Here is a 58,529-nt window from a genome sequence, read left to right on the forward strand (position 1 = left end):
CCTCACCCCTAATTGTCCTCAACTAGGTCAGGATTCCAGAAAACATCTACTTCTGCTGCACTGATTAGGCTAAAGCTTTTGGCCGTGTGGATCACAACAAACTGTGGAAAACTGTTGAAGAGATAAGAATACCAGGCCACCTTACGTGCCTCCTGAGAAATCTGTATGCATGTCAAGAAGCAACAGTTAGCACTGGACATGGAACAAAAGACTGGTTCCAAACTGGGAAAAGAGTACATCAAGACTATATACTGTCACCCTGCTTATTTAACTTATATCCAGAGTGCATCATATGAAATGCCAGGCTGGATGAAGCATAAGCTGGAATCAAGATTGGGGGGAGAAATATCAATAACCTCAGATATGCAGATGACATCACCCTTAAGGCAGAAAGGGAAGAGGAACTAAAGAGCCTCTTGATGAAAGTGAAAGAGGAGAGTGAAAAAGCTGGCTTAAAACTTAAAACATTCAAAAAACTAAGAACACGGCTTCCAGTACCATTACTTCATGACTAATAGATGGGGAAACAATGGAAAGAATGACACACTATTTTCTTGGGCTCCAAAATCACTGCAGTTGGTAACTGCAGCCATGAAATTAAAATACACTTGCTCCTTGGAAGAAAAGCTATGACCAACCTAGACAGCATATTAAAAAGCAGAGACATTACTTTGGCCACAAAGGTCCGTATGGTCAAAGCTATGGTTTTTCCAGTAGTCATGTATGGATGTGAAAGCTGGAGAATAAAACTGAATGCCAAAGAATTGATGCTTTTGAACTGTGGTGTTGGAGAAGACTCTTGAGAATCCCTTGGGTTGCAAGGAGAAGAAACCAGTCCATCCTAAAGGAAATTAGTCCTGAATATGCACTGGAAGGACTGATGCTGAAATTCCAATTCTTTGGCCACCTGATGAGAAGAACTGACTCATTGGAAAAGACCCTGATGCTGGGAATGATTGAAGGCAGGAGGAGAAGGGGACGACAGAGGATGAGATGGTTGGATGGGATCACTTACTCAATGGACATAAGTTTAAGCAAGCTCTGGGAGTTGGTGATGGACAAGGAAGCCTGGCGTGCTGCAGTTCATGATGTCACAAGGCGTCAGACATGACTGAACGACTGAACTGAACTGAAGTCATGACAGATAAGAACATGCCTGGTGGTATACACAGAGCCATGTATCTGAACTCAAACTCTCCCTGATGGTCACAGCTCACAGCAACCAGGCAGTTTACCAAAATACTCTTTGGTGGATCTTTACCGACATGGCAATTACTACTACATTGATCCTGAGATACTTCAGAGACTCCTCACAAGGAATATGAATAATCATTTCCATGCTCTGTTTTATTCCATTGCATGACTGGTGAGCTTCATTTCAGTTTGGCTTCCAGTTTTTGACATGTAGACTTCCCTGGTGGCTCAGATGGTAAAGCATCTGCCTACAATGCGGGAGACCTGGGTTCAATCCCTTCATTGGGAAGATCTCCTGGAGAAGGAAAGAGCAACCCACTCCAGTATTCTTGCCTGGAAAATCCCATGGACAGAAGATCCTGGCAGGATACAGTCCATGGGGTCACCAAGAGTCAGACACGACTGAGTGACCTCACCTTCACTTTTGACATGTAATAATTAAAGCCTTACAACAGGTTGAAAATCTAGAGTTTGGATCTGAACCCGTTGTCTCCTTATTTTGCCTGCTAACCTGCCCATTCTTTTTTGCTCAGTGTGACTATATTCTTACTCCTACATGCCAAGCATGTAGATGTTAAAGACCTTTATGTTCTGCATGGTTAGGACCCCACCAAAGTCATATCATGAGGTCGTAACCCCCAAAGTAATGATATCAGGTGACAGACCTTTGGGGACGTGATTAGGGTGTGAAGATGGAGGCCTCACAAAAGGAAATAAGGCCCTTATAAAAGAGGTGGATATAAACCACTCCCTCTGCTGCCCTGTGATGATACAAGGAGAACTCTGCAGTATGAGACCTGAAGCAGGCTCTCACCACAACTGGACCAAGCTGACACGCATTTCTGGGATATCCAGACTTGAGAACTAAGTTTGAGCAATGTATTTCTGCTCTTTGCAAACTACCCAGTCTATGCTATTTTGTTGAAGAAGCTTGAATAGTAAGATATTACACGCCCTGTTTTATCCTCAGAATACCTCCAGAGTCTGTGAAATTTCTGAAGGGAGAGGAATTATCTTACTGAACCCCGTTTCCTAGATGTCTAGTGTGGGCCGTAACATTTCTTGAGCCCAATCAATAGTCATGTAATATCAATTCACAAGGATGGTAATGATAGAAGAAACAATAATAGCAATATCTATTAGATATATATGATGTGAGAACACAATTTAAAGATTCTTCAAGTTTCTACAAGGGAAGATATGATGAAATATTGTGTGATATACTTTTTAAAGATCATTTGAAGAAATATTTTATTCAAGCTTGCATTTTCAATATTTGGAAGGTATGGTGAGTGGAGGACTCTCTGTCCACTTTTAGTTCAGTGATTCTCAAGTACTTGCAAGGAGCTGCCTGATCACTCTTTCCTTGTCTCCCTCAGGTAGTAAGGAAACAGATTGTCTACAGTTGTAATTCTTTTCCTCATTAGCCTCTGCCTTTGCGAGTCAATCTGAATGCTTCTTTCAAATAGTCTATGATCCTGTGAACTCTAAGTGACATCTCTGTCATCTTCCCCAAGCTGAAAATATGAAATAAGAGTTTAAATCAGAGGGTGTGCAAGCAAGAACATTGGTTTTCCCCTTACACACCCACCCAGAGCTCCATTAGGACAAATAATGAAAAAATGTTCTTGTGCACTGAACTTGTCTCCTTCTGTCTTAATCATCCAATCATTTCCAAACTTCCTTGCAAACTCCTGTGAGGATAAGTCTGGGCCGGGTTATGTGAGCAGAAGTGCTGTTACCCCCGTGTAGTCCTGGCCCTTGGAAACATCCCATGTGATCCACTACTCTTTTCCCTTTGCCTTCAAGGAGAATAGACTCAAGTAATACAGACAAAATTGAAGTCACACATTAATAATGGAAAAATTGCAAAACAAGGGGATCCATTTCCCTGACTCACTTTTTGGAGAAGAGCAAACTAGAAGATTCAGTTGATCAAGAAGGCCTGCATTGTGCTCTTCAAAGAAGGAAAGAAAAGTTTCCATTAGAATCAAATTCCTGGCACTTTTCTGTTTACCTGTTACAGAGGTTAAACATGAGATTCACTAACAAATGCCTTTAACAACATACTCCCCTAAAAACTTCCATAAAAAAGTAAACTTCAGATGTTGAAAACAGTAAATACCCTCAAATACATAAAGCTTTTTTACATTGTTATAAAATTGTTTATTTAAGGAAAGAGACTTTGTTTTTCTTCTAAATATTTTTGTAAAACTACAATTTTTATTTCAGACATTTTTCAGCTTGTAAGCAAACAGACGTCCAGATCACTTTGGAAAGTTAAGAAAACAACAATCTGACTGAGTAGAGGGTTGTCACAAGTATAATTTTCATTTTATCTGTTGACTTTTCTTGAGGACTCTTACATGAGGGAAAGGCACTTCTCAATTTCCACCCTGACAACCTCCCAGGCACAGGGGCTGTATTCCTTTCCCTTCAGGTAGACATAGATTCCTTGGAAATACTTCCCGACAGCAATTTGCAAATCGGGACAATCCAGAGTCACTTCTTCCAGCTGTTCCAGGCTCTGAGCCAGGCTGGATAGCAGTTTGTCGAGGAGGGTGCTGTTCCAAGCAGCACAGCTGCTCTCCATGGTGAAGAGGTTGAAGATCTGCTGGAGCATCAGTTGGTGATAACAGGTGCCTTGAGTCATCTGGATTGGGGTGATATTCTCTCTTCTCCAAGGAAGCTTGAAGTCGTGTCTGTGCTCTAGGCATGACTGAGAGGGAATCGTTTTCATCTGTCTCAAATGTATGAAGATTTCCTTGTTGTCAAGAGGACAAGCAGGGATGGAGCAGAGCATCACTCCTGCCACCAGCAAATAGATCTTGGCCATAGAGAGTTTCCGTGATTCACTAGAAGGCCAATAGGGGGCGCGCGGACACCACTAATCAATGAGCGAAAGGTTTCTTCGCCCGGTCCCGGCACAGCGCGCTTCTCTAGCAGGCCGCAAGAGGGCGGAGGATGTCTTTTTATCGCTTTTATTAGGGAGTTTGCCAGTTCAGAGACTTCGTTTCAGCGGGTTTGGCAGCCAGAGGAAAGGAGTCGCTGCCCAGAGACCGAGTTGGTGCGACTTTAATAGTGCACTAAGAAAGTTTCACTTCCGAGCCCTCGCCAGAGACATTTTTGTGTGGTGGCAAGCCCGGAACCTTGCGTTTTCTGCTTTCCCCTGAGTTTTGTGCTTCCTTTTCGCCCAGAAACTTGAGCGAAGCCATATTTACAAAGGTCTTTCATGGTGACTCAGACGGTAAAGAACTCGCCTGCAATGCGGGAGACCTGGGTTCGATCCCTGGGTTGGGAAGGTTCCCCTCGAGCAGGAACTAGCACCCACTCCAGTATTCTTGCCTGGAGAATCCCCAGGACAGAGGAGCCTGGTGGGCTACAGCCCATGGAGGTCTCAAACAGTCGGGCAGAACTGAGCGACTTGGCACGTCTTTACAAGGAAAATACGTTTACTAAGATGTTTGAGGCGGAGCCTTAGAGCGAGTTGGGGCCGATTTTACAGATTCGGGCTCGTTTCTGACGCTTGAAAGGACAGCTCAGGGAATGGGGAACTTGGCTGCCGCGATGGGACGACTAGACGGTGTTGGGGACTCCCTGGGGGTGAATCGGAGCGCGGTCCCCACCCGGGCCGAGGACGGGGGATCTGTGCGCCTCTGGAGATGCTCTGGGACTTTCAGGGTGTCTTTTAAGGTATCGGCCTTGAAGTGGGGGAGTATTAATTAACTGAAAATTCGGAATATTAGATCACTCATAACACTGTATTTTTATATGTATGAGTTTATTAATATTTAAATACAATTAATGTTAATTGTATTTAGCTTGTTTAAAATGTTTATATTTTGAAATATTTTAAGGAAAATACTTAAATATATGCTATATGGTATTAAAATGGATGAGTATTAAACCACATTTTATTAAATTCTATTTCAACTACAGTTCTTTATATTACAACAAGAATTTAATTTTGCTCTCTTTGCTTTAATGGAAGCAAACTCATTAGTATATTCAGGATCATTTCTGTTCTTGCTTGACAATTTTTTGTGACTGTGTGACAGTCTTCATTTTCATTTAACCTGGGTTTCTGAAACACTGCTGCCAGGACCCCACCTAGAGTGTCGTGTGGAAAGAAGAGTTAGGGGAAATGTCCCTGCTGGTCCAAGGATTAAGACTGAGCTTTCAATGCAGAAGGTGCCAGTTTGATGCCTGGTTAGGGAGCTGAGATCCCACATGCAGTGCTGTGCAGCCAAAAAGAAAGGAAAGAAGAATGGAAGGGAGAGAGGGAGGAAGCAGGGAAGGAAGAAGAGGCAATGTCTTGTACAAAGCATTGAGGAAGTTTAAAAAAATTTACCAGGTCTGATCTTTTCATTTTCTTTGGTAAGAATTTTATAGACTAAAGGTAAATTTCCCAGAGTTCATTGACGTGAAACCTTTCTTTGTAAGACATGGCACTGCAAATGCGGAGTCATTTCTTGTCTTTATTTAAAATTTTGATGTTTTGTTCAGTGTGTGTTTTGGCATTTTCATTTTTTAACATTCATTGAATTACAATATGATCTATCTTGACATCTTAGATTTGGTGCCTTTTGCATTTCATACTTAGGATAAGTCCTTTCTTAGTTTACTCCAATACTAACCCAAGAAATAGCTTTAGAAGTACTGTTGCCACCTTCCCTGGATGAAAGTATAGGAATGTCCCATTTCTTGTCATCCTCTCCCCTGTCTCATTTTATAACCGATTTCCTGGTCTCTTTAACCCTTAAAAAAATCTTTATCTCAAAGGAGGCCAGAATATACAATAGAGAAAAGACAATCTCTTTAACAAGTGGTGCTGGGATAACTGGTCAACCACTTGTAAAAGAATGAAACTAGAACACTTGCTAACACCATACACAAAAATAAACTCAAAATGGATTAAAGATCTAAACGTAAGACCAGAAACTATAAAACTCCTAGAGGAAAACATAGGCAAAACACTCTCCGACATAAACCACAGCAGGATCCTCCATGACCTCACCTCCCAGAATATTAGAAATAAAAGCAAAAATAAACAAATGGGACCTAATTAAAATTAAAAGCTTTTGCACAACAAAGGAAACCATAAGCAAGGTGAGAAGACAGCCTTCAGAATGGGAGAAAATAATAGCAAATGAAGCAACAGACAAACAATTAATCTCAAAAATATACAAGCAACTCCTGCAGCTGAATTCCAGAAAAATAAACGACCCAATCAAAAAGTGGGCCAAAGAACCAAACAGACATTTTTCCAAAGAAGACATACAGATGGCTAGCAAACACATGAAAAGATGCTCACCATCACTCATTATTAGAGAAAAGCAAATCAAAACCACAATGAGGTACCATTTCACGCCAGTCAGAATAGCTGTTATCCAAAAGTCTACAAGCAATAAATGCTGGAGAGGGTGTGGAGAAAAAGGAACCCTCTTACACTGTTGGTGGGCATGCAAACTAGTACAGCCACTATGGAGAACAGTGTGGAGATTCCTTAAAAAACTGGGAATAGAACTGCCACATGACCCAGAAATCCCACTGCTGGGCATACACTTTGAGGAAACCAGAATTGAAAGAGACACGTGTACCCCAATGTTCATTGCAGCACCGTTTATAATAGCCAGGACATGGAAGCAACCTAGATGCCCATCAGCAGACGAATGGATAAGGAAGCTGTGGTACATATACACAATGCAATATTACTCAGCCATTAAAAAGAATACATTTGAATCAGTTCTATTGAGATGGATGAAACTGGAGCCCATTACACAGAGTGAAGTAAGCCAGAAAAAAAAACACCAATATAGTATACTAATGCATATATATGGAATTTGAAAGATGGTGACGATAACCCTATATGCGAGACAGAATAAGAGACACAGATGCATAGAACAGTCTTATGGACTCTGAGGGAGAAGGTGAGGGTGGGACGTTCTGAGAGAGTAGCATTGAAACATGTATATTATCATATGTGAAACAGAACACCATTCCAGGTTCAATGCATAAGACAAATGCTCAGGTCTGGGGCAATGGGATGACCCAGAGGGATGGGATGGGGAGGGTGGTGGGAGGGGCGTTCAGGATGGGGAACACATGTAAACCCATGGCTGATTCATGTCAATGTATGGCAAAAACCACTACAATATTGTAAAGTAATTAGCCCCCAGCTAAAATAAATAAATTTATTTAAAAAAAATCTTTCTCTTAAAATAATATTATCAGAGGTGGTCTGAGACTAACTGAGGATGAGGTAAGGGACAGTTTATCTCATTTGTATTCTTCACAGAGCAGCCATGTTTTTGTTTTGTTTTGTTTTGTGTGGGTGTGTGGTTTTTTTTTTTTTGGACAATTTTCTGAGGTGCTGGTTCTCTGCAAAAGGATTCGAGTGCTGTAAGATTTTTTTCCAGAATGTTCCAGGCACTTCTCTAAGACTGGAATCTTGGGCTCTGCTTCTTCACAATCCTATGGGCAGCCCCCTCTCCTAGAGTTTGCATTGGGGGCCTCAACATGCAGACCCCTGACAGTGTTAAGGGCCTTACAGTCAAAGCTTCTCCTGGCTGAACTGAGAATGGACTAAAGACATTACTATTAGATATATTGATATGAAAGGCTACTATCATTCATTAAGTTCAGATTCTCGGCCTATAATTTGCAAACTTTATATCTGATGAACATGATATCCTCTGTGACCACTACTGAAGTTGTCTTGGTTTTTCAGAAGAGGAAATGAAAGTCTGATGTCAGTTACACTCAGGAGCCCCAGATTGTCTGAAGGTAGAGCTTTCTGCTGCTCCCAGTCCCTCCTCTTCATCCGCTGGGAGTGCTGGCCCTCAGCTGCTCTGACCTCCTGCTGCCTCATTCCTCTCATCCTGCCTCTGATGTCCTTGCCCCTGCTCCCAGGAGGGCAGCCACCATCCCTGCCTGACTGTCCTGGAACCCACATCAGTAAGCACATTGTCACACATTTATGCAGTCAGCACACTTTGGTGACAGAATGAAGAGAACCGTATGAATTAACCCATGTTCAGTATTATGTTGCTATTATCTGTAGACCATCAGAAAATGCGAGCAATGGTCCTGTAAATAATTGTGGAAGAATTCAAACCTTATGTATTAGACCGTAAAAAGGAAATACAGAGACTTGTGCCTAGATATATTTTGGTGCAGTTTAAAAACTGTCAAAATAGAGTACAGGGTCACACCTCCTAAGTTTTCTTATTAGACTTAAAGAAAAGAGTTAGATTGAGCTTTGGATTTTATTTCAACCTGAGTTGACTCATTCAGATGAATCCATCCTATTGGACTGAGACTTTTCCATGAGTGTATTTCATTTCCAGTGTAATAACACAAAAGAAGCATCGAAGCTGTGAAATTCTCTGACGCCGGAAATAGACAGGGAAAGTTTTTAGGTGGAAACAAAAATGAGAAAAGTGCCGAAAAGGACAATTCTGGCCTAATTAATCATCTCATTTGCAGGTCCTCAGAGCAGCCGGATAAATATGCAGCAAAATCAACCCCCCCGGTGGGGTGGGGGGCGGAGGCCTGCCAACGCCTTCACTGATGACAACAAGAATGATGTTCTCCAGCCCTGGAGCATGGTGATCATCACCATTGCCATCCTCTGAGAGACCAGGAATCCCCAAACTCAGCGCTTTAGTGAAACTGAATGCTGCTGCTGCTAAGTCGCTTCAGTCGTGTCAGAACTGAATGGCAGGCATACAACTCAAGAAGGCTCTCAAAGCCGCCCTCGCTGCGCCCCAGCGGCCGGGAGGGGGCGCCCGAACTCGCCATAACGCACTGACGACAACGCGCACCCAGCGCGACCCGCCTCCAGCGCCGCGAACTCTGGCGCCGGATCCACCGGGAGATCCCGGGAGCCCGGGCGAGGCCCGCCGGGGCTCAGGGAGCTCGTGGGGCCGCGGGAGCCGTGAGTAAACTTCCTTTTCCGACCCGACTGCCCAGGGGAACTTTGCCACGGCTTCGCTCAGAGCCTTGCATTTTCTGCACCTGCCTCTGCGTCCACCCTCCCCTTCCTGGGAGGAGATTTTGGCCAGAGCGGTTTACACCGGTGCCCGTTTATGCTGCGATTGACGGCTGGAAATCAGAGCATGTTGTGATGTGTTTTCAGATTCAGGATTATTTTGGAGGGCTAGGGGAAAGGCATCTCCAATCTGGAGACGAATATTCTTACAATGATTTGATTAAATTTTAGTGATGAATTTGGCTTCTCTGGTGGCTCAGCGGTAGTCGGCCTGCAATGCAGGAGACCCGGGTTCTATCTCTAGGTTGGGAAGTTCCTCTGGAGAAGGGAATGGCTACCCCCTCCAGTATTCTTGACTGGACAATCCCATGGACAGAGGAGCCTGGTGGGCTGCAGTCCATGGGGTCTCAAACAGCTGGACAGGACTGAGAGACTAACACTTTCACTTTCGGGCTTCCCTGGTAACTCATAAAGAATCCTTCTACGGCGTTATAGTAGTTAAAAAGTATTGAAACGTGGATGTATTAAAATTCAGATTATTTTAACTTTAAACATTTTATTTATACCAAAACCAGAATTGGTTATAATTCACTGACCTTTTGAAGACAAGTTGAACAATAATTTTGTCAGAATTACATCTTTGCTTATCTCACTTTCAGTTGAGAGAATTAATTTAATTTTAGCTTGCTGAACGTTTTGGAGAGACAGCATATAAATTTCTGATTCGTATGAATTCTTTTCTCCATCTCATCCATAATGCATTTCCAAATTATAGGACATCTTTTTCTTGTCCCCTAGGTGAAATTACAATTCTATGGCGGTCCAGTGTTTTGATATCTTCCTTTGACAACAGTGATAACCATCTTGTCACATTTTTATGGGGCTATCTCTTTCTCTTTCCACAGGATCAGAATTTTCACCAAGTTCTTCTGTATGTATTGAGACTGAAAAGTGACCAGAACTTTTCATTATAAAAGCTTCAGTATCTCAGGTAAACACATCACACCACTTTTTACCAATGTTATGTGAGAAGTGTCCGGATATTTAACAAGTAAGTACATTTAGGTTTCTTTGCTAACACATAGAATGCATGAAATTTGTCAGTTTAACTTTGTGCCACAAGCCCCTCCCAGCGCTCCCCCCACCCCCACAACTTGTACACCTCAGACTTTTTAAGTTGCGGGGCCAGATCTTGTCTTTATTTATAATTTTTATATATTGTTCATCAAGAATTTTATCATTAATTTTAATTTTTTAAAATATTGCACTAATGTATATTTTTTCCACGTTACTAAGTCACTTGTCACCCCCTCTGACTGTATTTGAGGCAAGTTTCTAACTTGCCTAAACCTAATCCCAACACTGGGAAGAATTTTTGACATGAAGTGTTGAGAAAATTATGTCTGAAAATCTGGAAACATCCCCTTCTCCCATCCCTTACTGTATTTTTTCCTTACAAGTTATCTTTCTCTTTATAACATTGTTTTACCTATGCTATCACCAGAGGTAGTCTGAAATTAAGTGAAATGAACATTGAGACTATTTGTATCATTTCTTTATACATTTCACAGAGTAGTTTTGATCTGCCAAACAACTTGCTAAAATTTAGGGGCTCCAGAAAGAGCTTCAAGCATGCTGTGTGATTTCTCCTCTGTGCTAGACACAGCCTTAGCATCAGAGCCTGGGCGCTGCTCCTTCACATGTGTGCAGGCATCCCTTTATCCAGGAGCTCCCATTTGGGAGATGCTAACTTCTCTGATCTTTAAGTTTAAAAACATCTGAAAAAAACATAAAGTAGCCAGTTAAACTATATCACACCCAAAATACAAAATTTAGACAATCTATGTGAACTTCCCTGGAAAGATTTCCATGATAAGTATATAGAAATAACCTGTACAGTGATACCTTTTGTATACTTATATAAAAGCATATCCAAAAAGAATATTGATCCTATAGAGACAGTTTGAGATGTTCACTCAACTTTAGTGAACAGGGGCCTTATTGAGTCTCCCTAGGCCAGTCTTGATATTTCCATGGCACTGGGACTTGGGGGCATGGGGTGAATGGGCTCTGGACAGTGTTATTTGCCAAGTCTATGTGGCAACTCTAACCAGGCCAGGACTTAAATTTGTGCAAAGTGCTTGCCTATTTATTCTGTTCTTCACGACTACATTATTAGGATATATGAATATTCTCCAGTTAGTAGATGAGCTTTGGGGATTATATGCAGTTTTCTGTGTTAAATATCATTACCATGGTTATCTCCATGGACCTGCAGCAGAGAAGGGAGGTGCCTGCTCCAGCAGGCCCAGACCGCAAGCAGCCCTTTGAAGACGTTCTGAGGCCGCGGCTGAGCACAGGGGTGCTGAGGTGCCAAGGCTTCCCCTGGATGGAGTGGCTTCAGGGGCCGCGGAGCTGAGCCTGGCTGCAGAACTGTGATAGAGGAACTGAGAGCAGCATCCGCCTGACAGGGGGAACCGCAGGCTTCCCCACGTGTCCAGAGAGCTGTGCCCGAATCTCATCTGCAAGGCTGAGTCTCCAGCGCTTGTCTTCCAGAAGCCGCAGAGGCAGAGCATGGTTCCTGAGGAGAAAGCTGTGCTGGCCTCTGGTAGACAGCCTGGGGGAGCATCCCTCAGATTCTGGTCCTTTCTGGGGGCTCTGTCCCAGGACATGCTGTGGGGGCCCTCTCTCCAGCCAGCTCCCTCGTTCCTCATTCACTTCCCAAATGGCTGTTGAGTACTAAGTAAATCCTAAGCACCTGAGACTGGTCATCGAGCAGTGAGGCATGTTCTGGAAGAAAATAGATAATTCAGGTAGAAGTCACAACATAGACCGAAAAGTACATGCCTGGGGCAATAAAAGCACCTTTCCCAGCTGGAAAACTCAAAGAAGGACTACTGTCTGGGAACCTTTTATCACTCTAACAGGAAGGAGGAAGGCGAAGAAAGGTGGTAAATGTTTTTGACTTTGGTGACAAAAAAGTTCTCTTCTAGTGGCTTTTACTTCCTTTATGAAGTGGCATCCAGGACATCGGAGATTGGGGGGATGGAAGTTTGTCAAAGAGGAGAATGTTTGAAATCATTTGTGAAGAATAAGAGAGTTGATGGTGGAACCAATGATATAAGCTCCAAAACACCAGGGAGCTTTATCAGTTTTGTTCAGTTATGCATCCGAGGTGCACCTGTGTGTGTGTGCTCAGTCGCTGCGTCATGCCTCACTCTCTGTGACCCCAGGGACTGTAGCCCAGCATGCTCCTCTGTCCATGGGATTTTGCAGGCAAGAGTACTGGAGTGGGTTGCTTCTCCAGGGGGTCTTCCCGACCCAGGGATGGAACCCTCATCTTCTGCATTGGCAGGCGGATTCTTCACCACTGCACCACCTGGGAATCCTTCCGTGCACACAGAAGGAACTTACCAAAGATATAGGGTGAATGAAATTATGAATTCCATGTAGTGCTGGAGAGGCCCATTATTCGTAGACCATACATAGAACTATGGTAGCACGATATACTCGTTTGTGTGATTTTATCTAATAGGTCTCCACCATGTACCTGAGGTCGGGTGTGGAAGAGGCAGATGGTTTGGACTTCTGCCAGACAGGAGTGATGACACAAGAGTGACGTGAGGGCATGAAAAATGTTGCTCAACGGATGGACCAGGAAGTCCTCTCTGTTAGTTTCCAGGAACTGCCCTAACAAAATGCCGCAGACTGGGTGGCTTAGACAACAGAGAATTATTTTCTCACAGTTCTGGAGGCTAGAAATCCAAGATTGAGGTGTAGGCAGATTTGGTTTCTCCGGAGGCCTCTCTTCTTGGTTTGTAGATGGCTGCCTTCTTGCTATGTCCTCACATGGCCTTTTCTCTGTGTGTGCCCATCCCTGGTAACTCTTCCTTTTATGAAGACACCAGTGAGACATCAGGTGGTCCAGTGGTTAGGACTCTGCACTTCCACTTCAAGGGGCATGGGTTTAATCCCTGGTAGGGGAGCTAAGATCCAGCAGGGGTGGGAGGGAGGTGGGGAGATACTAGTCATATTGGAACAGGACGCCCCCCCTCCCCCCCTTAGGGTCTCATTTTAACTTGATCACCTCTTTAAAGGCCTTACCTCCAAATCCCATTACATTCTTAGCTACTGAATGTTGAAACTTTAATAAACAAATATGTATGGAGTACACATTTCAGCCCATAACATCTACATGGAGAGAGAGAACAGATGAGAGGCTGGTGATGGAGAAGAAGAAACTAAGGACCCACAGACTGTAATTCCTTGACTAATTGGCTGCTGGAGGGCAATTTAGACAATTTGGAGAAACTGAAGGTGGAGGTCAGAGGGTGGGATGCTAGGCTGTATTAGTGTATGACTTCAGATTTCAGACCAGCTCCTAAGGAAAAGCAAAGATCTGTGAGTCAGGTATAACTTGTCATGTGACCCATGGCCAGTCATGGGCACTCCAAGCCACTGCCTGTCTTGGGGAGTAGTCTGCGTAAATGCGAGCAAAACGAAGGTCACTGTCCTGAGACACTCCTCCTCCAAGTTCCCTAGTCCTGGGTCTTCTGCGTGTGTGGTTACTCATCCTGTCTGAACTTCAAGTTAGAAGAATCAGATTGTTTTTGAATGAGTGAGAAGTGTTCTTCATTGTATAATAAAACAGCGGGTAGTAATTTTCCCCGGGCTTTACTTGCTCTGTGTGAACTTATCTGTAGGCAATAAAGGCTGATTCTCACGGCCTGGATGTGGGAGCCAAGGCAGCTGAAGAGACTGGTGTGGCTACACTGACCCCAACCTCCTCTCTCCTCCGGGTGGAAATGGCACCACAGGTCTCTCAGTGGCTCTGTTTGCTATTTCACAGGGACTCCTCCTTTCAGGTGCCTCCACTTCTTTGTGGCTCTTCTTTTTCAGCCACCACGCCACTCTGCCCTTCAATGGTGTTAACCCAGGTCATATGGATGGAGACGGATGTGAAAAGTCTTTAGAATCTTTGGACACCTTGGCTTCAATGGGTTGAGTAGTGGTCCAAGGTGAACCCAGAAAAACTGTACTCTTGTCATAAATTGTAGGACCACCTGCAGTGCATGTGCTTTCTGTGTCCTGAAGAAGATATCCCATGACTGTATCAAGCAGATAACTAATGATCGCAGCTGGTGCATGCTAAGTCGCTTCAGTCACATCTGACTCTGCAACCCTGTGGACTGTAGCCTGTCAGGCTCCTATGTCCATGGGATTCTCAAGGCAAGAATAGTGGAGTGGGTTGCCATGTCTTCCTCCAGGGAATCTTCTCGACTCAGGGATTGAACCCAGGTCTCTTATGTCTCCTGCATTGGCAGGCAGGTTCTTTACCACTAACACCACCTGGAAAGCCCACGGTCTCTTATATCTCCTGCATTGGCAGGTGGGTTCTTTACCGCTAATGCCACCTGGGAAGCCCACAGAGGACACCTCAACCCTGATTGGCCAGGTGTTGGCATTGAGTAAAAGATCCTGCATGATATCAGAAAGAATGGCTGTAAGGAAGGCCAAATAGGTGTTTGGAAGGCCTCAGAACATCCCTGATTGTGCTCAAAGGCTAGCGTTCCCTCTTCCACTATCTGTCCCCAGGCTACACTCACACACTTGTCAGGATGGCGCCAAGTCCATCGCACTTTGTCAGTGTTCTCAATTCAGTTCAGTCAGTCGTGTCCGACTCTTTGCGACCCCATGAATCACAGCACGCCAGGCCTCCCTGTCCATCGCCAACTCCCATAGTTTACCCAAACCCATGCCCATCGAGTCTGTGATGCCATCCAACCATCTCTTCCTCTTTGTCCCCTTCTGTTCCTGCCCCCAATCCTTCCCAGCATTAGGGTCTTTTCCAATGAGTCAACTCTTCGCATGAGGTGGCCAAAGTATTGGAGTTTCAGCTTCAACATCAGTCCTTCCAATGAACACCCTGGACTGATCTCCTTTAGGATGGACGGGTTGGATCTCCTTGCAGTCCAAGGGGCTCTCAAGAGTCTTCTCCAACATCAGAGTTCAAAAGCATCAATTCTTCGGCGCTCAGCTCTCTTCACCGTCCAACTCTTACATCCATACATGACCACTGGAAAAACCAAAGCCTTGACTAGATGGACTTTTGTTGGCAAAGTAATGTCTCTGCTTTTAAATATGCTATCTAGGTTGGTCATAACCTTCCTTCCAAGGAGTAAGCGTCTTTTAATTTCATGGCTGCAATTACCATCAGCAGTGATTTTGGAGCCTGAAAAAATAAGGGCTGTCACTGTTTCCACTGTTTCCCCATCCATTTCCCATGAAGTGATGGGACCAGATGCCATGATCTTAGTTTTCTGAATGTTGAGCTTTAAGCCAACTTTTTCACTCTCCTCTCTCACCTTGATCAAGAGTCTTTTTATTTCCTCCTCACTTTCTGCCATATGGGTGGTGTCATCTGCATATCTGAGGTTATTGATATTTCTCCCAGCAATCTTGATTCCGGCTTGTGATTCATCCAGCCCAGCGTTTCTCATGATGTACTCTGCGTATAAGTTAAATAAGCAGGGGGACAATATACAGCCTTGATGTACTGCTTTTCCTATTTGGAACCAGTCTGTTGTTCCATGCCCAGTTCTAACTGTTGCTTCCTGACCTGCATACAGGTTTCTCAAGAGACAGGTCAGATGGTGTGGTATTCCCATCTCTTTCAGAATTCTCCACAGTTTATTGTGATCCACACAGTCAAAGTCTTTGTCATAGTCAATAAAACAGAAATAGATGTTTTTCTGGAACTCTCTTGCTTTTTCGATGATCCAGCAGATGTTGGCAATTTGATCTCTAGTTCCTCTGCCTTTTCTAAAACCAGCTTGAACATCTGGAAGTTCACGGTTCACGTATTGCTGAAGCCTGGCTTGGAGAACTTTGAGCATTACTTCACTAGCGTGTGAGATGAGTGCAATTGTGCGATAGTTTGGGCATTCTTTGACATTGCCTTTCTTTGGGATTGGGATGAAAACTGATCTTTTCCAGTCCTGTGGCCACTGCTGAGTTTTCCAAATTTGCTGGCATATCGAGTGCAGCACTTTCACAGCATCACCTTTGAGGATTTGAAATAGCTCAACTGGAATTCCATCACCTCCACTAGCTTTGTTCGTAGTGATGCTTTCTAAGGCCCACTTGACTTCACATTCCAGGATGTCTGGCTCTAGGTGAGTGATCACACCATCGTGATTATCTGTGTCGTGAAGATCTTTTTTGTACAGTTCTTCTGTGTATTCTTGCCACCTCTTCTTAATATCTTCTGCTTCTGTTAGGTCCATACCATTTCTGTCCTTTATCGAGCCTATCTTTGCATGAAATGTTCCTTTGGTATCTCTAATTTTCTTGAAGAGGTCTCTAGTCTTTCCCAATCTGTTGTTTTCCTCTATTTGTTTGCACTGATCGCTGAGGAAAGCTTTCTTATCTCTCCTTGCTATTCTTTGGAACTCTGCATTCAGATGAGAATATCTTTCCTTTTCTCCTTTGCTTTTCGCTTCTCTTCTCTTCCCAGCTATCTGTAAGGCCTCCTCAGACAGCCATTTTGCTTTTTTGCATTTCTTTTCCATGGGGATTTTCTTGATCCCTGTCTGCTGTACAATGTCACGAACCTCTGTCCATAGTTCATCAGGCATTCTGTCTATCAGGTCTGTCTTTCGTTTACTTGAGGGCAATTCTTCATTTTGTATGCAGGTCAGGAAGCCACAGTTAGAAGTGGACATGGAACAACAGACTGGTTGCAAATAGGGAAAGGAGTATGTCAAGGCTGTATATTGTCACCCTGCTTATTTAACTTATATGCAGAGTACATCATGAGAAACACTGGGCTGGATGAAGCACAAGCTGGAATGAAGATTGCCCGGAGACATAGCAATAACCTCAGATATGCAGGTGACACTACCCTTATGGCAGAAAGTGACGAAGAACTAAAGAGCTTCTTGATGAAAGTGAAAGTGGAGAGTGAAAAAGTTGGCTGAAAGCTCAACATTCAGAAAACTAAGATCATGGCATCCAGTCCCATCACTTCATAGCAAATAGATGGGGAAACAGTGGAAACAGTGGCTGACTTTATTTGGGGGGGCTCCAAAATCATTGCAGATGTTGATTGCAGCCAAGAAATTAAAAGACGCTTACTCCTTAGAAGGAAAGTTATGACCAACCTAGACAGCATATTAAAATGCAGAGACATTACTTTGTCAACAAAGGTCCATCTAGTCAAGGCTATGGTTTTCCCAGTAGTCATGTATGGATGTGAGAGGTGGACTATAAAGATAGCTGAGCACAGAAGAATTGATGCTTTTGAACTGTGGTGTTGGAGAAGACTCTTGAGAGTCCCTTGGACTGCAAGAAGATCCAGCCAGTGCATCCTAAAGGAAATCAGTCCTGGGTGTTCATTGGAAGGACTGATGTTGAAGCTGAAACTCCAATATTTTGTACACCTGATGCAAAGAGCTGACTCATTTGAAACGACCCTGATGTTGGGAAAGATTGAGGGAAGGAGAAGAAGGAGATGACCTAGAATGAGATGGTCAGATGGCATCACCAACTCAATGGACATGAGTTTGAGTAAACTCCGGGAGTTGGTGATGGACAGGGAGGCCTGGTGTGCTGCAGTTCATGGTGTCACAAAGAGTCAGACACGACTGAGCGACTCAACTGAACTGATATACACTTAGTGACTTATTGGACAATGTTGGTATTCCTGCCTCTGCTCTGATTCTATTTCAAGATGACACAAGAACAATAAAGGAAGTAACGAAAACCAGAGGGGCTGCATCTCTATCACTTTCAAGACGTTAGACTTTTTTTGTTTCTCTTTGCAACTTTCCTAGAAAGTAAAATTGCACAGTTGTTTTGTGGGTGACAAGAAAACAAGGGTAAGTCTCAATGTCATGAGCATGAAAGAAGGGAAGTGGTTTTCCCCTGACGTAATGATGTATTCTGAGTTAGCAAAGTGCAGTGCAGCACACCTGGGACTAGGCTGTGGCAGAGGGGAAGGATGAGGCCAATACGAAAACAGAAAGACTGGGACGGGCTGCTTCTTACAGAAGCTCAATGAAGGCCAAGTCCTGGGTCAGTTGACTGTCTTCAGCTTTGTAAGACCCGCTAGCTGATTTTCCTTTCCTTTAATCCACATGTGGTCAGTATAAGGGGAGAAGGAAGAGAGACGGGCAATCAGAGCCCCAGTTGCTAGAACACAAACCCTTTCTGGCAGGGTTTAGGTGATGCCAGCCTCGCCTAGCATCTGTGTAGTTGACAAATCCACTTGGGCAATGATAAGATGCTTTGAAAAAACTAGAATGAAAGGGAATTAAATGATTCCAAAAGATCCTGATCTTAATCTGGGTAACAGTACAATTATGAAATTAAAAGTAATAGCTGAATTTTATTGATTGCTAACCTTAATGATCTCCCTAATATTCCAGTTTGTGATACGATGACATTGATGGGTAGGGTTTCTGCAGGTTTTTTAAGAATTTTAAAAATATTTCTCTTATGTGTTAATTTGGCTGGGCCAGGTCTTAGTTGAAGCATGCTGGATCTTGGATCTTCCTTGCTTCAGAGAGGATCTTTACTTGGGCCATGGGAAGTCTTGCTTGCCACATGCAGGATCTAGTTGCCTGACCAGAGATCCAGCTGAGGCTCCCTGCTTTGGGAGCATGGTGTCCTGGCCACTGAAGCATCAGGGAAGTCTCGAGGGGTAGGGTTTCAATATTTGAATTTGGGGAACACACACACATTCAGTCTGTAACACGGTAATAAGAAGATCCCAAGGTATTGTGTATATGGCAAGGATTCATTAGGATATATTTCATTCTTGGGATTTATTTGAGGAGAAAGAACACATTCCTTGATGCTACCCTCACTTTTTATGACACATCCATCCTGCATTGATTACTAATTAAATGTGACAAGACTGCTGCTGCTGCTGCTAAGTCGCGTCAGTCGTGTCCGACTCTGTGCGACCCCATAGACGGCAGCCCACCAGGCTCCCCCGTACCCGGGATTCTCCAGGCAAGAGTACTGGAGTGGTTGCCATTTCCTTCTCCAGGGCATGAAAGTGAAAAGTGAAAGTGGAGTCGCTCAGTCGTGTCCGACTCAGTGACCCCATGGACTGCAGCCCGCCAGGCTCCTCCATCCATGGGATTTTCCAGGCAAGAGTACTGGAGTGGGGTGCCATTGCCTTCTCCGACTACTGTGAACCTAATTACCAAGGACCTACCAGGCTTCCCTAGTGGCTCAGATGATAAAGAATCCACCTGCAATGCAGGAGACCAAGGTTCAATCCCTGAGTCGGGAAGATCCCCTGGAGAAGGAAATGGTAACCCACTCCAGTATTCTTGCTTGGAGAATTCCATGGGCAGAGGAGCCTGCCGGGCTACAGTTCACGGGGTCACAAACAGTCGGACCCGACTGAGCGACTAACACCTTCACCAGACAAATTCCCCAGACTATCAGTGTTCATCAAAAATGGCAGTGACCACAACTACAAATTCCTTAACCTCTGTAAGGGACTCACTTAATCCTTCCAACATAGTTGAAACTGAGTTACTATTCTCCTTTCCAAGAGCCCCCTGCTAAGACTTTATTTGAATAAAATAATCTAATAATGAAATTGCAAATCCAGGTTTCAAAACCTAATATGTCAGATTCCAAACTCCCTACGCACAGCACAAACACCTGAGCACACTGCATGTACTGAGCTCTCTCTTGTTTTCCTATTTTACTTCTAACACAAGATGTTACTGTGGTGTTTCACACCTCGGTGTTACAAATCTCTTATTTCCATTAGTTAACGTCTCCCTCCAAATTCTAGATAAGCTGAGCGATTTACAAAGTATCCTGATTATTTTGTATAAGAAGCAAAATTAAATCATCAACTGGTAGTTTTTACTGTGCTTGACAAAATTAATAATTCTAATAATTATAAAATAATCATATGTAACTGTCCAAGATGACTCAGATTGTTAAGTGATCCTCACCATAAAATTGAGATACATGATGGACAAGATCCTTGAGAGTTACATCCCCCAAAGAGGTTGGATTACAACCATTTCAGTGAATCCTCTGTGGAAAACCCCAAGCTGAGGGTACTTGTGGATATAGGTAAAGCATACTTAATGCTACCATATTACATGAATATAGGAAATGACTGGAAGAAGAGAAGACGACATATGCTAACGGGTGAATTGTGAGGGATGGAGCAGAACATCCCCATGGCCATCAGCAGGGAAACCAGGAATTCAGAAATTCAGCACCTCACCTGGGCCTCTGAAACAGCTCAGGTCCTGCACTAAGCTAAGCCGCCCTCCAAGATCCTTTCGCTGCGCCCCAACGGCCGGGAGGGGGCGCCCGATCTCTCAGTAACTGACAGACCGGCGCCGCAAACCCACCTGGACCCGCCTCCCGGTACAGAGCGGCCAACTCGGGCGGCGGATCCACGGGGAGAACTCGGAGGTCGCCCTCGGCAGGAGCCGCGACCCCGGCGAGGCGCCGCCGGGGCCCAGGGAGCGCACGGGGCCGCGTGGGCAGAGAGGAAACTGGACCGACTGCCCAGGAAAGCTTTACCGACGCTTCTCTCAGAGCCTTTGATTACTGCACCTGCCCTTGTATCCACCCTCCCCTTCCTGGGAGACTTTACCCAGAGGATTTACACGGTTGCCCATTTGTGCTGCGATTGATGGCGGAAAATCAGAGCATGTTGTGGTATGTTTTCAGATTCAGGGCTGTTTCTAGGGGAAAGGACTGATTCAGGAACAATGGGACAGGCATCTACAATCTGGACAGAAATCTACTAGACATTGGGACCCTCCAGTGGGAAGGAAGACGTGGGGATTAGACTGAGGCTTAAAGGAGCCCCAGGGGAAAGAGAAAATTGTTTCATTCAATATTAATATAAAAGATAAATTTCTCCTATAATGTTAATTGTTTGAAAAATCTTTTAAAATGTATACGTCTTAAACTCACATCAAGTTGAAATATTTTCCTTATGCCACAACAGTACTTTTAAGTTCCTGGCTTTAATGGAAGCAAAATCATCAGTAATGTTTTCAAATTGCTACTTTAAATATATCTCTCTCCACTGAGGGAATGCCATATTTGACAAAATTATGACCCGGTAACTACCTTAAATAACCAATCTCAACTTACAAAATCCTTTTTCCTCTCATTTCTTTTAACCAAGGATCATCTATTAAACATTCATTTTTTTATGTAGTCAGTTTTTCATTGGAGAGTTTCATTAACTTTTTCAAAATCTCAAATCATATGGATAAGTTGCTTAAAAACCTGCCATCAAAATGCTTTTGATTTTAGCATAATGAGTGCTCAGTAGGTACCAACTGTGAAATAGGCAGCTGGGTATATGATTCCAGCATGCATCTTGGGAAGGCATCACCATCAAGACAGATTTTTAAAGCTCTGAAAACTAGAGCAGGTCATGACCTAGTTCATGAGTGTGAATGGAAAACAGTTCTGGGCCCTGAACACAGGAAAACCACAAGTGTCTTTGTCACAAGTGAAACTCAGACTGGATACCAGCCAGATGGCAGGAGTGCAGTGTGAGTGTGGAGCCTGGGATCCGGTTGAGGACCTTGCAATCTGTGTGTCTTCTAGCTGGAGATCACGGAGTTTGAACAAAAATGATTAATGAGCTTCCTTACATGGGTGAAGTGACAGTGCAAGAGCAATGGGTGCACTGTGTGTGGATCAGAAATTCACAGAAGAAACCTGCATTCCCAGTGGATATGACGGGGAAAGGCTGCCACCTATTCTAGCATCCTGGTCTTAAAACTAAAGTCTCAACTCCACAGCTCTTCTTCTCAGCTCTACTGTGATGCTGGGGCTCCAGTTCCTTCCAGTACATTTCTCCTTTGCCTGCAGATTGTTTTTCTTTCAGAGTTCTCCCTTACCAATTCCAAGAGGTGGACTGGAAGGCTGGAGTATGACTGATAACAACTGCCATCAATTAGGAAAAGGAAAACTAGTGGTTGCTGCTAGATGCTATGTGTCACCAGTCAGATTGGCAAAAACTAAAAAGGATGATAAGATCCTGTTTTGGTCAATGTGTGAGAACATATAAGGACTTATATGGTCTTTAATATGGATTAATGTAGCCACTGTTATTGTGGACAGTTGGCAGCATGCATGTGCAAGGTTTATGTATTAGACCAATAAAATTGACTTCATGGCCCCTTGTTCAGAGAAAGACTCTCACTTGGGTGTAAGACATCTGCATACACTTCTAGCAGTCTCGCCTCTAAAGCCACTAATTTCTGAGAAGGACCAACTCTAGGAGGTGACACTGCCAGCACTTAGGGACTGAAGTCTTTACGGAAAACAACTAGGACCAAAGCCAGGACAGCCCAGGGCTGGAGAGCAGAACCTCACACTCCATGGCCCTTGCTCTTTTCTTCCTGCCTCTGCTTCGCTGCTGAAAGACTGAAACCCACCAGAGAGTTGAGAAGGTAATTTTAGAAATATCTAAAGAAGTAGTAGAGCAGTACTCATACTAAAGAAGCAGAAACAGTATAATGAGTAACGTGTGCGATTCTCCGCATCCCTCTGAGGTCTCTAGGATTTCCCTATTACTCTTTTTTATAGTAGACCAAAGCATTTTCTACGAACAAAGCTAGTGAAGGTGATGGAATTCCAGTTGAGCTATTTCAAATACTGAAAGATGATGCTGTGAAAGTGCTGCACTCGATATGCCAGCAAATTTGGAAAACTCAGCAGTGGCCACAGGACTGGAAATGGTCAGTTTTCATCCCAATCCCAAAGAAAGGCAATGCCAAAGAATGCACAAACTACTGCACAATTGCACTCATCTCACACGCAAGTAAAGTCATGCTCAAAATTCTCCAAGCCAGTCTTAAGCAATACGTGAACCTTGAACTTCCAGACGTTTAAGATGGCTTTAGAAAAGGCAGAGGAACCAGAGATCAAATTGCCAACATCTGCTGGATCATCGAAAAAGCAAGAGAGTTCCAGAAAAACATCGATTTCTGCTTTATTGACTATGCCAAAGCCTTTGACTGTGTGGATCACAATAAACTGTGGAAAATTCTGAAAGAGATGGGAATACCAGACCATCTGACCTGTCTCTTGAGAAACCTGTATGCAGGTCAGGAAGCAACAGTTAGAACTGGGCATGGAACAACAGACTGGTTCCAAATAGGAAAAGGAGTACGTCAAGGCTGTATATTGTCACCCTGCTTGTTTAACTTCTATGCAGAGTACATCATGAGAAATGCTGGGCTGGAAGAAACACAAGCTGGAATCAAGATTGCCGGGAGAAATACCAATAACCTCAGATATGCGGATGACACCACCCTTATGGCAGAAAGTCAAGAAGAACTAAAGAGCCTCTTGATGAAAGTCAAAGAGGAGAGTGAAAAAGTTGGTTTAAAGCTCAACGTTCAGAAAACTAAGATCATGGCAACTGGTCCCATCACTTCATGGGAAATAGATGGGGAAATAGTGGAAACAGTGTCTGACTTTATTTTTTTGGGCTCCAAAATCACTGCTGATGGTAATTGCAGCCATGAAATTAAAAGACGCTTACTCCTTGGAAGGAAGGTTATGGCCACCCTAGATAGCATATTTAAAAGCAGAGACATTACTTTGCCAACAAAAGTCCATCTAGTCAAGCCTGTGGTTTTTCCAGTGGTCATGTATGGATGTGAGAGTTGGACGGTGAAAAAAGCTGAGCGCCGAAGAATTGATGCTTTTGAACTGTGGTGTTGGAGAAGACTCTTGAGAGTCCCTTGGACTGCAGGGAGATCCAATCAATCCATCCTAAGGGAGATCAGTCCTGGGTGTTCATTGGAAGGACTGATGTTGAAGCTGAAACTCCAATACTTTGGCCACCTCATGCGAAGAGTTGACTCATTGGAAAAGACCCTAATGCTGGGTAGGATTGGGGGCAGGAGGAGAAGGGGACGACAGAGGATGAGATGGTTGGATGGCATCACTGACTCGACGGACATGGGTTTGGGTAAACTCCGGGAGCTGGTGATGGACAGGGAGGCCTGGCGTGCTGCAATTCATGGGGTCACAAAGAGTCGGACATGACTGAGCGACTGAACTGAACTGAAGACATTTTCTACTAAACCTTCTTTTTCAAAGAATTTGTACTTCTAGAAGTATTTCACACAGAAATTGAAATTTTCTTCAGCATTGAGCACAGGAGAGTTTACACACTGAATATACTGTGAAACTAGCACCCATGTTAAATATTTTTACCAAAGACCTAGCAGCTTTCTACTGTTGCCTTTCAGTCACTGCCTCAGGCCAGCTGTCCTATCTCCTCCCTGTGGGCAGCTACTCTGGGACTCTCACTGTCCTGATTATTTCTGCCAGGCACACTTTTATGCTTCTTGTAATATGGACTCATTGATCGAAACTGTACTCCTGTGAAAAACTACTGTTATTTTCCCCATGTTTGAGAAGAAGATCAAGACAGCATGCATGCCTGCGTGCATGCTAAGTTGGTTCAGACGTGTCCAACTCTTGTGACCCATGGATGTAGCCCACGAGGCTCCTCTGTCCATGGGATTTTGGAGAAAGAATACTGGAGTGGGTTGCCATTTCCCTCTCCTTAGTGTTTGTGATATTTTTCAGGGTCACACTGCTGTAAAATAGCAGAGCTGCAATTCAAAGATTTTGAAACTTCTAGAACTCTCCTTTCATTTCTCCTCTCTTCCAGTAATTTCCACTCAGAGAAACTTTGAAGCTAGAAACCATCACAGAACAGAGCTGCTGTGTTGGAGGCAGTGAAGATACCGTGTAAGGGAGTGGATTGTTCAGTAAATCAGGACTGAGGAGAAGGTATGGGCAAGAGTTAACAGGTGTCAGGATCAGCCACTCAGCACCACATGTTGGCAACTTCGCTGGAGGAGGTGAGTCCTCCCCCCACGTACTGACACCAACCATTCTTTGCTGATTGGCTATAAACTAGTTATACTTGTGAATTCAGGACTAATCATTTACCACAGTTTCAGAGACTCCTTTCTACCTGTTTTTTTAGGATGGAGGGGGGCTGCACTCTGTAGCTTGCAGAATCTTAGTTCCCTGACCAGGTATCCATGGCACCTGAGCTTCTTACACTGGAAGCATGGAGTCCTACCCACTGGACTGCCAGGGAATTCCAGGAATTCCACCTTTTGACAATCATTTCCTGAAAAGTGATATGACTATTCTGTAGTATAAATGGACAAATGCTATTCCATGATAGGTTTATGTAGACAAAATAAGTATTTAGGTTTTCATAATGAAAAAAATATTTACTTTCATAAGAATTTAATAAATAAAACAAATTACAAGATTAAGGAAATGAACATATTTTCTGAATTTTCTTACACTGTAGACAACCATTTCTATATGAAAATATAAATATGAGATAAAAGAAAATAAATACATAAATAAACATAAATAACATCAGGGCAGTCATCCTCTATGGACTGATCTCCGTGCAGTTGAAAACTTTATATCTACTTGCTTATTGCTGCTGAGAAAGTACTATTAATTGAATTCAGCAAACACTGTGGCTAAAGCAGAAATTAGAGTCTTCTGAAATGACTGCAGGTGAGTGTACAAGGGTGATGTGGCGTCTTAGTCAGTGAGAGTCGTGTCAAGGTGAGTTCAGGTCTCCATCCATCATTCTTAACCTTTCTTGCAAGCTGGTTGATGAAGACAAGGATCTCATGATCTCCCCTCTGACGATTTCCCAGGCGCAGTCACTGTATTCCTTCTCTTGGAGGTAGACATGGATGCCCTGAAAGTACTTCTTCACGGCCTCTGTGGGGTCCGTCCTACCCAGGGCAGAGTCTTCCTCTCCCATCACCTGCCCCAGGCAGGCATCCAGGCCCTCCAGCTGCTGAAGGAGTCCAGTGCGGAGCTGCTTCAGAAGGGTGGTGTCCCAGGCAGCAGAGGAGCGCTCTGTGTCGAAGAGGTTGAAGCTCTGTTGGAGCATCTCGTGGAGGAAAGAGAAGGCCTGGGCCTCCTGGAGCTGGCCACCCTCCACCATCTCCTGGGGGAAAGCGAAGTCTTTTCTGTCCTGCAGACAGAAGTGAGGGGAGAGTCTCCTCATTTGGCCCAGGAGCCTGAGGTTCTTCCTGCCAGCCAGCACGTGTTTCTGAGACCAGTCACAGCCCAGGGATCCTCCAGGGCTGTAGCTGAACAGCACCAGAGCCATCAGTAGAGAGAGCACGAAGGCCATGGGGAAGATGAGGCTGCTGCTGGGCTGGCTGAGACGGCGTCTGGGTGAACCTTGAGGTAGGTTCTCTGATGCCATGGCTTTCTAAGCAAGGCCATTAAATAGGGAACATGATAGTTTTCATTTTCAAAACATTTGTATACACTTTTACTTCCTTTTTTGTTTTTCATTTTTGTATTCACAATATGATCAAAGAAAATGTCATCAATCGAAACTATTAATTTTACCTATTTCCCAATAACTTCAAATGTACCCATCCACTTGGATATTTGTCAATCAAATGTGAAAGTTTTTATTATTCAACACTTTTACTTAAACTGTTCACCACTTTTCTGCTCAGAGCTTCTGAGCTGGAGGAAGGAGATTCAGTGCTGGTGTTGTCTCTCATTGGAAGCTTATGACACAGAATCTAGTGAGTATCAGTCATTCATTCAGGCAGTTGATTCCACTGGGCATCGCTGTTCCTCTGTCTCTTTCTCCCTCTGAGAATGAAGGATAGTGAGAACCAGGCTACTCGTTCAGGGAGAAAGAGCCTTCTTTCCTTTACTTGAGTGTAAATTTTCACTTAGAGTTTCTACAGTCATTTAGGGACTTGTTGGTCAGGATTTGTCTTGCTGCTCCTGCCCTGGTTCTAATTCAAGCTGAGGTAAGAACAATAAAGGGAAGTAAAGAAGGCAGAGGGGCTGTGTCTCTATCATTTTTAAGACTTTAGTTTTTTTGTTGTTGTTTCCCTTTGCTACCTTCCTAGAAAGTAAAATTCCACAGTTCTTTTGTGGGCAAAAAGAAAACTAATCTAAGTTTGAATGTCTGAATATGAATGAAGGGAAGTGATTTTCCCCAACACAATGATGTATTCTGAGTTAGCAAACTTCAGTGCAGCACAGCTGGGGATGAGGCTGTGACAGAGGGGAAGCATGAGGTCAGTATGAACCACAGAAAGGCTGGGACATGGCTGCTTCTGACAGAAGCTCAACGAAGGTTAAGTCCCAGGTCAAGTGACTGCCCTTTGCTTTGCAAGATCAGCTACCTCATTTTTCTTTCAACTAATCCACGTAGGATTAGTTTCAGGCGAGAAGGAAGAAGTCATATCCATCACCTAACTAGAGATGGACAGCTAGAATGCCAATTGCTGGAACACTAACCCTCTCTGGCAGCGTCTTGGAGACCAGCTTTGCTGAGCATCTGTCTAGGTAATAAATCCACTCAGGCAGTGAGAAGATGCTTTGAAAAAAACTAGAATGAAATGGAATTAAATGATTCCAAAACATCCTGATCTTAATCTGGATAATAGTAATTATGATATTAAAAATAATAGGTGAATTTTATTGCCTGCTGCTAATGGACTAGCCACTTTTCAAGTTCTTTAGAATTTTAACTGAATCCTCTCATTAACTCTTAGGGTCACAGTTACTTATACTCCTGGAGAAAAATAGAAATCTAGACAAATGAACTATTCCAATCATAGCAAAGATTCAAGAGCAAACCTTGGGGCTTTGATTTGTCTGAATGATCCCATTGGGAAAAAAAAAAAAAAAAAGGAAGGGTGCAAATGAACATGACATGAAGGAACCAATGAAATAAGTGATTGGAGGAGAATGAGTTGACAAAGACCCCTTAATCCATTTCAAATGCCAGAGGGTCACTATCTGTTGTTTTGTAGGGCCAGAGGGTATGGTCTGAAGTCCGCAAAACTAAGACCTAATCATAAATATACAAAATCACTATTAAGTAGTTGGAAGGGAATAAGCTGTTCTGCCAGCACAAAGAAAAGCAGGAGTTTTCTCATTGTCCAGCACTTTCACTGCTGTGACCTGATTTTAATCCCTGGTTGGGGAAGTCCTATCACACAAGCCTCACAGAAGGAAGCCTAAGATTTTATGAGTGGTTTCTTCGATGACATATAGTAAAATAATTTTATTAACCCTATGAGAGGTGAGCCCTACTTTCTATGTATTTTAACCTCTTGACCTTTCTTGTGAGTTTAAGTACAAAGAAAAAGCATCTAACAGGTTCTCGCCATATTAGCTCTGACGTTTCTCCTTCAGAATGACAACGAAAACATCCGTCAGCATCAGGTTCTGCAGAATGAAGTCGCTACCCACTGCAGTCCCTGACCTCCAACACGCCCTGCTAGGAGTTCAGGGTTGAGATCAGGAACGAGGCACTCTGTGCTCTGGGAAAACTGACACAAGAGGCCTTCTGAGAGTTAAATAATTTCCAGAGAAAATTTATGAACCCCATTTTTACAACTTCTCATGGGTAGAAAAGCTCTAAAATCTTTCAGAGAGACATCTGTTCCTCCTGATTCTCAGCCACATTCTCCCAAAATGTGAGCTTATCTGCACATCACCCCTTCCCCACAATCACGTGCATACTGACCTTCCTACGTCCGTGGGGCAGTTCCTCAGAGCTGAGGAGAGGCTGTCCTCCAGCCTGTAGTCCTCAGCAAGTCCTCCAGATAAAATGAACTCTCAGGAGTCATGTTTTGGGTTTTATTGTTGCTGTTGTTTGCCAAGGACCCCTTCCAGGGGACCTCCTCAGCTAACCTGCTGTTCTCATTCTAAAGGAAGGCCCTGCATTTCTCGCCTCCAGTCCAGACGGGGCATCCTGTTGTCTACTGAGAGTCCAGTGAAGAACCTCTGCTCTTTATTTCCCAACTTCTGCTCAAGATGTGGGTGTTGAGGAGGCCTGTGTGTGACCAGGATGGAAGAGCATGTTTGCTTCCTAGACAGAAGCAGTGAAAAATTTTCTACTTAGCAGGGAGAGACTGGCTTGCATTGTGAAGTAACCCTCAATGCCTTGTAGAGTTATCTTTTTTTTTTTTAATTTCTAGCTCAAGCTATTAAACATCTTTAAGTAATACTATAGAATTGACCTGAAAAGGTTATTTAGAAAATAATTTGTTAGTGAAATGATATTTTTAGCAATAATATCAGACTGTTGTTTACTTGTTTAGGACCCTAATCCTCAAGAAGGTTTCCAAACCTCTCAATGTTCTTTAAATGTTCTCTGAGGGTCCTCTATGGTGGCTCAGTGGTAAGGAGTCCAGCTGCCAATAGAACCACATGTGGTCCTAGAGGATGCCACATGCTGCAGAACAGCTGAGCCCGTGTGCCACAGCTATTGAGCCTGTGCTCTAGACCCCGGGACCACCACTACCGAAGCCTGTGCTCCCCAGCAAGAGAAGCTACCACGGTGAGAAGCCTGTGCCCCACACCTAGAGAGTACCCACCTTTGCCACAGGTAGAGAAAAGTGTGCAGCAGTGAAGACACAGCACAGTGAAAAATGAATAATTAAATAAAATTATTTTAAAAGTCCCTCTGACTTTATATCTAGCTACTCAGTGCTATATGTCCCAACTGGAAAGAAGAGAAAGATGATTGGTCCATCAATGTCCTGACGATTGCCTACATTAAATACATGAATTTCCACAAAGATCTTTGTTACTTTAAGAAATTGTGATCTTCCAGTGTGCACATGACTAACATATGTCCTGTGAGGAAAGCTCTGTCCCACTGTTGCTAAATGTATTAAAAGCCCTGTCTGTGTCCCTTCTATTCAATCTTGTTTGATTGTGTTTATCTCTCAAAGATGCAAAGACATCATGATGGACTTTAAGAACTTCCTCGGATTGCATTGTCCCCAGGCACTTCTTGCCCTGGTCTGTGATAACTTGCTGGGTCCTAAGGAAGAAACAAGTCTGCAGCTGTGACGGGAGTGACCCTCGCCCCTTCCAGGACTCTGCAGGCTGCTGTGGTGTGAATGTCACCCGTGCTGGGGACACAGCTAGTGGCCAGGCATTTGTGCTCTGTCTCTGTGCTCTCAGCATCCACTTCAATCTTCTCATCCTCTGAAAAGGAATGTTGTGGAGAAACACTTGCCTCAGTGCAGTTCATCTGTGTTGTTCCGTGTCCTGAGGACTCGCTGCTGCTCCAGTGAACACTTTAAACATCTCTGTTCTCCTTCCAAGTTCTCAAGCTGCTGCTGACTTTCAAATCCAAGTTTCCTGCGCTTTGGGCTTTTTGAGCAAATGAGATTCCTGATCCAGGTGAGTTCCTCCTAGTGCAGTCAGCACGTGGAAGAGCCCAGGTAGACACTCAGAGGAGCCCCTGGTGTCTCCACCATTGTTCACTGTGGGGCGGGGTTCCCTCTATTTACTGTGTTTCTCTGGGAGGCTGGACAGTCTGGACCTGCAGTGCTTGGCAGGCAGAGCAGGTGAAGTCATAGAAGAGTATCTGACAAATCTAGAACTTTCACTCAGGTTCTGCTTTTAGTTGGTGGTTTGCAGTCGTAAGGGGAAATTCACAACCAGAAACCGTAATGGAGAAGGACACGGCCGTATGAATGGAGAGGACTCTTCATGCGGAGTGAATGAGGAGAGCACGCTGGGGATTTCTACACTGGGAGGAAGTGAATGATGGTGATATTTGAGTGTGAGGATAAGATATTCACCTGACCTCTCGCCAACTGTATACCACATCTTCAACCATCTCTACAACTTTTTCCAGGGAAAGAATCCCAGAACCAACAAGAGGCAGAAAATCCTTCCCAAGAATGCATCAAATCCTGAAGATGGAATTTTTTTTTTGAGATCATTAGTTTCAGGTTACTTGTTTTGAAGAAAATCAGAGTTACAAAAGGTATTGGAGTAGTTATGTTCCCTTCAAGGTCCTCAGAGCAACAAACAACACAGCTAGAGCTAGAATATTTTTACCTCTAATGTCCAAATCCTAAGAGGGGTCAAGGAATTGTAAAACGCATTTTTTAATCAAGTTGCCATTCAGGATTGGTGTTTCTGTTTTAACGAAAGAACAAAATAAGTTTTTTACAGTTAAAATTTAATAAAGGAAGAAAATCACAATCATCACAATCATAAAATAACTGAATACAAAATATCCATTTTCCCATAAGTATACATACACACTATTTTATCAACAAAATAATTTAAATATTTATAAATAGGTAAATAAATATTAAAATAGATAAATAAATGTCCAGGTACTTAAATACGTAGGTAGATCAGCTTCGGGATCTGTGAGGAACCAGTGCCTATAGAGTAGAACATGATGTTAGCTAATATTCCTGAAATCATGTGACAAATTGATTCAATTCAGGGCATGATGACAGTGGAAATGAGAGTCCTTGACATGGCAGCGCAGGAGGAAGTGTGGTCTTGTTGGTCCGTGAGAATCATTTCCCTGTTGAACCAGGTGTGTGTCAGTCCTTCCTCCTGAATCTCTCCTGCAAGTTTGTTGAGGAAGAGAAGGCTCTCATGACTTCTGCTCTGACAACCTCCCAGGCACAAGGGCTGTGTCTCTTCTCTTGCAGATAGAGAGTGATTCTGTGGAAGTATTTCCTCACAGCCAGGCCGGAGTCCCCCTTGAGCAGGGGAGCCCCTTGCAGCCCCTCCTCCTGCCTCAGACAGGCTTGCAGGTCAGTGAGCTGCTGATCCAGTGCGGAGCGGAGCTTGTCCAGGAGGCTGTCGTCCCACGCAGCGGCCGAGCCCTCTGTGCTGAAGAGCTGGAAGGTGTGCTGGGTCACCTCGTGGAGCACAGAGATGGCTTGAGCCTTCTGCGACTGGCTGCCACCCAGCGCCTCCTGGGGGAATGCGAAGTCATTTCTGTCCTGCAGGCAGGAGGAAGGGGAGACCCTCCTCAGTTGTCGCAGGAGGCTCAGGACCCTCCTGTTGGCCAGGCTGTGGGTGTGAGGCAGCTGGCAGCCCAGAGAGCAGATGGAGCTGCAGCTGAGCAGCAGCAGGGCCAGGAGTAAGGACCAGGCTGGGGCCATCGGGGACCTTGCAGATGCTGCTGGCCTGGGGAGGTGGGTGACTCTGTGAACGTGCTCTCTAGGTTCTCTGAAGACCTTCCTTCAGGCCTGTGTCTTAAATAGGAGCCCATGGTTTCCATTTTCTGAAAGTTCCCTCTCACTTTCTACTTTTGTTTTTGCTTTTCAATCTGCACTCTCCAGTGGGTTAGGGCAGCGCTTCTCAATCATTATTTTTTCATGTTGCCCTTCTTTTTTCTGCCCACAGAGCCTTTTTAGATATGTTTTCTTAATTGCGCTGCACTGTGAAATTTTGATAACGCAGATATACCGTGTATGTATTTATGTACTCTATGGATATCTTTTCTCTGTACATAGAAAAAGGAAGTGTAAATCTACTCTTTGTATTCAGAGTAGTTAAGAATAACATAAAATTTTAAGCTATAATATAAATGTGAAAGCTACTGAATTTTATTTTAACTTTATAAACTCAGTTTTCAGAGTGACTTTTAATGTCATATGTTTACTTATATAAGGAGGTATGTATCCAATTCCATATTGAAACAAAATTTACATAAATACTTTATAATAATGCCAAGGTATAGAGATACTTAAAAGTCACTCAAAGCTGCTCAAATCATTGAATAACTTAAAAATAGTTCTTTGATATTTATTTTAAGTATTTATCATTGAATTTTCTTCATGTCAGAAAGTAATTTTTAGTTTTACTGCCTGCTAGATATTCATCTGGATATTATCAACATTTTTTCTCTTTAATACTTTGACATGTTGAACCACCTTTGTAGAATTATCTAAGAAAATACAATATTTTTGTACTTTATTTACAAATACAATTTTCCATTTTTATTTAATGTCTGGAGCCCAAATCACACTGAGGTTCAAACATAAGCAACACGCACGAGACAGACAACGGTTGCTCCTAAGTACAGAAAGGCCACCTCTCACAATATGGCTTTGAGATCAAGCAAATGATGGAAAGTCCTCCAGTGACCCATTTAGTCCCCTTGGGTTGCACCACTGATCTTGTATACAATTTGTTTATATTCCATAAACTCAATCTCAATGCTTCCTTTATGTATGCTACATAAGAAAGGCCACAGACAGAAATAAATACGAAGGGGTTAGATTTTGGTGTATCAGGTTGAGCTTTGACATGTAATAACTAATCATTGTAATAACAATATTTGTTCATATTCCAGAAAACTAATGTCTGCCTGCATGGAAGCAGCATTATCCCCGGTGAGAAAGCATGATTTAGGAATCACCATCCATTTGAATCTTTTTCTCTGTTCCTTTGCATTCAATTTCAGATTTCCCAAATGACTTTCAAGTTCCAATACAAGTCTATTATTTTCAAATAATAGGAAATCGTCTTTGTAATTAATTCCAAATTGGATCAATATTGTTTATTTCATGGGAAAATTTAACTTTTGGCTCTGCTCCTGAATTCTTTTGATTTTACAGTGGATTTTATGCTGTCAAAGCCCCCTATATTCTAAACTTCAGATAGTAGGTATGTGATTATCTTTGGCAAATCAGCTCTGTAGTAACTGAACTGTGTTTTCTTCTCTGTGGTGTCCCCTTACCAGGCCCAGTGTAATCGCTCAAATTATTTTTTTATTATTTATTTATTTATCCACTTTTGGCTACCCTGGGTATTCATTGCTTTGCCTGGGCTTTCTCAAGCTGTGGAAGTTGGGGATCACTCATCCTTGCAGTGCCTGGTTTTCCTGTTGTGCAGTCTTCTTCAGGCTCTAGCATGCAGGCTGCAGTAGTTGCAGCGTGTGGGCTCTAGAGCAGGGGCTCAGTAACAGTGGAGCACTGTCTTCGTTGTTCCGTGGCAGGTGGAATCTTCCTTGACCAGCAATCAAATCTGTCTCTCCTGAAGAAAGATTCTTATTCACTGCACCACCAGAGAAGTCCTCAACAAGTAATTTTGGCTAAAGCAGTTTCTGAGATTTCCTCCTACTACTGGAAGGCATTAACAAATGTCCAAACTATTTTTCTTCCTCTGGGCCCTATTTCCTGGAATTATAAAAGACAGCGGCTGGTATTTCCACTCTATTCCTGCTGGAACCAGTCATACTGAGTTTGTTGCTAAAACCACTAGGAGTCTCCTTCCTTGAAGGCACATGTGGTCTGGGGATTCAAGTAGCAAGTGCAACACACTTTTCAGCCTTTGCCCAGCACTATATTAAACTCGGGAGGATGCCTCACCCCTAATTGTCCTCAACTAGGTCAGGATTCCAGAAAACATCTACTTCTGCTGCACTGATTAGGCTAAAGCTTTTGGCCGTGTGGATCACAACAAACTGTGGAAAACTGTTGAAGAGATAAGAATACCAGGCCACCTTACGTGCCTCCTGAGAAATCTGTATGCATGTCAAGAAGCAACAGTTAGCACTGGACATGGAACAAAAGACTGGTTCCAAACTGGGAAAAGAGTACATCAAGACTATATACTGTCACCCTGCTTATTTAACTTATATCCAGAGTGCATCATATGAAATGCCAGGCTGGATGAAGCATAAGCTGGAATCAAGATTGGGGGGAGAAATATCAATAACCTCAGATATGCAGATGACATCACCCTTAAGGCAGAAAGGGAAGAGGAACTAAAGAGCCTCTTGATGAAAGTGAAAGAGGAGAGTGAAAAAGCTGGCTTAAAACTTAAAACATTCAAAAAACTAAGAACACGGCTTCCAGTACCATTACTTCATGACTAATAGATGGGGAAACAATGGAAAGAATGACACACTATTTTCTTGGGCTCCAAAATCACTGCAGTTGGTAACTGCAGCCATGAAATTAAAATACACTTGCTCCTTGGAAGAAAAGCTATGACCAACCTAGACAGCATATTAAAAAGCAGAGACATTACTTTGGCCACAAAGGTCCGTATGGTCAAAGCTATGGTTTTTCCAGTAGTCATGTATGGATGTGAAAGCTGGAGAATAAAACTGAATGCCAAAGAATTGATGCTTTTGAACTGTGGTGTTGGAGAAGACTCTTGAGAATCCCTTGGGTTGCAAGGAGAAGAAACCAGTCCATCCTAAAGGAAATTAGTCCTGAATATGCACTGGAAGGACTGATGCTGAAATTCCAATTCTTTGGCCACCTAATGAGAAGAACTGACTCATTGGAAAAGACCCTGATGCTGGGAATGATTGAAGGCAGGAGGAGAAGGGGACGACAGAGGATGAGATGGTTGGATGGGATCACTTACTCAATGGACATAAGTTTAAGCAAGCTCTGGGAGTTGGTGATGGACAAGGAAGCCTGGCGTGCTGCAGTTCATGATGTCACAAGGCGTCAGACATGACTGAACGACTGAACTGAACTGAAGTCATGACAGATAAGAACATGCCTGGTGGTATACACAGAGCCATGTATCTGAACTCAAACTCTCCCTGATGGTCACAGCTCACAGCAACCAGGCAGTTTACCAAAATACTCTTTGGTGAATCTTTACCGACATGGCAATTACTACTACATTGATCCTGAGATACTTCAGAGACTCCTCACAAGGAATATGAATAATCATTTCCATGCTCTGTTTTATTCCATTGCATGACTGGTGAGCTTCATTTCAGTTTGGCTTCCAGTTTTTGACATGTAGACTTCCCTGGTGGCTCAGATGGTAAAGCATCTGCCTACAATGCGGGAGACCTGGGTTCAATCCCTTCATTGGGAAGATCTCCTGGAGAAGGAAAGAGCAACCCACTCCAGTATTCTTGCCTGGAAAATCCCATGGACAGAAGATCCTGGCAGGATACAGTCCATGGGGTCACCAAGAGTCAGACACGACTGAGTGACCTCACCTTCACTTTTGACATGTAATAATTAAAGCCTTACAACAGGTTGAAAATCTAGAGTTTGGATCTGAACCCGTTGTCTCCTTATTTTGCCTGCTAACCTGCCCATTCTTTTTTGCTCAGTGTGACTATATTCTTACTCCTACATGCCAAGCATGTAGATGTTAAAGACCTTTATGTTCTGCATGGTTAGGACCCCACCAAAGTCATATCATGAGGTCGTAACCCCCAAAGTAATGATATCAGGTGACAGACCTTTGGGGACGTGATTAGGGTGTGAAGATGGAGGCCTCACAAAAGGAAATAAGGCCCTTATAAAAGAGGTGGATATAAACCACTCCCTCTGCTGCCCTGTGATGATACAAGGAGAACTCTGCAGTATGAGACCTGAAGCAGGCTCTCACCACAACTGGACCAAGCTGACACGCATTTCTGGGATATCCAGACTTGAGAACTAAGTTTGAGCAATGTATTTCTGCTCTTTGCAAACTACCCAGTCTATGCTATTTTGTTGAAGAAGCTTGAATAGTAAGATATTACACGCCCTGTTTTATCCTCAGAATACCTCCAGAGTCTGTGAAATTTCTGAAGGGAGAGGAATTATCTTACTGAACCCCGTTTCCTAGATGTCTAGTGTGGGCCGTAACATTTCTTGAGCCCAATCAATAGTCATGTAATATCAATTCACAAGGATGGTAATGATAGAAGAAACAATAATAGCAATATCTATTAGATATATATGATGTGAGAACACAATTTAAAGATTCTTCAAGTTTCTACAAGGGAAGATATGATGAAATATTGTGTGATATACTTTTTAAAGATCATTTGAAGAAATATTTTATTCAAGCTTGCATTTTCAATATTTGGAAGGTATGGTGAGTGGAGGACTCTCTGTCCACTTTTAGTTCAGTGATTCTCAAGTACTTGCAAGGAGCTGCCTGATCACTCTTTCCTTGTCTCCCTCAGGTAGTAAGGAAACAGATTGTCTACAGTTGTAATTCTTTTCCTCATTAGCCTCTGCCTTTGCGAGTCAATCTGAATGCTTCTTTCAAATAGTCTATGATCCTGTGAACTCTAAGTGACATCTCTGTCATCTTCCCCAAGCTGAAAATATGAAATAAGAGTTTAAATCAGAGGGTGTGCAAGCAAGAACATTGGTTTTCCCCTTACACACCCACCCAGAGCTCCATTAGGACAAATAATGAAAAAATGTTCTTGTGCACTGAACTTGTCTCCTTCTGTCTTAATCATCCAATCATTTCCAAACTTCCTTGCAAACTCCTGTGAGGATAAGTCTGGGCCGGGTTATGTGAGCAGAAGTGCTGTTACCCCTGTGTAGTCCTGGCCCTTGGAAACATCCCGTGTGATCCACTACTCTTTTCCCTTTGCCTTCAAGGAGAATAGACTCAAGTAACACAGACAAAATTGAAGTCACACATTAATAATGGAAAAATTGCAAAACAAGGGGATCCATTTCCCTGACTCACTTTTTGGAGAAGAGCAAACTAGAAGATTCAGTTGATCAAGAAGGCCTGCATTGTGCTCTTCAAAGAAGGAAAGAAAAGTTTCCATTAGAATCAAATTCCTGGCACTTTTCTGTTTACCTGTTACAGAGGTTAAACATGAGATTCACTAACAAATGCCTTTAACAACATACTCCCCTAAAAACTTCCATAAAAAAGTAAACTTCAGATGTTGAAAACAGTAAATACCCTCAAATACATAAAGCTCTTTTACATTGTTATAAAATTGTTTATTTAAGAAAAGAGACTTTGTTTTTCTTCTAAATATTTTTGTAAAACTACAATTTTTATTTCAGATATTTTTCAGCTTGTAAGCAAACAGACGTCCAGATCACTTTGGAGAGTTAAGAAAACAACAATCTGACTGAGTAGAGGGTTGTCACAAGTACAATTTTCATTTTATCTGTTGACTTTTCTTGAGGACTCTTACATGAGGGAAAGGCACTTCTCAATTTCCACCCTGACAACCTCCCAGGCACAGGGGCTGTATTCCTTTCCCTTCAGGTAGAGATGGATTCCTTGGAAATACTTCCCGACAGCAATTTGCAAATCGGGACAATCCAGAGTCACTTCTTCCAGCTGTTCCAGGCTCTGAGCCAGGCTGGAGAGTAGTTTGTCGAGGAGGGTGCTGTTCCAAGCAGCACAACTGCTCTCCACGGTGAAGAGGTTGAAGATCTGCTGGAGCATCAGTTGGTGGTAACTGGTGCCTTGAGTCATCTGGATTGGGGTGATATTCTCTCTTCTCCAAGAAAGCTTGAAGTCGTGTCTGTGCTCTAGGCATGACTGAGAGGGGATCGTTTTCATCTGTCTAAAATGTATGAAGATTTCCTTGTTGTCAAGAGGACAAGCAGGGATGGAGCAGAGCATCACTCCTGCCACCAGCAAATAGATCTTGGCCATAGAGAGTTTCCGTGATTCACTGGAAGGCCACCAGGGGGCGCGCGGACACCACTAATCAATAAGCGAAAGGTTTTCTTCGCCCGGTCCCGGCACAGCGCGCTTCTCTAGCAGGCCGCAAGAGGGCGGAGGATGTCTTTTTATCGCTTTTATTAGGGAGTTTGCCAGTTCAGAGACTTCGTTTCAGCGGGTTTGGCAGCCAGAGGAAAGGAGTCGCTGCCCAGAGACCGAGTTGGTGCGACTTTAATAGTGCACTAAGAAAGTTTCACTTCCGAGCCCTCGCCAGAGACATTTTTGTGTGGTGGCAAGCCCGGAACCTTGCGTTTTCTGCTTTCCCCTGAGTTTTGTGCTTCCTTTTCGCCCAGAAACTTGAGCGAAGCCATATTTACAAAGGTCTTTCATGGTGACTCAGACGGTAAAGAACTCGCCTGCAATGCGGGAGACCTGGGTTCGATCCCTGGGTTGGGAAGGTTCCCCTCGAGCAGGAACTAGCACCCACTCCAGTATTCTTGCCTGGAGAATCCCCAGGACAGAGGAGCCTGGTGGGCTACAGCCCATGGAGGTCTCAGAGTCGGGCAGAGCTGAGCGACTTGGCACGTCTTTACAAGGAAAATACGTTTACTAAGGGGTTTGAGGCGGAGCCTCAGAGCGAGTTGGGGCCCATTTAACAGATTCGGGCTCGTTTCTGACGCTTGAAAGGACAGCTCAGGGAATGGGGAACTTGGCCGCGGCGATGGGACGACTGGACGGTGTTGGGGACTCCCTGGGGGTGAATCGGAGCGCGGTCCCCACCCGGGCCGAGGACGGGGGAATCTGTGCGCCTCTGGAGATGCTTTGGGACTTTCAGGGTGTCTTTTAAGGTATCGGCCTTGAAGTGGGGGAGTATTAATTAACTGAAAAGTAGGAATATTAGAACACTCATAGCACCGTATATTTAAATGTATGAATTTATTAATATTTAAATACAATTAATATTAATTGTATTTAGCTTGTTTAAAATGTTTATATTTTGAAATATTTTAAGGAAAATACTTAAATATATGCTATATGGTATTAAAGTGCATGAGTGTTAAACCACATTTTATTAAATTCTATTTCAACTACAGTTCTTTATATTACAACAAGAATTTAATTTTGCTTTCTTTGCTTTAATGGAAGCAAACTGATTAATATATTCAAGATCATTTCTGTTCTTGCTTGACAATTTTTTGTGACTGTGTGACAGTCTTCATTTTTATTTAACCTGGGTTTCTGAAACACTGCTGCCAGGACCCCACCTAGAGTGTCGTGTGGAAAGAAGAGTTAGTGGAAATGTCCCTGCTGGTCCAAGGATTAAGACTGAGCTTTCAATGCAGAAGGTGCCAGTTTGATGCCTGGTTAGGGAGCTGAGATCCCACATGCAGTGCTGTGCAGCCAAAAAGAAAGGAAAGAAGAATGGAAGGGAGAGAGGGAGGAAGCAGGGAAGGAAGAAGAGGCAATGTCTTGTACAAAGCATTGAGGAAGTTTAAAAAAATTTACCAGGTCTGATCCTTTCATTTTCTTTGGTAAGAATTTTATAGACTAAAGGTAAATTTCCCAGAGTTCATTGACATGAAACCTTTCTTCGTAAGACATGGCCCTGCAAATGCGGAGTCATTTCTTGTCTTTATTTAAAATTTTGATGTTTCATTCAGTATGTGTTTTGGCATTTTCATTTTTTAACATTGAATTACAATATTATCTACCTTGATATCTCAGCTTTGCTGCCTTTTACATTTCATACTTAAGAAAAGTCCTTTCTTTGTTTACTCCAATACTAACCCAAGAAATAGCTTTAGAAGTACTGTTGCCATCTTCCCTGGATGAAAGTATAGGAATGTCCCATTTCTTGTCATCCTCTCCCCTGTCTGATTGTATAACCGATTTCCTGGTCTCTTTAACCCTTAAAAAAATCTTTGTCTTAAAATATTACCAGAGGTGGTCTGAGACTAACTGAGGCTGAGGCAAGGGACAGTTTATCTCATCTGTATTCTTCACAGAGCAGCCATGTTTTTGTTTTGTTTTGTTTTGTGTGTGTGGGTGTGTTTTTTTCTTTTTTGAACAATTTTCTGAGGTGCTGGTTCTCTGCAAAAGGATTCGGATGTAGAAGAGGCAGAGGGTTTGCACTTCTGCCAGACAGGAGTGATGACACAAGAGTGATGTGAGGGCATGAAAAATGTTGCCCAACGGATGGACCAGGAAGTCTGCTCTGTTAGTTTCCAGGAACTGCCCTAACAAAATGCCGCAGACTGGGTGGCTTAGACAACGGAGAATTATTTTCTCACAGTGCTGGAGGCTAGAAATCCAAGATTGAGGTGTAGGCAGATTTGGTTTCTCCAGAGGCCTCTCTTCTTGGTTTGTAGATGGCTGCCTTCTTGCTATGTCCTCACATGGCCTTTTCTCTGGGTGTGCCCATCCCTGGTAACTCTTCCTTTTATGAAGACACTAGTGAGACATCAGGTGGTCCAGTGGTTAGGACTCTGCACTTCCACTTCAAGGGCCATGGTTTTAATCCCTGGTAGGGGAGCTAAGATCCAGCATGGGTGGGAGGGAGGTGGGGAGATACTAGTCATATTGGAACAGGACGCCCCCCCCCCCCGCCTTAGGGTCTCATTTTAACTTGATCACCTCTTTAAAGGCCTTACCTCCAAATCCCATTACATTCTTAGGTACTGGATGTTGAGACTTTAATAAACAAATGTGTATGGAGTACACATTTCAGCCCATAACATCTACATGGAGAGAGAGAACAGATGAGAGGCTAGTGATGGAGAAGAAGAAACTGAGGACCCACAGACTGTAATTCCTCGACTAATTGGCCGCTGGAGGGCAATTTAGACAATTTGGAGAAACTGAAGGTGGAGGTCAGAGGGTGGGATGCTAGGCTGTATTAGTGTATGACTTCAGATTGCAGACCAGCTCCTAAGGAAAAGCAAAGATCTGTGAGTCAGGTATAACTTGTCATGTGACCCATGGCCAGTCATGGGCACTCCAAGCCACTGCCTGTCTGCGTCAATGGGAGCAAAACGAAGGTCACTGTCCTGAGACACTCCTCCTCCAAGTTCCCTAGTCCTGGGTCTTCTGCGTGTGTGGTTACTCATCCTGTCTGAACTTCAAGTTAGAAGAATCAGATTGTTTTTGAATGAGTGAGAAGTGTTCTTCATTGTATAATAAAACAGCGGGTAGTAATTTTCCCCGGGCTTTACTTGCTCTGTGTGAACTTATCTGTAGGCAATAAAGGCTGATTCTCACGGCCTGGATGTGGGAGCCAAGGCAGCTGAAGAGACTGGTGTGGCTACACTGACCCCAACCTCCTCTCTCCTCCGGGTGGAAATGGCACCACAGGTCTCTCAGTGGCTCTGTTTGCTATTTCACAGGGACTCCTCTTTTCAGGTGCCTCCACTTCTTTGTGGCTCTTCTTTTTCAGCCGTCACACCACTCTGCCCTTCAATGGTGTTAACCCAGGTCATATGGATGGAGACGGATGTGAAAAGTCTTTAGAATCTTTGGACACCTTGGCTTCAATGGGTTGAGTAGTGGTCCAAGGTGAACCCAGAAAAACTGTACTCTTGTCATAAATTGTAGGACCACCTGCAGTGCATGTGCTTTCTGTGTCCTGAAGAAGATATCCCATGACTGTATCAAGCAGATAACTAACGATCCCAGCTGGTGCATGCTAAGTCGCTTCAGTCACATCTGACTCTGCAACGCTGTGGACTGTAGCCTGTCAGGCTCCTCTGTCCATGGGATTCTCAAGGCAAGAATAGTGGAGTGGGTTGCCATGTCTTCCTCCAGGGAATCTTCTCGACTCAGGGATTGAACCCAGGTCTCTTATGTCTCCTGCATTGGCAGGCAGGTTCTTTACCACTAACACCACCTGGAAAGCCCACGGTCTCTTATATCTCCTGCATTGGCAGGTGGGTTCTTTACCGCTAATGCCACCTGGGAAGCCCACAGAGGACACCTCAACCCTGATTGGCCAGGTGTTGGCATTGAGTAAAAGATCCTGCACGGTATCAGAAAGAATGGCTGTAAGGAAGGCCAAAAAGGTGTTTGGAAGGCCTCAGAACATCCCTGATTGTGCTCAAAGGCTAGCGTTCCCTCTTCCACTATCTGTCCCCAGGCTACACTCACACACTTGTCAGGATGGCGCCAAGTCCATCGCACTTTGTCAGTGTTCTCAATTCAGTTCAGTCAGTCGTGTCCGACTCTTTGCGACCCCATGAATCACAGCACGCCAGGCCTCCCTGTCCATCACCAGCTCCCATAGTTTACCCAAACCCATGTCCATCGAGTCGGTGATGCCATCCAACCATCTCTTCCTCTTTGTCCCCTTCTGTTCCTGCCCCCAATCCTTCCCAGCATTAGGGTCTTTTCCAATGAGTCAACTCTTCACATGAGGTGGCCAAAGTATTGGAGCTTCAGCTTCAACATCAGTCCTTCCAATGAACACCCTGGACTGATCTCCTTTAGGATAGACGGGTTGGATCTCCTTGCAGTCCAAGGGGCTCTCAAGAGTCTTCTCCAACACCAGAGTTCAAAAGCATCAATTCTTCGGCACTCAGCTCTCTTCACCGTCCAACTCTTATATCCATACATGACCACTGGAAAAACCAAAGCCTTGACTAGATGGACTTTTGTTGGCAAAGTAATGTCTCTGCTTTTAAATATGCTATCTAGGTTGGTCATAACCTTCCTTCCAAGGAGTAAGCGTCTTTTAATTTCATGGCTGCAATCACCATCAGCAGTGATTTTGGAGCCTGAAAAAATAAGGGCTGTCACTGTTTCCACTGTTTCCCCATCCATTTCCCATGAAGTGATGGGACCAGATGCCATGATATTAGTTTTCTGAATGTTGAGCTTTAAGCGAACTTTTTCAGTCTCCTCTCTCACCTTCATCAAGAGTCTTTTTATTTCCTCCTCACTTTCTGCCATAAGGGTGGTGTCATCTGCATATCTGAGGTTATTGATATTTCTCCCAGCAATCTTGATTCCGGCTTGTGATTCATCCAGCCCAGCGTTTCTCATGATGTACTCTGCATATAAGTTAAATAAGCAGGGGGACAATATACAGCCTTGACGTACTCCTTTTCCTATTTGGAAACAGTCTGTTGTTCCATGTCCAGTTCTAACTGTTGCTTCCTGACCTGCATACAGGTTTCTCAAGAGACAGGTCAGGTGGTCTGGTATTCCCATCTCTTTCAGAATTCTCCACAGTTTATTGTGATCCACACAGTCAAAGGCTTTGGCATAGTCAATAAAACAGAAATAGATGTTTTTCTGGAACTCTCTTGCTTTTTCGATGATCCAGCAGATGTTGGCAATTTGATCTCTAGTTCCTCTGCCTTTTCTAAAACCAGCTTGAACATCTGGAAGTTCACGGTTCACGTATTGCTGAAGCCTGGCTTGGAGAACTTTGAGCATTACTTTACTAGCGTGTGAGATGAGTGCAATTGTGCGATAGTTTGAGCATTCTTTGACATTGCCTTTCTTTGGGATTGGGATGAAAACTGATCTTTTCCAGTCCTGTGGCCACTGCTGAGTTTTCCAGATTTGCTGGCATATCGAGTGCAGCACTTTCACAGCATTATCTTTCAGCATTTGAAATAGCTCAACTGGTATTTCATCACCGCCACTCGCTTTGTTTGTAGTGATGCTTTCTAAGGCCCACTTGACTTCACATTCCAGGATGTCTGGCTCTAGGTGAATGATCACACCATCGTGATTATCTGTGTCGTGAAGATCTTTTTTGTACAGTTCTTCTGTGTATTCTTTCCACCTCTTCTTAATATCTTCTGCTTCTTAGGCCCATACCATTTCTGTCCTTTATCGAGCCCATCTTTGCATGAAATGTTCCCTTGGTATCTCTGATTTTCTTGAAGAGATCTCTAGTCTTTCCCAATCTATTGTTTTTCCTTTATTTCTTTGCATTGATTGCTGAGGAAGGCTTTCTTATCTCTCCTTGCTATTCTTTGGAACTCTGCATTCAGATGGGAATATCTTTCCCTTTCTCCTTTGCTTTTCACTTCTCTTCTTTTCCCAGCTATTTGTAAGGCCTCCTCAGACAGCCAATTTCCTTTTTTGCATTTCTTTTTCTTGGGGATGGTCTTGATTCCTGTCTCCTGTACGGTGTCACGAACCTCTGTCCATAGTTCATCAGGCACTCTGTCTATCAGATCTAGTCCCTTAAATCTATTTGTCACTTCTACTGTATAATCATAAGGGATTTGATTTAGGTCATAGCTGTATGGTCTAGTGATTTTCCCTACTTTCCTCAATTTAAGTCTGAATTTGGCAATAAGGAGTTCACGATCTGAGCCACAGTCTGCTCCCAGTCTTGTTTTTGCTGACTGTATAGAGCTTCTCCATCTTTGCCTGCAAAGAATATAATCAATCTGATTTTGGTGTTGACCATCTGGTGATGTCCACGTGTAGAGTCTTCTCTTGTGTTGTTGGAAGAGGGGGTTTGCTATGACCAGTGCGTTCTCTTGGCAAAAGTCTATTAGCCTTTCCCTGCTTCATTCTGTACTCCAAAGCCAAATTTGCCTGTTACTCCAGGTGTTTCCTGACTTCCTACTTCTGCATTCCAGTCCCCTATAATGAAAAGGACATCTTTTTGGGGTGTTAGATCTAAAAGGTCTTATAGGTCTTCATACTAGTCAGTCACTAGCAGCATCAGATAGTTGGGAGGGGAGTCTGAGAGTGGGAGAGGTTTGTTTGATTCAGTTCAGTTTAGTCCCTCAGTCGTGTCCAACTCTTTGTGACCCCGTGGAGTGCAGCACACCAGGCTTGATTAGTGATAAGTTATAGGGATACTCCTGTTCCTTCCCATCCAGGAGGTCTTCTTTCCCTGTTTTGTTAGTTTCCCTTCTTTCCACCCACTCAATCCCTAACCCTTTCCTCATTCTCTCTTCATTTTCCTGCAGACCCTGTGTGGCTGCGCTGTGAACATTTCCATCATTGATGGCTGTTTGACCCCTATGCTTTGCATTGATGTTGTCAAGTCAGGCTACGTGCAGTCTCAGTGAGGCGTTACATCCTTGTGCAAGGTCACCAGCCAGTGGGAGAGTTTATTTGAGTTCAAAGTTTGTGTCAAAACAGATGAATATCACAGCTATAGTAGATCTTTAGGTAGCACGTATCATTTATTAGGCCTTAGCATGTCCATCTCAGTCTCCAAGCACGGCAACATTCCCATCCTCCACCCAGTTCTCACTCAGTTCTGCATCTACCACTCAGCGGATACTTTTCTAACATTCTGACATCTTAAAAAGCCATTTTTAAGAGAGAAGTTCTCCTGCTTCTGAATCCCTTCAGAGCTTGGCTGCCTGGAGGGCAGCAGGAGGGATGTCCTGACTCATGGGAAATCGAGGGAAAACTAAAGAGATGGCCAGATAACAAGTATATTGGTCACCTGAAAAGACAAAAGTAACCCACAAAAAATAAAAACAAAAGATTGCAGCAAGATTGTCATTTTCAAACAGTTTAACTGGTCAAACGGTTTTAAGCTTATCATGATTACACTTACACTTTTATTGACAACCCTGAGGACCAGTAGTATCCTACCATTGTGCAGGATGCTGGATGGGAATAAGAAATGGAGACTTGATCCTGCTCTGGGGAGGCAATTCCTCCCCATTTAAGGGACTCTCAGCTAGAAGGTCCTGATAGAGGCTATGTGTGGGGTAGGGGAGTTTAAAATGAAAAGAAAGACTTTGATCTTGAAAAGTACTGACTATAGGAAATTCTTGAAATATGGTGAATGAAATGAATAAATTGGTGGGATCTTTGCTGATCAATTTTTATAAATGAACCCTAGGTTGTTACTGCAGGAACTTGGATATACCTCAGTAACAGTATTTTCTGTGCAGCAGATTGACATATTGATTTTTTAAATCTTTCTTAGAAAATCATACTATATGAAGACAGGCAACGTACCTATTTCCATTAGTTAACCCCCTGTTCAAATCTCAGCCACACGAACATCCATGGTGGTGAATAAAAGATATGGTGGCTGTGCATGAGATAGGTCAGCATATTTCAAATGGTCAAATATCAAAGTTTTGGTTTAGCTTCTGGTTCAAGATGGCAGAGTAGAAGGACATGCACTTATCTCCTCATGCAAGAGCAACAGAATCGCAACTAGCTGTTGAACAACCATCCAGAGGAGGACTCCGGAGCCCGCCGAAAAAGGATGCCCCACATCCAAACACAAAGAAGAAACTACAACGAGACGTAGGAGGCACTCAAGCACAATAAAAATAAATCCCATACCTGCCAGATGGGAAACCAACAAACTGGAAAACAATAATAGCAAAAAAGTTCTCCCACTGTTGTGAAGGTTCTGAGCCTCATGTCATGCTTCCAAGCCCGCAAAAGGACTGGGAATCCCCAGGGAATCTGACTCTGAAGGCCAGTGGGATTTGATTAGAGGACTTCCAGAGGACCGTGGGAGAGACTCTTCTTGCAGGGGACAAACAAAATCTTGCATGCACGAATACCCAGGGGAAGGGAGCAGTGACCCCACAGGAGACTGAACCAGATCTACCTACTAAAGTTAGGGTCTCCTATGGAAGTGTCGGGCAGCAGTGGTTTGCCGTGGGGACCCGGGTACTAGCAGCAGCAATCCTGGAAGGTGGCCCTTGGTGTAAGTCTCGTTGGAGGTTGCGGAAAATCAAGCACTTCATTCATTAATAATGTTTCTCACTTCTTTAGTATGAGAAGAGGTAAAACTGGCTTCTGAACTCCTTGCTGGGTTTTGGTCTTTTAGTAGCAATACAGAGGCTCCAGGAGGTGACATTGCCGACAAGTAGGGACAAGGGACTTTATGGAAAGGAGAACTCGGATCCAACCACAGACAGCCCAGAACTTGAGAGCAGAACCATACACTTCACAGCCCCTACTCTTTCCTTCTTGCCCCTGCATATGTTTGATTATCTGCACTGATATGCGATCTCTCTTCTTTCCCTATTATTTGTATTTATGTTAGATCAAGCATTTTCTACTAATTCTTCCTTCTCAAAGAGTTTTTTATGAACTATAAGAATGCTTTTAGAAGTATGAAACCCAGAAATTGGAATTGTCTTCGGCATACACCAAAGGAAAGTTCCAACACTGAAAACACTATGAAACTATCACCCAAGTTGAAAAGAAATTACCTTTGCCAGGGCCCTAGGATCTTTCTAGTGTGGTCTTCCAGTCACTGTCTCAGGGAAGCTGTCCTGTCTCCTCCCCGAGGGCAGCCACTCTGTGATTCTCACTGGCCTGATCATTTCTGCCAGGAGCGCTTGATGTCTCTTGTGTGATATCGGTTCATTGAATCCAAACAGTAATTGTATGAAAACCACGCTTATTGTCCCCATATTAAAGATGAGGAAACTCATCTGTTGTGTTTGTGATATTTTTCAGGGTCACTCTGCTGGTAAATAGCAGAGCTGGGACTCAGAGGCTTTGGAATTTCTAGAACTCTCCTTTACTTGGGCTCTCTTCCTGTGGCTTCCACTCTGACTACGCCATGCAGCGAGAAACCAGCACAGAACAGGGCTCCTGTGTTGGAGGCAGTGAAGTTACTGTGTAAGTGAGTGAACTTCTCAGGAAGGGAGTGCTGAGGAGAAGGTGGAGACAGAGTAACAGGAGTCAGGAGCAGCCAGTCCACTCCGTATGTCATCAGGTGTCCAGCAAGAGGTGATGTCTTCCCTCAGATATTTGCATCAACCACTCTTTAATGAGTGGGTATCAATTAGTTATGCCTAGGGCATCAAAACTAACCATTTTCTACAATTTCATAATTCCTTTCTACCTTTTTTCTTTTTGGCACCCTCCACAGCTTATACGCTCTTAGTTCCTCAACCAAGGTGCCCAGGAGGGAAAGTCAGAGTTCTAACAACTGCACCCACAGAAAATTCCCAGAATTCGATGTTTTGACAAATGTTTCCTAGAAAGTGATAGAACTGTTCCATAGTATAAAGTGAACAAATACTATTTTGTGATAGCTGTATGTAGACAAAATAAGGATTTAGGTTTTCAAACTAAAAACTCAAAAAATTTATCTTGATAACTATTTAATAAATAAAAAATTACAATTGTAATGAAATAGGGGAATATAGTTTCTAAATTTTAATACAATGTAAACATATACATATTTTATATGAAAATAAAAATATGATGAGATAAAATATTGCATTAACTAAATAAATACAGAATAAATAAGTAGCATTAGAGGAGGCATCGCTTAAGGATTGATCCCCCTGCACCTGAATACTTATATATCTACTTGCTTATTACTACTGACATGTATTGGCTGAGTTAATTCAATAAATTTGGTGGCTAAAGCAGAATTCAGACTGTTCAGAAATGACCCCAGGAGAGTATACATGGATGACGTGTCATCTTAGTCAGTGAGAGTCATGTCAAGGTGAGTTCAGGTCTCCATCGATCTTTCTTAAGCTTTCTTGCAAGCTGGTTGATGAAGACAAGGATCTCATGATCTCCCCTCTGACGATTTCCCAGGCGCAGTCGCTGTATTCCTTCTCTTGCAGGTAGACATAGATGCCCTGAAAATACTTCTTCACGGCCTCTGTGGGGTCCGTCCTACCCAGGGCAGAGTCTTCCTCTCCCATCACCTGCCCCAGGCAGGCGTCCAGGCCCTCCAGCTGCTTAAGGAGGCCAGTGCGGAGCTGCTTCAGGAGGGTGGTGTCCCAGGCAGCAGAGGAGCGCTCTGTGTCGAAGAGGTTGAAGCTCTGCTGGAGCATGTCGTGGAGAAAAGAGAAGGCCTGGGCCTCCTGGAGCTGGCCGACCTCCACCATCTCCTTGGGGAAAGCGAAGTCTTTTCTGTCCTGCAAACAGAAGTGAGGGGAGAGCCTGTTCATTTGGCCCAGGAGCCTGAGGTTCTTCCTGCCAACCAGCACGTGTTTCTGAGACCAGTCACAGCCCAGGGATCCTCCAGGGCTGTAGCTGAACAGCACCAGGGCCATCAGTAGAGAGAGCACGAAGGCCATGGGGAAGATGAGGCTGCTGCTGGGCTGGCTGAGACGGCGTCTGGGTGAACCTTGAGGTAGATTCTCTGATGCCATGCTTTCTAAGCAAGGCCATTAAATAGGGAACACGGTAGTTTTCATTTTCTAGTCATTTCTATACACTTTTACTTCCTTTTTTGGTTTTCTGTTATGTATTCTCATTACAGTCAAAGAAAATTTCTTCCATCTAGACGATTCAGTCCTGAATATTCATTGGAAGGACGGATGCTGAAGCTGAAACTCCAATACTTTGGCCACCTTATGGGCAGAGCTGACTCATTTGAAAAGACCCTGATGCTTGGAAAGATTGAGGGCAGCAGGAGAAGGGGACAAAAGAGGATGAGATGGGTGGATGACATCATCAATGGACATGGGTTTGGGTGGACTCCGGGAGTTGATGATGGACAGGCAGGCCTTGCATGCTGCGGTTCATGAGGTCACAAAGAGTCGGATACGACTGAGCGACTGAACTGAGCTGAACGGAACTAGACTATTAATTTTGCCTTTTCCTAGTGATTCAGGTGTGCCCATCCAAGTGGGTATTTTTCAGTCAAATGAGAAAGGTCTTTGTCTTAAGTCAGAACTGATGCACATTTGTGATCACACATGTTATTGCTCTTTGTCTCTCACGTGTAAGTGTTACTCTTTCTCATCCATGAACACATTTGACTTGCTCTTAGGCTCCGTTTTTCCCTCTTACTTTCCATAGGAAGCCAGGCTCTGTCAACTCAGTGGTTTCCGTATTTATAAGGGATTTAGCAGATCACTGTGGCAGTTAAGCTCTTTGAAACAAATGATGAGTTTTCTTTACTGTTTGATTTAGAGAAGAGGCTGGTTATTATCAGTCCCTGAACTCCTCCCACATTTCTCTTCCTTCTAGAACACATTCCTGCAGATCCCTGCCCTTCAGGGAACCATGAGGGCAGGACTATTACAGACATCATCCTTTCTTTCCACCATTTACTCCCCTGTCATCCTCCAGAGACTGGGCCAATACCCCCACCAGAATCCTGGTTCTTCTCAGGGAACATGGGTGAGGAGCCTGTAATTCCAGGATCATTGTATTTCCCCAGCAGCGCCACACTCACAAGGGAGAGGTCACAGGGAGCCACCCCCTGTCCTCTGGAGGGACAGAGTCCCCTTGCTCACCTGCTGGACTCCCTCCCTCCCAGAGGGCAGGCTCACCACATCCTGTGGACTCGAAAATCTCCTTTCTGTGGAGGGTTTGTTTATTTGTTGGGAAAATATTGTCTTCCTGAAACCCCAACCTCTTCCTTGGAGTTTTGTGTGAAGGGCCCTAGTTCTCCGTGGTGACCTCTTCTTCTCCTGACCCGTTTCCCCAGGTGTCCAAAGTGTCAGCAGTGCTCAGATGTTGAGAGCAAAAGTGTATTTGTGCAAGTTGGTAGTGGAGGAGTTTCCAACTGCAATTATTACACTTTTTGTACATAAATAATATTTACTTTGCCAAGTATAGTTTTTATTATTCAACACTTTTAGTTAAACTGTTCAACATTTGTTCTGCTCAGAGTTTCTGAGCTGGAGGAAGGAGATTGAGTGATGGTGTTGTCTCTTATTGGAAGCTTATGTCACAGGACCTAATGAGTTTCAGTCATTTATTCAGGCAGGTGATTCTACTGGGCATTTCTGTTCCTCTGTTTCTATCTCCTCTGAGACTGCAGGGCAGTGAGACCCAGGGCACTAGATCAGGAGAAATAGCCTTCTTTCGTTTACTTGAGTGTAATTTTTCATTTTGTATGCAGGTCAGGAAGCAACAGTTAGAAGTGGACATGGAACAACAGACTGGTTCCAAATAGGGAAAGGAGTACGTCAAGGCTGTATATTGTCACCCTGCTTATTTAACTTATATGTAGAGTACATCACGAGAAACACTGGGCTGGATGAAGCACAAGCTGGAAGGAAGATTGCCGGGAGAAATGTGAATAACCTCAGATATGTAGATGACACTACCCTTATGGCAGAAATTGACGAAGAACTAAAGAGCCTCTTGATGAAAGTGAAAGTGGAGAGTGAAAAGTTGGCTTAAAGCTCAACATTCAGAAAACTAAGATCATGGCATCCAGTCCTATCACTTCATGGCAAATAGATGGGGAAACAGTGGAAACAGTGGCTGACTTTATTTTGGGGGGCTTGAAAGTCATTGCAGATGGTGATTGCAGCCATGAAATGAAAAGACGCTTACTCCTTGGAAGGAAAGCTATGACCAACCTAGACAGCATATTAAAAAGCAGAGACATTACTTTGTCAACAAAAGTCCGCCTAGTCAAGGCTATGGTTTCCCAGTAGTCATGTATGGATGTGAGAGTTGGACTATAAAGAAAGCTGAGCAGAGAAAAATTGATGCTTTTGAACCTGTGGTGTTGGAGAAGACTCTTGAGAGTCCCTTGGACTGCAAGAAGTACCAACCAGTGCATCTTAAAGGAAATCAGTCCTGGGTGTTCACTGGAAGGACTGATGTTGAAGCTGAAATTCCAATATTTTGGCCACCTGATGCGAAGAGCTGACTCATTTGAAAAGACCCCGATGTTGGGAAAAATTGAGGGAAGGAGAAGAAGGGGATGACCGAGGATGAGATGGTCAGATGGCATCACCGACTCAATGGACATGAGTTTGGGTAAACTCCAGGAGTTGGTGATGGACAGTGAGGCCTGCTGTGGTGCGGTTCACGGCATCACAAAGAGTTGGACACAACTGAGCAACTCAACGGAACTGAACTGATATACAGTTAGTGACTTATTGGACAATGTTGGTATTCCTGTCTCTGGTCTGGTTCTATTTCAATATGAGACAAGAACAATAAAGGGAAGTAAAGAAAGCCAGAGGGGAGGCATCTCTATCACTTTCAAGACGTTAGACTTTTTTTGTTTCTCTTTGCAACTTTCCTATAAAGTAAAATTGCACAGTTGTTTTGTGGGCGACAAGAAAACAAGGGTAAGTCTCAATGTCATGAGCATGAAAGAAGGGAAGTGGTTTTCCCCTGACATAATGATGTATTCTGAGCTAGCAAACTGCAGTGCAACACACCTGGGACTAGGCTGTGGCAGAGGGGAAGGAGGAGGCCAATACAAAAACAGAAAGACTGGGACGGGCTGCTTCTTACAGAAGCTCAATGAGGCCAAGTCCTGGGTCAGTTGACTGCCTTCAGCTTTGTAAGACCAGCTAGCTGATTTTCCTTTCCTTTAGTCCACATGTGGTCAGTATAAGGGGAAAAGGAAGAGAGACGGGCAATCAGAACCCCAGTTGCTAGAACACAAACCCTTTCTGGCCGGGTTTAGGTGATGCCAGCCTTGCCTAACATCTGTATAGTTGACAAATCCACTTGGACAATGATAAGATGCTTTGAAAAAACTAGAATCAAAGGGAATTAAATGATTCGAAGAAATCCTGATCTTAATCTGGGTGATAGTAAAATTATGATATTGAAAGTAATAGCTGAATTTTATTGATTGCTAACCCTAATGATCTCCCTAATATTCCATTTCATGATATGATAACATTGATGGGTAGGGTTTCTGCAGTTTTTTGAGAATTTTAAAAATATTTCTTTTATGTGTTAATTTGGCTGGGCCAGGTCTTAGTTGAAGCATGCTGGATCTTGGATCCTCCTTGCTTCATGCAGGATCTTTACTTGGGCCATGGGAAGTCTTGCTTGCCACATGCAGGATCTAGTTTCCTGACCAGAGATCCAGCTGAGGCTCCCTGCTTTGGGAGCATGGTGTCCTGGCCACTGAACAATCAAGGAAGTCTCGAGGGGTAGGGTTTCAATATTTGAATATGGGGAACACACACATTCAGTCTGTAACACGGTAATAAGAAGATACCAAGGTATTGTTTTTATCACAAGGATTCATTATGATATATTTCATTCTCGGTATTTATTTGAGGAGAAAGAACACATTCCTTGATGCTACCCTCACTTATGCAGATGACACCACCCTTATGGCAGAAAGTGAAGAAGAACTAAAGAGCCTCTTGATGAAAGTGAAAGAGGAGAGTGAAAAAGTGGGCTTAAAGCTCAACATTCAGAAAACTAAGATCTTGGCATCTGGTCCCATCACTTCATGGGAAATAGATGGGGAAACAGTGGAAACAGTGTCAGACTTTATTTTTTTGGGCTCCAAAATGACTGCTGATGGTGATTGCAGCCATGAAATTAAAAGACGCTTACTCCTTGGAAGGAAGGTTATGACCAACCTAGATAGCATATTTAAAAGCAGAGACATTACTTTGCCAACAAAGGTCCATCTAGTCAAGGCTATGGTTTTTCCAGTGGTCATGTATGGATGTGAGAGTTGGGCGGTGAAGAAAGCTGAGTGCCAAAGAATTGATGCTTTTGAACTCTGGTGTTGGAGAAGACTCTTGAGAGTCCTTTGGACTGCAAGGAGATCCAACCAGTCTATCCTAAAGGAGATCAGTCCTGGGTGTTCATTGGAAGGACTGATGTTGAAGCTGAAACTCCAATACTTTGGCCACCTCATGCAAAGAGTTGACTCATTGGAAAAGACCCTAATGCTTACAAGGATTGGGCGCAAGAGGAGAAGGGGATGACAGAGGATGAGATGGTTGGATGGCATCACCAACTCAATGAACATGGGTTTGGGTTAACCCCAGGAGCTGGTGATGGACAGGGAGGCCTGGCGTGCTGCGATTCATGGGGTCACAAGGAGTTGGACATGACTGAGCAACTGAACTGAACTGAACCCTCACTTTTTATGGCACATCCATCCTGAATTGATTACTAATTAAATGTTACAAGACAACTGTGAACCTAACTTCCAAGGACCTACCAGAATTCCCTGGTGGCTCAGATGGTAAAGAATCCGCCTGCAATGCAGGAGACCAAGGTTCAATCCCTGGGTCAGGAAGATCCCCTGGAGAAGGAAATGGTAACACACTCCAGTATTCTTGCTTGGAGAATTCCATGGGCAGAGGAGCCTGACGGGCTACAGTTCACGGGGTCACAAACAGTCGGACCCGACTGAGCGACTAACACCTTCACCAGACAAATTCCCCAGACTATCAGTGTTCATCAAAAATGGCAGTGACCACAACTACAAATTCCTTAGCCTCTGTAAGGGACTCACTTAATCCTTCCAACATAGTTGAAACTGAGTTACTATTCTCCTTTTCAAGAGCCCCCTGCTAAGACTTTATTTGAATAAAATAATCTAATAATGAAATTGCAAATCCAGGTTTCAAAACCTAATATGTCAGATTCCAAACTCCCTACGCACAGCACAAACACCTGAGCACACTGCATGTACTGAGCTCTCTCTTGTTTTCCTATTTTACTTCTAACACAAGATGTTACTGTGGTGTTTCACACCTCGGTGTTACAAATCTCTTATTTCCATTAGTTAACGTCTCCCTCCAAATTCTAGATAAGCTGAGCGATTTACAAAGTATCCTGGTTATTTTGTATAAGATGCAAAATTAAATCATGAACTGGTAGTTATTACTGAGAGTCTAACTGTGCTTGAAAAAATTAATAATTATAATAATTATAAAATAATCATATTTAACTCTCCAAGATGACTCATAGACTGTTAAGTGATCCTCACCATAAAATTGAGATACATGATGGACAAGATCCTTGAGAGTTATGACCCCTGCACGAGATTGGACTACAACCATTTCAGTGAATCCTCTGTGGAAAACCCCAAGCTGATGGTGCTTGTGGATATACGTAAAGCATACTTAATACTGCCAAGTTACATGAATATAGGAAATGACTAGGAGAAGCCAAGAGACTCCAGTACTCTTGCCTGGAAAATCCCATGGACAGAGGAGCCTGGTAGGCTGCAGTCCATGGGGTCGCTGAGTCGGACACGACTGAGCGACTTCACTTTCACTTTTCACTTTCAGGCATTGGAGAAGGAAATGACAGCCCACTCCAGTGTTCTTGCCTGGAGAATCCCAGGGACGGGGGAGCCTGGTGGGCTGCCGTCTATGGGATCGCACAGAGTCGGACACGACTGAAGTGACTTAGCAGCAGCAGCAGGAAATGACTGGAAGAGAAGACGACATATGCTAACGGGTGAATTGTGAGGGATGGAGCAGAACATCCCCATGGCCATCAGCAGGGAAACCAGGAGTTCAGAAATTCAGCACCTCACCTGGGCCTCAGTGAAACAGTTCAGGTCCTGCACTAAGCTAAGCCGCCCTCCAAACTCCTTTTGCTGCGCCCCAGCGGCCGGGAGGGGGCGCCCGATCTCTCAGTAACTGACAGACCGGCGCCGCAAACCCAGCTGGACCCGCCTCCCGGTACAGAGCGGCCAACTCGGGCGGCGGATCCACGGGGAGAACTCGGGGGTCGCCCTCGGCAGGAGCCGCGACCCCGGCGAGGTGCCGCCGGGGCCCAGGGAGCGCGCGAGCAGAAAGGAAACTCTTTTTTTCGGGACCGACTGCCCAGGGGAGCTTTACCGATGCTTCTCTCAGAGCCTTTAATTTCTGCACCTGCCCTTGTATCCACCCTCCCCTTCCTGGGAGGAGATTTTACCCAGAGCGATTTACACCATTGCCCATTTGTGCTGCGATTGATGGCTGAAAATCAGAGCATGTTGTGGTGTGTTTTCAGATTCAGGACTGTTTCTAGGGGAAAGGACTGATTCAGGGACAATGGGAAAGGCATCTACAATCTGGACAGAAATCTACTAGACATTGGGACCCTCCAGTGGGAAGGAAGACTTGGGGACAAGACTGGAACTTAAGGAGCCCCAGGGGAAAGAGAAAATTATTTCATTCAATATTAATATAAAAGGTAAATTTCTCCTATAATGTTAATTGTTTGAAAAATCTTTTAAAATGTATACGTCTTAAACTCACATCAAGTTGAAATATTTTCCTTATGCCACAAGAGTACTTTTAAGTTCCAGGCTTTAATGGAAGCAAAATCATCAGTAATGTTTTCAAATTGCCAATTTCTATATGTCTCTCTTCACTGAGGGTATGCCATGTTTGACAAAATTATGACCCAGTAACTACCTTAAATAACCAATCTCAACTTACAAAATCCTTTTTCCTCTCATTCCTTTTAACCAAGGATCATCTATTAAACATTGATTTTTTTATGTAGTCAGTTTTTCACTGGAGAGTTTCATTAACTTTTTCAAAACGTCAGATCATATGGATAAGTTGCTTAAAAACCTGCACTCAAAATGCTTTTGATTTCAGCATAATGTGTGCTCAGTAGGTACCAACTGTGAAATAGGCAGCTGGGTATATGATTCCAGCATGCATCTTGGGAAGGCATCACCATCAAGACAGATCTTTAAAGCCCTGAAAACTAGAGCAGGTCATGACCTAGTTCATGAGTGTGAATGGAAAACAGTTCTGGGCCCTGAACACAGGAAAACCACAAGTGTCTTTGTCACAAGTGAAACTCAGACTGGATACCAGCCAGATGGCAGGAGTGCAGTGTGAGTGTGGAGCCTGGGATCCGGTTGAGGACCTTGCAATCTGTGTGTCGTCTAGCTGGAGATCACGGAGTTTGAACAAAAATGATTAATGAGCTTCCTTACATGGGTGAAGTGACAGTGCAAGAGCAATGGGTGCACTGTGTGTGGATCAGAAATTCACAGAAGAAACCTGCATTCCCAGTGGATATGACGGGGAAAGGCTGCCACCTATTCTAGCATCCTGGTCTTAAAACTAAAGTCTCAACTCCACAGCTCTTCTTCTCAGCTCTACTGTGATGCTGGGGCTCCAGTTCCTTCCAGTACATTTCTCCTTTGCCTGCAGATTGTTTTTCTTTCAGAGTTCTCCCTTACCAATTCCAAGAGGTGGACTAGAAGGATAGAGTATGACTGATAACAACTGCCATCAGTTAGGAAAAGGAAAACTAATGGTTGCTGCTAGATGCTATGTGTCACCAGTCAAGATTGGCAAAAACTAAAAAGGATGATTAGATCCTGTTTTGGCCAATGTGTGAGAACATATAAGGACTTACATGGTCTTGAATATAGATTAATGTAGCCATTGTTATCGTGGACAGTTGGCAGCATGCATGTGCAAGGTTTATGTATTTTGACCAATAAAATTGACTTCATGGCCTCTTGTTCGAGAATGACTCTCACTTGGGTATAAGACACCTGCATATGCTTGTAGCAGTCTCTCTAAAGGCACTAATTTCTGAGAAGGACCGACCCTAGGAGGTGACACTGCCGGCACTTAGGGACTGAAGTCTTTATGGAAAACAACTAGGACCAAAGCCAGGACAGCCCAGGGCTGGAGAGCAGAACCTCACACTCCATGGCCCTTGCTCTTTTCTTCCTGCCTCTGCTTCGCTGCTGAAAGACTGAAACCCACCAGAGAGTTGAGAAGGTAATTTTAGAAATATCTAAAGAAGTAGTAGAGCAGTACTCATACTAAAGAAGCAGAAACATTATAATGAGTAACGTGTGCGATTCTCCGCATCCCTCTGAGGTCTCTAGGATTTCCCTATTACTCGTTTTTATAGTAGACCAAAGCATTTTCTACTAATCCTTCTTTCTCAAAGAATTTGTATGACTTCTAAGAATACTTCTAGAAGTCTGAAACACAGAAATTGGAATTGTCTTCAGCATCGAGCACAGGAGAGTTCACACACTGAATACACTGTGAAACTAGCACCCAAGTTAAATATTTTTACCAAAGACCTAGCAGCTTTCTACTGTTGCCTTTCAGTCACTGCCTCAGGCCAGCTGTCCTGTCTCCTCCCTGTGGGCAGCTACTCTGGGACTCTCACTGTCCTGATTATTTCTGCCAAGCACACTTTTATGCTTCTTGTAATATGGACTCATTGATCCAAACAGTAGTCCTGTGAAAAACTACTGTTATATTCCCCATGTTTGAGAAAAAGTTCAGGACAGCATGCGTGCCTGCGTGCATGCTAAGTTGGTTCAGTCGTATCTAACTCTTGTGACCCGTGGATGTAGCTCATGAGGCTCCTCTGTCCATGGGATTTTCAAGAAAGAATACTGGAGTGGGTTGCCATTTCCCTCTCCTTAGTGTTTGTGATATTTTTCAGGGTCACACTGCTGTAAAATAGCAGAGCTGCAATTCAAAGGTTT

The 58,529-nt window shown here is 43.7% G+C and overlaps 5 protein-coding genes and 3 long non-coding RNA genes across 12 annotated transcripts; 1 reads left to right on the plus strand and 7 right to left on the minus strand.

The window, feature by feature from the left end:
- Positions 1–3,556: 3,556 nt before the first annotated feature.
- On the minus strand, positions 3,557–4,030 carry LOC145546648 (interferon omega-1-like). The gene has a single exon (XM_081594526.1). The coding sequence runs from the start codon at positions 4,028–4,030 to the stop codon at positions 3,557–3,559; it is 474 nt and encodes a 157-aa protein (XP_081450652.1).
- A 3,900-nt stretch (positions 4,031–7,930) lies between these two features.
- LOC145538130 (uncharacterized) lies at positions 7,931–17,954 on the plus strand. Of its 4 annotated transcripts, none has more exons than XR_014076657.1 (4): positions 9,033–9,133; positions 10,093–10,238; positions 11,466–14,915; positions 17,723–17,954. It is a non-coding gene; the product is annotated as an uncharacterized LOC145538130 (long non-coding RNA). The 4 variants fall into 4 exon arrangements; XR_014076656.1 differs by having other exon boundaries at positions 11,466–14,908; XR_014076655.1 differs by lacking the exon at positions 17,723–17,954 and having other exon boundaries at positions 7,931–9,133; positions 10,093–10,178; positions 11,466–13,864.
- Positions 9,734–20,621, minus strand: LOC145538158 (uncharacterized). The gene is made up of 3 exons (XR_014076682.1): positions 20,454–20,621; positions 11,441–11,977; positions 9,734–10,965 (listed from the first exon to the last, which is right to left on the minus strand). It is a non-coding gene; the product is annotated as an uncharacterized LOC145538158 (long non-coding RNA).
- A 5,199-nt stretch (positions 20,622–25,820) lies between these two features.
- LOC145538108 (interferon omega-1-like) lies at positions 25,821–26,408 on the minus strand. The gene has a single exon (XM_081569553.1). It carries the CDS (start codon positions 26,406–26,408, stop codon positions 25,821–25,823), a length of 588 nt encoding a protein of 195 aa, XP_081425679.1.
- A 152-nt stretch (positions 26,409–26,560) lies between these two features.
- On the minus strand, positions 26,561–30,575 carry LOC145538150 (uncharacterized). Of its 2 annotated transcripts, none has more exons than XR_014076677.1 (3): positions 29,638–30,575; positions 28,785–29,129; positions 26,561–26,887 (listed from the first exon to the last, which is right to left on the minus strand). It is a non-coding gene; the product is annotated as an uncharacterized LOC145538150 (long non-coding RNA). The 2 variants fall into 2 exon arrangements; XR_014076676.1 differs by having other exon boundaries at positions 26,561–27,046.
- A 1,048-nt stretch (positions 30,576–31,623) lies between these two features.
- On the minus strand, positions 31,624–32,193 carry LOC145538114 (interferon alpha-H). Its single transcript, XM_081569601.1, has one exon. It carries the CDS (start codon positions 32,191–32,193, stop codon positions 31,624–31,626), a length of 570 nt encoding a protein of 189 aa, XP_081425727.1.
- A 5,764-nt stretch (positions 32,194–37,957) lies between these two features.
- LOC145506655 (interferon omega-1-like) lies at positions 37,958–38,431 on the minus strand. Its single transcript, XM_081492208.1, has one exon. It carries the CDS (start codon positions 38,429–38,431, stop codon positions 37,958–37,960), a length of 474 nt encoding a protein of 157 aa, XP_081348334.1.
- A 10,424-nt stretch (positions 38,432–48,855) lies between these two features.
- Positions 48,856–49,443, minus strand: LOC145538110 (interferon omega-1-like). The gene has a single exon (XM_081569568.1). It carries the CDS (start codon positions 49,441–49,443, stop codon positions 48,856–48,858), a length of 588 nt encoding a protein of 195 aa, XP_081425694.1.
- Positions 49,444–58,529: the final 9,086 nt, after the last annotated feature.

This window comes from Giraffa tippelskirchi, chromosome 1 (genome assembly GCF_054371585.1).
Source record: "Giraffa tippelskirchi isolate mGirTip1 chromosome 1, T2T-mGirTip1v1.2.pri, whole genome shotgun sequence".
Taxonomy (NCBI): domain Eukaryota; kingdom Metazoa; phylum Chordata; class Mammalia; order Artiodactyla; family Giraffidae; genus Giraffa; species Giraffa tippelskirchi.

Excerpts from the sequence above, each read along its gene's own strand:
- LOC145546648 (XM_081594526.1), bottom strand. The coding sequence starts at position 4,030 with ATGGCCAAGATCTATTTGCTGGTGGCAGGAGTGATGCTCTGCTCCATC.
- LOC145538108 (XM_081569553.1), bottom strand. The coding sequence starts at position 26,408 with ATGGCCTTCGTGCTCTCTCTACTGATGGCTCTGGTGCTGTTCAGCTAC.
- LOC145538114 (XM_081569601.1), bottom strand. The coding sequence starts at position 32,193 with ATGGCCCCAGCCTGGTCCTTACTCCTGGCCCTGCTGCTGCTCAGCTGC.
- LOC145506655 (XM_081492208.1), bottom strand. The coding sequence starts at position 38,431 with ATGGCCAAGATCTATTTGCTGGTGGCAGGAGTGATGCTCTGCTCCATC.
- LOC145538110 (XM_081569568.1), bottom strand. The coding sequence starts at position 49,443 with ATGGCCTTCGTGCTCTCTCTACTGATGGCCCTGGTGCTGTTCAGCTAC.